Source organism: Cryptomeria japonica, chromosome 2 (genome assembly GCF_030272615.1).
Source record: "Cryptomeria japonica chromosome 2, Sugi_1.0, whole genome shotgun sequence".
Classification (NCBI taxonomy): Eukaryota; Viridiplantae; Streptophyta; class Pinopsida; order Cupressales; family Cupressaceae; genus Cryptomeria; species Cryptomeria japonica.
The window spans coordinates 153,226,533-153,298,621 of NC_081406.1; positions in this window are offsets into that span (position 1 = coordinate 153,226,533).

Below are 72,089 nucleotides of genomic sequence, written 5' to 3' on the forward strand. Positions count from 1 at the left end.
ATAGCTTTTTTCAACAAACTTCCATTATGAGATACAACCATTTTGCCACTTTCAATGTTCTTAGCTAGTTTATCTCCATATTTCTTCTTGTGGCTCTTCTCAGCAAACATTTGAGAAACATATTCAAGCAATTTGATTTGATCAGATGCATCTGCAACTTACTGACCAAGCTTGCTGATGGGTGTAGGAAGATGTGTAACAACTATTTTCGGTAGTAAACCAGAAAAAATTTCTACTGCATTCTGGATTGTCTCTGCTTTGATCCTTTTCTCTTTTAGTCTCTTCTTGTGTGCTTGAGATTGCATAACATTAGCAATCTTCATCAATTCGGATGCACTCAAAGTGTTCATGTCAATGGGTCCTCAGATACTTAAAGAATCATCATCATCATCTTCAAGTAGTTTCTGCTTCGCCAGTTCAGGGGGTACACTCTTAATGATAGCTCTTTCTGTGTTCTTCTCTGTTGTATCTTTAGTTAGCTAAGTGATAGCTTCCTCAGTAGACTCCTTTTGAGTAGTTTCATTGACTGATGGAGATTGGGGTTTCTCCAGTTGTTCAGTTGCCAGTTCATTGTCCATTGTGAGTTGAATACCCAGTTGTTCAACTAATGTAACCTGTACTTTAGTGATTGTAGGAGGATCCATATCTGGTGCAGTGATATCTCAGATAGGTCTACTATCTCCTGAACATCTTCATCAACAAGAATAATGGAATCATCCTTCTTCTTGATTGGATAGATTATGCAGCTTGAACAATTTCCTCTTCATCCATTTCCAGTCGAGGAACATCATCTGTAGTATCATCCTTATTGCTATAGTGGATGACTTCTTCCCTCTTTTTGATTACACAGGCTAGCTGATGTGTCTCAGACTCAACAACTGACCTTTTTGCATTAAGAAGCTTCAATATTCTCACTTTAAAATCAAAATATACTTTGTATTGCTCAATTAAAGCACTAATTCCATCCGATGATAGATTGGGAAAATAATGTACAAATATTTCATCAATAATCTTCTTTTCCAATTGAATTGCTTCCTCCCATTTATCTAACAGAGTATTATACAAAGAGATTGAAACATCTTTCTCCAAATCATGCAAAAATATATTGTAATGACCCAAATAAGTAATTACCTATTGGATTACTTGCTTATGCTCATCTTTAGTAAAAGAATCAAAATATTCTATGACATTATCAAACCTATTTCTTCCTAATGCCTTCATTTTCCTCAAAGACTGTGTTAGGTTTGTAGGTAGCAATATCTATAGGTGTAGTTGCCTTCTGCACTACCTTTACCTTCTTGGGTGTTCTGCCGGTTGCTTTTTCCTTCTTTGGTTCTTCTTCAGAATCTGTACCCTCAGACTCTGGTTGCAAAATCAATTTCCGATTTCTCTTCTTTGGTGCATTCTCCTTCTTTACATATTCTTTAGGTGCTGGTTCCTTCTTGGTTAGGACACTCTGAATCAACCTTGTGGTCTTTTTCACAGGAGATTTTTCATCAGAATTCTTTTGCTTTCCTTTCACTTTATCTACAGGTGCAGTATCGGTTTTAGTTAGTGCAACTTGGACTGCCACAATGTCCAATTTTGCCTTCTTTTTATCTTTAGGCAATGCTAACAGGGTATTAGCATAGCCGACCAGTAAATCATGATTAACCTCATAGCTCATATCTTCCATCTCTTCCTCTCTAGGTTCAATTGCTTGCATCAAGCAAAAGTCAGTGGTAACCGTGAAGATTATGTCTTTTGCAAATTGTTTTACCACATCTTCAAGTAACCTCATTCTCATGCTCATCTTTTTCTGAAATTCATTAAAATACTTGTTCATGACAACTGAAAAAGTATTCTTCACAACCTTAATGTTGTTCTTGATCTGTGCATTAACCAGTTATTCCTTGGACCATTCAATATCTCCAATACCAGGCAGGAAGTTTTGAAAATAGAAAAATAACCCGGCTAATAGCTGACCATATTTGAACTTTTGTGTGTTGTCCTTCTTAATGGATTTCAAATTTTGAAATAGTTGGTCTTTGATGGCTTCACAAATATCATAGTCTACATTATCAATAATCATTCTATGTACTATGTGAATTGCTGCAGATGGAACATTGTTAAGTCTACTAGAGTAGAATACCCGATAGCCTATCCCCACTGGTGCAAGTTTCACCGCAGGGTCTCTAATATTGTTGATAAAGAAAGCACACTTATCAGATGTAGAACCGGTTAACTTGAAGACAATATCCTTTGAAATTCTTCTTAACACAAGAATTTCACCAGTTGAGCAATAACCCGTTACAACCCTAATAGCTTCCTTGGTTATTGTATGGGTCCTTTCCAAATACATATTCTCTCCATGGACTCGACTCAAGATGATTCTTATGTGTTCATCCTCAAAACATTCAAGAAAATATGCGGCATTATGAAACCCTTTTTCAAAAACCCTGGCATATTTGGTTTCAATCTTTCCGCTCTTATTATAAAGTGATTTCAACTGAGTATAGATGTGTAGAGTTCCTAAATCTTCCATCTTCCAATCTATATAGCTGGACAAGTCACCTTTGACCACAACACCACTCGAGACTTGCAATAATGCATTATAAGACATAATTTCATCTGCCTTTAGGGCTACCTCAGGCTCAGCAGTGAGCATCAACCTTTCTACAGACTTAGAAGAAGATGCCATTCTAGTTAAAAAGTTTCGAAGCTGTATACAAAGAAATACCTTGTATCTTGCATGTCGCTTCGTTTCCCGGTTGAAATGTCCAAATGTACACCCATTCGCCTCTCTGCAACTTTTGATTCAACTTGATTTCTCTAAACATGAAACAATTTTCCAATTGACAACAAGATAATCTTGTTCTGCTCTGCAATTGCTTCAAATTTTTTTTCGAAAGAGTTAGGGTAAAAATGATAAAGTAAAACTTGTTTTTATCTACTTTACCGACTGTAATAAATGCTTGCACTTTAGGTTACAAACCCTAATTTTTATTTACCACTTAAGTGAATACCGATTAATAACACGTTAACAAAAAGTTACCAAAAAATTATAATTCAAAAATTCTTTCCCGCTCATTTTACAAGGGGTCCGGAGATGTTGTAATGCCCATACCCTAGTCGGACTTGCAAAAACTCGTTTGACCTTGATTGACTTCCTATGTGGCATTCTTGAATGGTAGGTTAACCGTGAATGCGATGTGTAGTTTAGATAATATAAATAACTGTGCATACTTATTATTGTGCTTTTGCATCGATTCTCGTGTAAATGTAATTGTTCCTAACCCTTGTGATAAATCTTGAGCTAATGCCTTCATTGAATATGTATATATATATGCATGCTTGTATGAATTCATGGGTGCAGCAGATTGTAGGTACAACACCGCTTAGGGCAAGGTTCATCTCCTTTGGGATTTGCAAGGTTGAGTATGCCCCCTTCATCTTTAGAATTCGGATTTGGTGGTCATATAACTCTCGTCTTGCCTTAGCCACGGTTAGGTGAGCATCGTGTGTGGATTCGTGGGGCTTGCTTTTCATTGGGATGCGTGTCGAGAGATTTGGAGGACTTCCTCGATTTGCATGCCTTGCGCGACGTAAGTGGAGTTTGTTATCCTAAGTATTAAATTCAATTTAATGAGTAAACGTACACATTAGTGATATAGAAATGTAAATAGGTAGTTTCTTCTATACGAGTAATCGTTAATTTAAAGGGATTGCTTTAATTATTATTGTAGCAAGCTTAAGGTATTTAACTTGGGTTAGTGTGCTCATTTATGCATTTGTAACATTTACGTGTTTGTAGTTGAGAAATTAGAATAAATAAGACTCTTGCATTAGATTAGTCATTTATTTAAAAATGTCGCTTTATTATGTTGTAGCGAGTTAATTTAATAGTTAATTTTAATAACTACGATTTTAATGAGTTATGCGTTTTAGAAAGGAAAGATTTAAAGTCATGTGGGAAATAGAAATAAATTAATCATTTTCGCATGTTGGAAGAGAAAGGGAAAATTGGATTATTTAAAAGGAAATTATTCTTTTTACTTGCAAATTTATATAGTGTAAAGGATCGATTTTTGAGATTTAAATTAATTTAAATATCTCACCCTTGTTAATAGTTCCAAAATAAAAATGTAGGCCTAAATTGATATTGAGAGATTAAAATTAGAGATTAAATAAGAAACAGAAGCGTGTTAATTTTAATGAGAATAAAACAAGTTAGATTCATTGAGTAATGGAAAATAATGATTTCCATTCTCATGTTTCTTTTATTTTCAAAAAAAAAATAAATGCCTAATTTCGAAATTGAAAATTAGGGCAAAAATAGGGTTTCTCATTTTAAACTAGTGGGGAAATGTTTTGGGGGTTCTTTTCTTTTGGTCTTTTTTTTTGGGAAAAAGAATGGACTTTGGAGGAGAGATTGAGAATTTTGGACAAAGATGGAGTTTAGAGCAGCAGATTTGGGAGCTCTTCTTCAAAAATACTCTTCCCGGAATGCGTTTTGAGGTAAGAATCTGATCATTAGCTTGATTAAAATGGTTACAAAAAAAGGGGGGTTTTGTATTTTTCTTTCTTGCAACATTGTTTTTTCAGATTGCCCATTGATGTTTGTGAGTAAGTTCCATTGTAAAAAAAAAATGGGTAGAGCTTAACTTTTGTTGAATCTTTGTGTGGAAAATGGATTGCAAACATGGTGTGGGATTTGGTGGTTATTCTTCAAGACTCTTCTATTTTGCTTTCGTTTTGAAATCCATAACATTCTGGGAAAAAAAAAAAAAAGAAAAGAAAAAAGGGAGAAATGGCTGTGACTGTGATTGTTTTTCAAAAAATGGGGGTTGCTGGAAAATACTTTAAGTTTTGTGTTTTCAGACTGTTGTTCTGGTGAGCTATTCATATATCTTTTTTGTATTACTTACATATTCTAATTAGTTATAAAAAAAAAAAAATATAAAAATGGAGAGGGGTTGCTGGAACTTGTTCTTTTTTTCCCTGTCTCTGGCTGTGTGGGTGCACAGAGGATTTGTTATTTTTTTAAAAACTGTTCTTTTTATTTACTGTAACAAAATAAATTTAAAAAAAATAAAAAAATAAAAAAATAGTTTGTGACCCCATGGCAGCTGCTACCAGAGGTAGCGAACTGCTACCAAATGGTAGCGCCCTGCTACCATTTGGTAGCAGCGCTACCAATGGTAGCTTGGGCTGCCAAGGGGGGGGGGCACGTGGGTGTCCACGTGGGTACCCTCCCTCTTTTTTTGAAAACTTAAAAAAAGTTTATTTCATTTAATTTTTAATTATTTTATATAATTTTTTTTCAAGAAAAAAAGAAAAAAACAGAATATATGAATATATATATAAAAATAAAGAAAAACCAAATTAAATTAATAAGTGGAGTTAATTTAGTTTAAGAGGTTTTAAATTCAGTTTTTTTAATATATTATTTAATTTTAAATTCGGTTTCTTTTGCATTATTTAATTCGAGATTATTGAATAATAGCTGGATTTAGATAACGAACATTTAGCAAATCCATACTTTAATACAAATTATTAAATTTCATATTGACTACGTCAAGCTTGGGTTAATACGTATTATTAACATGGACTAAGTATTAAGGGTGGGTTAATGGTGAATTTTTAAATAAAAGTTAATTTAGCAAATCCATAAACTTGGTCGACATTAATGGTTAAACAGATATGGTAAACGAATACCTCTACCGGATAATGCCTATGTAGGTCTAAATTTCTATAATAGAATTTGGTTATGTAATGGTAAGACTTGTTATGATAGTGGTTGGTTATAAGACGGTCAAGCCCCTAGTTAGGGTACCGTCAAACAAGAGAACATAGGTTTTTTTTTTTTTTTTTTTTTTTTTTATGATTCAATTTGACCCGCTTCTAAAAGGGATCATGATGTAATAGTCAATCGAGGTAGATGTTGAATTGTATATGTGATTCGCCTAAAGGGCAGAGATGTAAAAAAAAAAAAAAAAACATGTAAATTTGTAATCTTAACTATATTAAATGCTAGAGGGGTCTTGCAGTTGAGCAGACCCGGAGATGTAGCCCCTTAGGGGTGAACTCCGAGATCATATCTGTGTTATGCGATGTTTTAATTTCCCTTGTTTCATGCTTTAAGTTATCTGGTATGGTTGCTATTCATAAGCGTATGATGGAAAATTAACCAATTTAAATCAAATGCACAAAATCAGACATCTTGAGGAAAGTAGTAAATCAGATTCATAAGACATTGTAAATTATGATTATGGCAAAGTATTTAAAATATGTTAATTAAAGTTATAATAGTGGAAAGAATCTTGCTAGATTACATCATTGGATTAACTTGTTTTAAGCATGCAAGTCGAACGAATGTGAATGGGTAACAAGTTCAAATTAATGTTATAATTTCTAAGTTGAAATCTAAAGGATGCATCTCATATAGGTATTTACCTTCTTACCTTTGTAAATGAGTATCGTCATGTTAATTGTAATTCACTTTATCAGATGAATTTACTTAGTTGTTTACATTTTAATCTTAACAAATAATCTTTATCAGATTAATTTCATACAAGGGTGAACTCAACCAGCATCCATATTTGTAACCTTAATAAAACAGAATCCCTTATGGTTGCTAAAATGGAACTAAAAAGGGAAGTTTTGGTATAGTTGTTTAAATCTTAATCTTAATAAATGTACCTTCTCATATTAACTTCATATAACCAAAAAGAGTAATATGCAATAAGATAATGGTATTTTAATCCTAATAGTAGAACATCACTATGGTCTTATTATTCAAATCTTGAAATGAAGAATTTCATCTAGCTAACGATATATTAATTTAAAGGATGCTCTCGTGTGCCCTAATGCATAGCCACCTTAATGAAATTAGTCCAATTATTTGCACTATCAAAACTTCAAATGAATTCTTTGGCTACTCACATTTTATCTTTCATATAAGAATTACAACTCATTAGTTGGCTATGCACGAAATCAAATGAAGGGATGTCACTCTATTAATTGTAGTTAATTCTTAATGAATGAATCTCGTCTGATTGACCATACTTTTAATATTAAAGGATGAAATCGATTGAGAATGGATACCTTAAACCCAATAGAATGAACTTCATTATATTAAACGCATGAACCTTTTTGGAGGCCTCTTAATGTAATTATGAATTAAAGTGCAATGAATAAATAACCTCTCAATGGCCTCCTAACCCCCAAAGTAAATGAACGCTTCCTAAAATTATAAGATGTCCAACCATAGAACACATATATAATCAAGATCTATGCATTATCTTGTAATTTAAATATCCAGTTTAATGGATCTAATGATGCAAGTTGAGTTAGGTGTAAGGTTATGTAATCGCGTTAGGAAACTCCTTAGGATCGTTTTAGCCTTCCGCTGTGTTATCTAGTTAGAGATAACTTTGAGATAACTTCAATCTATCTTAATATTGTAACTTTTCATTAACGCTCTTAACTATTATTATAAAAAAATAAAATAAAAAATTTACACTCTAATTGAGTGTTTTTAACTTAAACCCTTAGGGGTTTCCTGGCGGGGCATTACAGATGTTTTACCATTAAGCTCCCCTTAGCCAAGGTAGACAGGCATAAGTCACTGGTGCTGGATTCTCTTCACTGGGTGAAGGAACAGTTTCTTCTCTAGGTGAGTCATCACTTTTCTTTTTCCAAATCCGATTCATATCTTCTCTAGTTTCCTCGACATCAACTTTCTGCTTGCCTTTTTGATCCTTAAAGGAGTTGACCGGTCTGTTATTTCTTGATCTACAAAACTTTGGTAAGTGCCCCAGTTTATTGCAGTGGTAACATACCATACCAAATGATCTCCAGGGTCCTGCATTTCCTCTTCCTATTCTTCTTTTGCAGTTCATAGCCACATGAACAAAGTTATTACAAAAGGTGCAAACAACATTTGTTGCCTTTTCCATTTCAAATGGACTAAATTGGTTGCCATAGGATCTTTGCCAGTTTCGGTTTACCCGGTTATCAAAACTCCTTATCCGGTCACCATTTGGTCTAGGATGCATGTGTGGTATATGATTTTTTGATCCATATCTATACTCAATATGTATATGCCCATACATTCCACATGTGTAGCAGCGACCTACAAACTTTCTAGACACATACCTAGCATTAGTATTATAATTTGCATTTTTGTTAGGTTTGTTTTTACAAAAAATTGCAGTATGACTAGGCTTGTGACAAACAAAGCATACAGGTTTAAAAACCTTCTCACCGGTAGTCTTACTGACTTTAGGAGCAGTTTTGTTCTTTGTACCAGAGGATTCACCTTTTTCAGTTGTATGAAAACCAAGTCCAGAGATATCACCCTTCATTCACTATGATTGAATTTGTTCTTCCAACATGGTAGAACTTTTGATGAACTTCTCCAATTTCTCATTGGCTTCAGTAAGCTTTTTGACAAGATCTTCATTATGCTTAGACAGGTTCTCTTTCAGAGACGATGCTAACTCAATTTCTAGCTTTAGGTTCTCCTTTTCTTCTATTTCAATAATCAAGTCCTCATGTATAGTGTTTTTTTCCTGTTTGATCTTTATGATCTCTTGATCTCTTACCTTGATAAGATCTTCAGTAGCTCTTCTAGCTTCCAGTTCCTGACTCATGCAGATAGTGAGACCTTTTAGCTCTCTTCTTAGATTCTATTTTTCACTGTTCACCTTTTCAACTTCATCAGCTAAAGCTTCAATATTGGCTTCATTTGAAGAACTATTGTTAGATACTTCTAGCAGTTTTTCAGATAGCTCTCTCCTTTTGACTTGAGAAACTTTCAGTTTTCCCCTAAGGGATTCAATTTCATTTCTGCTAGCTTCTAGCTCTCTAACCATCTCGAAGTAGCTCTTGTCCCCATGGTAGTTTCAAGATTCCCTTCTAAGCGGTTAGGCTTCAAAGAAGTTAGGCTCTAATACCAATTGATGGACTTGAAAAGCACTGAGAGGGGGGGTGAATCAATCACACCAAAACAAACACAACTTCAAACACTAACCGATAGATGAACTTAACCAAGCATTTAAACAAAATACATGCTATCCAAAATGAAATGACAACATCCACATAAAGTAGAAAATCCACCATAACACAAGTGTTTATACGTGGAAAACCCAAATAGGTAAAAACCACGGTGAGATGGAACTCACAAATTAACTATCTGCAGTAATAGATAACTGACTGGTTAAGGTCTTACAAAATGCTCTGCTAGGAGCAAATCTTGTTAGAGATCCCAAGCTTGATTAGAAACTTATACCCTATTAAGAGTACTACCCTGTTAAGAGTAACCTCGCTGGAGGATTTGAGAATCCAAACTAATGGATCACCTTCTTAGAGGATTTGTACAATGAAGCTTGTTAGAGCTTACCCGGTTAGGGGATTTGATTCTGTTGTAATGATTAGAAAACAACAAGAAAGGTTTGATATGTTCTGAGTAACACAAGACTTGCTTGATCAGATCATTCTAAGTACATTCAACACTGCTCTTCATCTTAACACTTATTGCTCTTCAACAAAAGCTTTCACTCTTTATGCATATCAATATTCACATAAAATCCTCTCCTATATCAGTTCTCTCTTTTAAATGATTCACTAAGCTGTCTTTAAATAGACATACAAATATTATGTCGGCCAAAGGAAATCAAAACATAATTTTCTAGGTGTAGTGTATCTAGACAAGTAAACATAACTCATCACAAAAATGACCATCAAGAAAATGGTGCTGGTAACTCATTGCAAAATTAGATACCGGTTAGAATAGTCAATACCGGTTGGAAAAAAACATGTGAACCTTTGTCCTGGAATCTTTCATTTGATCTCCATCTTCATTTTCATCTTCATTTTGATTCCGACTTAATGTAGCCACAGGTTATCTCTTAAGCACATACTAGTTGACATAGAGTACCGGTTAGAGATAGACCTTAAACATACCAGTTAACAGTGTAAACCAATGAACAACGATAGTCAATGCAATCATATGTGTGTGTGAGAGTGTTTCATCAATGACAACAAGTGATGAATACATTACAATCATCATCAAGCCAACATATTAATGACATAGGAAACAAAAAAGTTATATCACATGTAGGAATGAATCAAATCATGTCATACTACCCCCAACCAAAAGTGTGCCAATTGTCCTCACATGGCAGAAGAGAAATTATAGCAAGGCGATGAGGAATATATTCATGGTAATTTGAATGCAGATAATGAATGAATCTAACAAGAAATAATGCAAGCATCAATTTGTGACGTACCTGGAGTGATGCGGCATTATACATGTGATAACTGCAGTTAACTTAATAATAAAATTGAAAAAGCGGATGAATGTGAAGTGAAGTGAAGTGATAAAAAGGCTAAGAAAGTGAAATGGAGTGAAATACAGATGTTATTATGGAGAAATAACTTCCAGGAATATGGACGTGTTTATTTTGAATCAGCAAACCAATTAAGCAGAAGGCAGGGCTAAAGGCCCACCTTCATTGGCTGCAGGAAAATCAAATTTTGAAGTTGTATGAGAATCAAAGTTTGAAGTAAATTTTTTTAGGAACTCTTCTTTAGACGAGGGCTTACAATATAACTTTTATCTATTCCTATTGACCAACAACTTGATTCTGACACAATCAATTGTTGTGAGCTTAACAACGCCATTGTCAAACACTTGTGATACCTCATATGGGCCTAGCCATCTGGTGTGAAGTTTATCTAGATTATCTTGATACCTAGAATCATATATGAGAGCCCAATCTCCTGATTGAAAGTTTCTATCCTTGATATATTTATCATGCCATTTGATTTGTTGATTTTGCAGGATTTCTATGTTTTGTAGGGTAGTTGTTCTGACTTCATCTAACTCATTGAGTTGCATAAGTCTTGCTTGTTGTGCAACAGTAATATCCATCCCCAGTTGAACTATTGTTCTTAAAGTTTTAAGCTCAAATTCAATTGGCATCATTTATTTCTTTCCATATAGCATCTCAAAAGGAGTAAACCCTATTATTGTTTTCCATGATGTCCTATATGCCTAGATTGCTTTGGGTAATCTAGCTGCCCAATCTTTCCTATGAAGATTAACAATTTTGGTCAGGATGCTTTCAATTTCCCTATTTGTAATCTCTGATTGTCCATTGGATTGAGGATGGTATGGTGTAGATTTCCTATGCCTGATATTGTATTCATTCACTAATGCCGTAACAAGTTGAGATGTGAACTGTGCTCCTTGATTTGTGATAATTTCTCTAGGAACTCCATATCTTGTGAATATTTCCTCATATAAAAATTCAACAACTTTGTTATCTCTTGCATGTTTCATTGCCTTAGCTTCTACCCATTTGGTGACATAATTTGTACAAACCAAAATATAAGACTTACCATTAAAAGGTGGATCAATTGGTCCTATAAAATCAAGGCCCCACTTGTCAAATGGTGTTACCACCACTTGAGGATGCAAGGGCATATCATCTTACCTAGTTGGTCTTCCCATCCATTGGTATCTGTCACATTGCCTTGTATATCTAGCTACATCTTTATGAAGTGTTGGCCAATAATATCCCATGTTAAGTATTTTGACAGCTATTCTTTTAGATGCAAAATGTCCCCCACTGGGTTCATCATGGCATGCATGCATTATGTCATAAGTATCATCTTGTCTCACACATATTCACATTACCTAATCTGGTCTTGTGTAAAATAAACATCCTACCATCTAGGTGAATTTGAAACTTTTCTCATCGAGTAATTTCCTTTCTTTTGGAGAAAAAAAAGAGGGTACCTTTTGAGCAACCAAGTAATTGGCTATATCAACATACCATGGTGTATTTAAAACAATAGAGAATAGATGCTCATCTGGAAAGGAATCATCCAAAATGGGCGATTCTTGGCTTGTTGTTAAGCGTGAAACAAAATCTGCAACTACATTTTCTCTTCTTGGTTTGTCTATGATTGGATATCAAATTCTTGCATTAAAAGAATCCATCTAGCCAACCTTCCTAGAAATTGAAGGTTTGTTCATGAGATATCTGATTGCTAGATGGTCAGTGTGGACAAAGATTTTATATCTAGTTATATAATGTCTGAACTTATTGAGAGCATAGATAACTGCCAACATTTCTTTCTTTGTTACCGTGTAGTTAAATTTGACACCCTGCAAGTTTTTGCTGATAAAATAGATTGTGTGTTCCATTGCTATCTCTTTTTGTCCTAGAACAACTCCAATTGCATGATCAGATGCATCAGTGTGTCCCACTTAGGACCTTGAAGTACTAGTGCATGAGTTAATGCTTCCTTCAACTCAAAGAATGCTTTGCTACATGAATCTGTCCACTGAAATTCTACATCTTTAGTGAGGAGTGTATACAGTGGTGCTACAATTTTATTGAAATCTTTGATGAATATTTTGTAATAACCTGCATGGCCTAAAAAACTTCTAACATCTTTCTATTTTGTTGGTATAGGAAAATTAGAAATAACTTCAATCTTTGCTGGGTCTACTTGAATTCCTTTATGGGAAAGATAGTGGCCAAGAACAACACCTTCCTGCATCATCAGAAAACACTTCTCACTATTTAAAGACAAATTGTGATCCTCACATCTCTGTAAAGTCTTTTCTAGGTTACCCAATGTTTCTTTAAAAGTACCACCAGAGGTAGTGAAGTCATCCATGTTTATCTCCATGCAATCATGAGAAATATCTGAGCACATGCTTATAACTTCCCTTTGAAAATTAGCTGGGGCATTACATAAACCAAATGGGAGTACTGAGTAGGCATAGGTCCCCCATGGGCACGTGAATGTTGTTTTTTCTTGGTCCTCAGGGGCTATTCTTATTTGGTTATATCAACTGAAACCGTCTAAGAATCAAAAAATATTTCTTTACTGCCAAGGAGTCCAACACCTGGTCAATGAAAGGAAGAGGAAAGTGATCTTTTTTGGTTGCAACATTAAGCTACCTATAGTCTACACAAACTCTCCACTTTCCATTTTTCTTAGGAACAATAACTAGAGGTGATACCCAGTCACTATCAGAAACGGGATATATAAATCCCGCATTGAGTAACTTATGCAATTATTGCTTGACTATTACCTTAATGCAGGGTTGATTCTTCTTTGAGGTTGCCTTACTGGTTTACAATCTTCTTTGATGTAGATTCGGTGTGTGCACAATTTAGGATGCAACCCTTTCATTTCTGTGTAGTCCTAGGCAAATTCTTCCTTACGAGACTATAGTATTCTTATTAGGGACATAGTTTGTTCTTGAGTAAGGTGACTATTAACATTCAACCATTTATTTGGGACCACTTCAACTTGCTTTAGCTCTATTATAGATGCTACATAAAAATGTGGAACTATTACTTCATGCGGCAACAATGTATGCAACAAATCTATAGCTGCAGGAGATTCTGCAGAAGAGGCTGACAGTAATGATTGCAGAGAACATGCATTTTATGCATTATACTCACCAGTTTGATCAGGAATTCCATATTGATTTTGCAAAATGTTAGAGAGAACATTCTCTTCTTCTTGAAGTTGCAAGAAGGGGTCCCTTCTTATCATCATCAACTGTCATATTGTGTTAAATTCATTAGATTCTTCTTCTATATTTGGCCAAACTAAATGCTCTTGGTCAAGTTGAGGTTGTATAGGTGAATATAATGCAAGTGTTTTAGTTTTTGTCCCATCAGAAATGGTCATGTCCCTTGAACTACATCCTATGAAAGCATCTGTTGTGGCTAACTAGGGTCTACCCAAGATAATAGGATAGCCTCCTAAAGTTACTTTAGGTGAGAGGATGACAAAGTCAGTTAGATATTCCCAGGAATCTAGTGCTACAACAAGGTCTTCCACCATACCATCTGGTGTAACAGTAGAACTATCTGCAAGTTGTAAGACAATAGTTGTAGACCTCAAGTTAGTGATGTTGAGTTTTTGCATCACATCCTTTGTCATGACATTTATATCTGCCCCAAGGTAAATAAGAGCATTATGAACTTGAACTCCATTAATGACTATTGCTACAACAAGACTTCTTGGGTCTGAATACTTAGGGACACAAAATTTCCCTAGCATAAGTTTTGCTAATTGACCTACACCATGAACTGTATGTGGGTATTTCTTCTTTCTTCTTGGATTTTTCAAACAAGCTTCTTTAATTGCCTTTCCATATATTGAAACATCCTTTATTTCTTGAAAAAAAGGAATCTTGACACATATATTCTTTAACTAATCCACAATATCAAATATGGGTTCTTATTTTTTTTTGGTTGGCTCTACCTCCAATCTTTGAGGGAATGGAGGTGTATTGTTTGATTATTGCCGTTCTGGCCTTGATGGAACCAATGAGGTTGTGACACTTTGGTGGATATGGCCTTCATCAAGCATTTTAGTTATAACTAGAGGTGAAGGTGCAGGAAGAGTTGTTCCTGACCTTAAATGGATATCACTAACACTAACAACATAGGCAGGGTATTGATTTGGATTAGTGGCATAAACCTGTTGTTGTTATGGTTGTTTATTTTTAGGATTTGGCATGGGCTGAGCTGGCAACTGAGTAGGTTTAGGCGGGGTAGCGGATTTTGATTAGGTGGAGGCATTAGAGCCTGTTGTTGAGGTTGTTGAGGAGGTTGTTGAAAACCACAAGACTAATTTGGCCATTGCTGTCCTCCTCTCCACTAAGGTGTTTGTTGCCAGTTTCCTTGAGGTGGCTACCAATTTACTTGATTTTGTTGCCAAGGAGGAGGGGAGTTTTGGTAATTGGTCCATGCATTTTGGAAATTATTCCAATGTTGTTGAGGAAAGTTCCCATAATAGGGAGGATATTTACTTTTTCATTGATTACTAGGACTATATGAATTTGAATAAGGTCCATTAAAAAATAAAGGATCAGGTGGCCTACCTTATCGTGGAGCCCATGGTCTTCTTTGAGCTACATAAAATATTTGGTCCTCAAGTCTCTTTCAACAGGTTTGAACTCTAATGAAGCATGATGATTTTCAATACTCGCTACTGTCTTGCATCTGCAGTCTCTTTTCTTTTGTCTATACTGAGGACAATATTCAGTTAGGATTGGCTCTGCTTCCTCGTGTTTCCTTTTTCCCTAAAGTGTGTCCAACTGTGTGGCCATGTTATTTATAATATCTCCCTTGAAGTCAGATAGTAAGTGAGTAATTTCCATCCTTGAAACTCCATTGGAGGATTTTCATTTGGTAACTTGATATCCTCTTCCTTTTTTCACAGCTGCTCGAGAATGGTTTTGACATATCTTCTTTAGATATTCCCAAGAGACTTAAGTTTTTTCTCCCCCTCCTATCAGGTCCAGGGCTTCAATACATTTGTCACTTATTCCTTTGAGAAAAAGAAACTTTTGGGACTCTTCATTAAGAGTATAATCTAAGTTTTTCTTTAGGCAAAACAAGAACCTTAAAATATAGTCTTCCAAATTTTCATCATCTTTTTGCTGCATCCTAAAGATGTCATCTCCCCTACTACCACTTCTTCAATATTCTTTGTATTTATCAAGAAATTTGGTCTTCATGGCTTCCCAAATGTCAACAACATCTCTCCCTAGACTCATAAACCATCTCAGGGCTCCTTCTTTTAGAGTAGCAGGAAACAGTTTGAGTCTATGAGCATCAGTAGTGTAATCATAGCTCCGATAGAGGATATCAAATTCAAACAAAAAGCTATCTGGATCATCTGTTACAAGCCCATAAAACTTAGAGAGAACTGAAGCAGGGATATTCTTGAGGTTATTATTATCTTGTTGATCAGTGATAGGGAATTCAAAGGTAGCTTGATAAGGTGGTTGGACTACCATCCTTTCCTGAAAAAGTATTAAGGCAAATGGGTTCTCTACAAGTTCTTGGTTTGCAGGCTCCTCAAAGTTGGCAAAAAACTCAACCAATGGGTTTATATCTTGGTCTCCATCTTTAAATAGATTATAGCCTTGCTCAAAATTATTACCAGGATAGGAGTCGTTAGGAATAAACCTCCCTAAGTTATCTCTTCTCCTAGGCATACAGTAGTATTATGGGTCATTACTCTAGAAAGGTAAATGGAAACATGATTTTTAACTAGTGAAACAAAGTACAATTATTAATGACTGTAAAGATTTTTAGTTTGACACCATCCCTCGACAACGACGCCAAAAATGACTGATCTTCCTAATGGTTCAATAATTAGACCTTGAAGTCATACCTTAGGAATTGGACATCCGATTAAGTAATTATCTCTCATCATGAAGGTTCATCTAATTGTCACCCCGAGGTGTATACTTGAAATGGGTCTGCAAAGTATATGTACTAGAAAGACTGAAACAACCACTTTTTCTATTGTTGGAATTGAAACGTTGCTCTAAGAAAATACTGGAGATACATAAATGAAATGATTTTAAGGAAAGCTAACTATTTTCTAAGAAACAACTAAGAAAAATAGATCTTATCCATGATCAACAAACTGGATTCTACTCAGTTCGTAGTGGCTGCAGGAACATTCACAGGAAGTGTTCTAGTGACTGCAGGAACAATTCGTGATCAAGATAATGCTAAGTACAAAATAATAAATGACTGATAAAAGAAACCAAAAGAATACTCACTAAGTGGACCCCCTTAGCAAGCATCCAAATAACTGAATCAAATGACTGGAGCTTAAAGTATCATCTTTATTAATTTAAAAGTACTTGACATCATAACAACAAATTATAGGAGGTCTACTTCTTTTTACTCAAAATTGTATTACAATAACTAAAAAACTATCTTCTTCTCAACCACTGTACAAGAGAAGGTGGGAGGTTATTCAAAGAATGAAATTCCTAACTAACTAGCATACCACTCTCAAAGTTCAAAGATGATGCTTTTATTGAACAAGGAGAAAAAGAAGGTGAAATTTTAAATGCTGAGAATCAGTCAAAGTCTGTTGGAACAACAAAGAGAATCTAGTATAACCTTAGTCCTAAATCTACTCCTTCAACAAAGGAAATCATTAAGTTTTCAGTTAAGTCATAATGAACCACTTTCAATCACTAGCTGACTTCTTCAACAAAGGAAATCATTAAGTTTTCAGTTAAGTCATAATGAACCACTTTCAATCACTAGCTGACTTCTTCAACAACAATCCTTGCTGTCTCTTTCCCAACCAACAACTCCATACTCCTTAATGCTGAACATCCTAGACCGGTTCAACATTCTCCTTTAATCCTGCATGAAATTGTTAACGTCCACAAATATAGGCCTAATTATTCCTACTAGAGTAACATTCAAAATCTACATGCAACATTACCATGGACATTCCTCATAGCACAATTACCTAGTATATTGCATAAAAAAGGAACATATATCAAAGGAGTTTATGTCACATGACCATATCATCAAGACACATAAAATATTATCACTTAACAAAGGTTTTAAACTCAAAAGACATAACTAGACTACTAATGTCCTAGTAATGACACATACACATAGATAAAATAGAGCCATTCTTTTGGCTCATCACTATGGAACAAGGGAATGAAATGTTTTGGCTTCCAATTCCTCTCATTCATGCATAAAATGATCTACAATCTTATGCCATTATTCTTCAGGTATGGGGTGAGTTGATATACTTGACTCAACTTCATAAAAGAGCTCACTTGAAGTGGTATGGAACACTCTTTTTTCAGGTTCTACCTTCGAATACTTTTATCTTATTATTTGATTTTGAAGAAGCTAAAGATAAGGCTCTTGAGCATAGGTTTTATTGGTTTAAAAGGAATTTTATTTTTGTCTTTCCCTGGAGACCCTTTTTTCAACTCTCTCAAGATCTTTTACAGAGGTTGTCTGTTTGGTTTTTTCTTCCTAATATTTCTTATGAATTTACGAATCCAAATATTTTGAGGAATATGGAGAATTATTTTGGGAAGTTTTTAATGTCCAATAGTTCTTTGATTGAAGGGTTTTTAACAGTTAAAATTTGTGGTCACTGACTCCTCTTTGATAATCCCTCATACATTTAATATTAAATCTATTAATGGGTTTTGGCGTTAGGATATTTTAAAATATATTTCTTGCTTTAAGAAGATAGAGGTTATTATGGATTCTGATTTATTTTATAAGTTAAAAAAATCCCCTCCTTTAGATACACCTCTTCCCATCAATTGAGAGGAGACTCGAGTACAAGATTCTAATATTGAAATAACCTTTGAAAATTTTCCCTTTTTGGATAACAATAATTTGATAGTTCTTGATTATCATTTGATCAATGGAGTTCAAAAGATTACAAAGAATTATAATATTGTTATTTCAAATGAGGTCACTGATAAAGTGGTTAAGGTTATTGATCATGTTTTGGTTCAATTTCAAAGGAATGCCAATATTCCTCCCTCTGTAAACCCTTTCTCTATTTTATCCCCTGAGAATTTAGATCCTGAGTGTAATAGGATATTTGAATTTACTCATCTGGAGGTTTTAAATACATGTCCAATCACTCAAACCCCCCCATCTCCAACTTCCCCTATCACATCTCCTTCTAGGAGAGGTAGAAAGCCTAAGGTTTTTAAAACTCAATAGGAGATTGATGCAGGGATTCAAACAACTTTGTTTTCCTCTAGGGGTTCCTTAAGGAAAAAGAAAAAAATTAGTCTCCCAATGACTCAATTTATAGCAATTAAACATAATTTGTAGATGGTTTTTTTTGTTTGGTTTCAAGTGGCCCAATCCAATGTTGGCATTTGACTGAACTAGTAAATACTGTTGGTGATTTGCAACCGGCAAATGATTGATTGGTGAATATGATTAAGAGATTGAAACTCATGTTTGATGACTAAGTCTTGTATTTTTATTGATGGCAACAATATTTTTGTAGTCATCTAAGTCTTGGAAGCCAATTGGTAAGGTATAACCGGTACAAAAGATAATTTACCAGTGAACCGACAAATAGGTTCTCAACCGGTAAACATGAATAAAGTTGCATTCATGCAACTAGTACAGGAAATCCATAAAGAGTTGGATGATGTGGATTTAAAGTAATGATGGAGATAGGCATTTGGAGCTATGTTAGTGACCGCATTAGCAAATTCAACTAGACAAGCGAGATTTGATGTACAGATCAAACATTCTGATGAAAACTCAACTGGTAGTAATAAAGTCACTTAAATCAGTAAACTGACATAGGTTTTGTCTTGATTTTGATTTCTTAAGTCGGTGTCCAACATAAGTAAAGTGCATATTGAAAGAATGTCTAGATTCATTGAACCTAGGAAATTGTTCCAAGGTTGTAGCCGACTAAGAGATGTTTATAAAAAGTGTGATGAGGTATCAAGTCGATGTGTGTATGTAAGAGTGTGAGATCATTAGTGAAGGATTCGAATTTGATTATGTAGTGATTAGTGAAGCTCTGTATTGATGTGTTGTTGACGTTTTGAGGATATTAAGTGCATCTTATCAGAAATAGAGGTGTTACATGAAGATCTTTTGACTATTATTTTCTTAACAATTTGCAACAGTAAAATCCTCTACTCGGGTAGGTCCTAACAAGCCTTAATTTGTAAATCCCCTAATAGGGTAGCTCTGTATCAAAGTCTTAAATCCTCTTGCGATTTTGATCCTAACAGGTCAAAGCTCCTAACAGGGCTCATCATATTAAATCCCTTAACCGGGTGACTCCTAACTGGGTCTGCTCCTAACAGGGCATATTTGTAAGACCTTAACCGATCAAGATTTCTATTCTACAGATAGTGAATCTTGTGGGTATTAACTCCCACTGTGGTTTTTCCCTTTTGGGTTTCCACATATAAATCTCTTGTGTTATGTGGAATTTTCTTTATTGGGCATTATCTTATGTGGTGATATTCCTCTTATGCTTGTTAAGTTTTAAGTTGTTTAGGTTGGTGATCATATTCATATTGTTTTTGCTTGCACTAATTCACCCCCCCTCTCAGTGCTTTATAAGTTTATCAATTGGTATCAGAGCCAAACTTCTTTGAGGCTTAACCGCTTGAGAAGGATTTCTAAGGTAGACATGGGGGTAATGAGTTATTGAGAGGCAATTATAAAGCTTCACTTGCTAAGAGAAGAGAGCTAACTGAACAACTGTTGGAGGTTTCTGAGAGAAGTTCTTCTGATGAAGCAAACATAGGTGCATTGGTTGATGAAGTGGATAAAATGAATGATGAGAAGGCTAACTTGAGGAGAGAGATAGAAGCCCTAACCATCCAGATGAGTCAGTAACTTGAAGCAAGGACAACAACATAAGACAAGATCAAAGAGAAATAACATGAGATATTTAAGATAAATTAGGAAAATGACACTGTATATGCACATTGGCATGAGGAGAAAGAAGAAAAAGAAGAAATAAAGACAAAACTAGATATGGCAATGTCTCTTAGAGAGACTCTTATGAAAAGGAATGAAGACCTTACACAGGAGCTTGTTGATGCTAATGAGAAGCTTGCAATGTTTAACAAAAGTTCTACTATGCTTGATAAACAGATCCAATCTTAGAGAATGAAAGGTGACACAAATGGATTAGGTTATTCAACATTTGAGAAAGGCGAGTCTTTCGGTACTAAGAACAACATGCATGAAGGTAATCTACACCTAAGACTCAGAAATCCATCGGTAAGAAACCTTATAAACTTGTATGTTTCAATTGTCATAAGCTAGGACATACTGCTAATGTTTGTAGAAGCAAATCTGATGTTAATAATGGTTATAGACCTAATGCATATCAAGGATATAATCCTAGAGCCTTTAATGGTTATTGTTACACTTACAACATGCATGGACATAAAGCTATTGAGTGCAGGTATGGAGAAAATATTTCGACACCTCACATGATTCAGAGGTCTGGTGGTGGTTGGAAAAGAGCCTTTAATGATTAGAGAAGTCCTAACTAGCATAGACCCTATGCTAATAGGTCTAGTCCCTATGAGATGAAAAAGAGGATGAATGTGGTTTGCACAATCCATCATAACTACAGTCATGTAGCTATGAACTGCAGAAGGACTGGTAGAGGCAATGCTAGACCTTGGAGAGCATCTGGTATGGCTTATTATCATTGTCATAAACCGAGACATATTGCAAAGTTTTGCAGAGCTAAGGTGAACCAATTGGTGAATCAACCATTTGACCGAAAAGGGAAGATGAAAGTTGATGTGGAGGAGACCAAAGTTGAAATGAATAGAATCTAGAAAAAGAAAGATGATGAGAAAACTGAAGACAAACCATCAGAAGATCCTAATTCTTCACCTAGTGTGGAAAACCCTTCACCGACAAACTAAGATGTTAAAAAGCTTAGGGGGAGCTTAATGTTAGATCTATTTCAGATTCCCCTGAAGAACAATAAGGTATGTTAAATCTGCATGCTTTGAGGTATTATGATATTAAGAAGTGATTTTATGATCAAACCGGTAGGTTTGATGTGTTATGCAAACTGGTAGTGTGTTAAAAGATATTATTAGGGTTTTACCAGTAATGACATTTAATGCGGTAGATAATGGGCAAATAAAAGGAACTTTTTGAATGTTATTTGACACATTGCATTCTTGTGAGCACTCAGAGAGCGAATAGCGCAGAGAAGAGTTTGTGTTTGCATCATTGACAAATATTTGAAGTGATCTGGTGTGATTTGCGATTGACAATCGGTGAGAAATCTTTGTCAATGTTTGGAACCCTAGTGCAGAAGCGGTAAAAGGTATTTATTAAAAAATGTTGTTATCTGCTTATCTTTCTAAATCATTGAAGATGGACACCCCACATCTAGTTGATGTTACCAATAGACCCCGTCCTGAATTTAGGAGAAACCCATTTAAGTCTGAGGCAATTGATCCTGCCGGAACCCTATCCGAAGTTCCTTATGGTGTCTTACATGTTGAAGATATTAGATCATTTTGTCATTGCAAATTGGAGGATATTGGTATTGCTGCTGTAGATAGGAAATTCGGAAATCATCAAAGCAAATCAATATTAGTCTAGCTCAATCACGAAAGCTCAATTGCAATGACAAATCCTAATTACACTCAATAAAGACATGAAAACAAGGCATCAATTCAAACGCAAACCATTGCAAACTTGGATGTCTCCTTCATGTGGCTCCATTGTCCTTCTTTCTCCTTCAAATAGATTTGTTTGTGGATCTCACCTACTAGTGCATAAGCATGATGTGAAAGCAAGTAGACAAGATTGTAGCGCAAGAATACTCGAAGCGTGATTGATTCGACCAGGTAGGGATCAGGGACCTTGATTGAAGAAATTCATCCGATTTATAGACAAATTGGAGAAATGATCAAATTAGTATAAAGAGATTCGAATGGAAATTGCAAATCAAGAATGTCAATTATGACAAATTATGACAAATTTGCACTTTCTATGCAAGATTGATTGATTGATGATTTATGACAAAATTATGACAAATTTCTATGTCAAAATTGATTGATTGTCAATTATGACAAATTATGATAACTTGAAATGTCATTCCATTGAAATTAGGAGGAAAATAGGAGAGAATTGAAAAATAGATAAAATAGAAATTAGGAAATTAGGAATTAGAAATTGGGAATTAGAAATTGATGAAAATGAGGAAATTAGGAATTAGGAGAAATTAGGTAAATCAATTAATAATTTGTCATTTATTAATTAATTCACAAAAAGAGGAATAATTAGTTATCCAATTAAATAAACATCTAATTGTGACACAAACACTTAGGATAAATAAATAATTTATTAATCCTAGAGGGGGAAATGACAAACAGGGTTAAATGAATAAAATCATGAAACCCTAAAAGATGAATTAGAAATGCAAGGATGACAATTAGGTCCTGACAAAAGATAATTGATGTCGATTCGATTTGATCATGATTCTGACTTGATAAATGACCAATGCTGATAAGTGATTTGATTGATAAATGCGCCAATTGACGAGGAACAATGACAAATTGATCGAAATTGACATAATTGAGAAAGATGACGACGATTAATGACAAATCGATCGCAAAATGACAAAGTTGACAAGAAGACAAGGATCGATGACCAAATAGATTGCAAAACGACAAGATTGAAAATGACAACTGTATGCGGGAAAAGTGGGCTGATAAAACTCAATATACGAAAATATGTTAAAATAACTTGTCCACACACACACAGGACTTCTTGGTGCAAGCTATGGAGTAATAACGTAGTACTCAGCTTCCCAAGGAGGGTCCCATGGTTCTCTATCTCACAATGTCCTTCAAACCAATGTTTTTGCTCTCAGATCATTGAGCAAAATGGTTTAGGGATGGCAAATGCAAGAACGAGGGATGCTCTGATAGATTTTTAGGATGAGATGTGTTAAACTATGTATGATCTTAGAAATGCAATAAACTAAATGATAAGATGAGAAGATTAGTATGAATACTATCCTAGCATACTATATTTAATCTATGATTGAGATAAAATGATAAGAAAGTACTCTAAACATGCATATTTAGTCTAATTCCTGATCTAAAAGAGGCTAAATGATGAGCATATATGAAATGAGAAAGCTTGAAAGAATTTGAGCATAAGTGTAATGCTTCAAATTTGAAAGATGATTGTTAAGAATGGAGGAATGAGAGCTCTATTTATAGCAAAAACAGGGCAATGGATGGTTAAGATTGAATGGTTTAATCAAGGGCCAAGTTTGAAAGTTGGGGATCCATGTGCACAATTGGCACCAATAAAATGGTGACAAGTGTCAACATAGGGTTGGGTTGAGAGAAGAGGTTGGAGGCATTAAAGGCCTGAGAAGACCTCATGGTTATCTAAAGGCTAAGAGTCAAATCTAAGTTAAGATTACCCACTGGATTAAGAGTTAATCCAAGGATAAACCTTTGTGCAAATGATTAAGAGATAATCATGGTCAAAGCATTAATGGCCTGATAAGACCTTTGGGTTGGGTAGAGGTTGAGTCAAAACAAATGTTTTAACCATGTGGGAGAGTTTGAATTAACCATTAATGGTTATTGGAGACTTTGGGGATTAAGTGGTTGAAGGTTGGAAGCCTTCAATGGTTTTCAAAGACTTTGAGGATTTTGGTGGTTGAAGGTTGAAAACCTTTAATGGTTATCAAAGACTTTAAGGTTTGAGAAGTGACTTCCCTTTGCTTAGGGATGTGACAAAGTTTAGAGGAGGGATTAGGTTAATTAGAAGCGATTAGAAGATTCTAGAAGGGATTAGAAAGGGGTTTGGGATTTTGCAAGTGGATGGAGGGATAATAGGATTTAATTGAAATAATTTAATTCAATTTGGTTGCCATTTGGGGAAATTAAATAAATTAGATTTATTCAATTTTGGGATAACTATTTAATTAAATTTGAATTTAATTAAAAGTGGATAGGGGGGATTTAATTGAATAAAATGATTTATTCATTAAATGGGTATAGTGAATTTAATTTAAATAAATTGAGTAATTTACTTAATTAAATAGAGGAATGTGGGTAATTTAATTAAATTGGATTTAATCAAATAGAGAAATGAACATAAAATATTCATTTAGGAATATGGTCATTTTTATACGTCTACATTTTGCCCCTCTTTGAAGTGACGTGTGTGCACATGTTATTTCAAAGAAAATGATGTATTTTTGTGATTTATGATCAAATGCAATTTTTGTGTCGCTCTTTTGATTTGCCAGTTGTGCCCCAGATTTGATGTGATGTCCCAGATTCGATATTTGATGATGATGCTCCCTCGGGAGATGAATCAATATTTTGAAAAATTTAATTTTTTTTTGATTTAATTGGATGAGTTGCGTATGATGTGTATGATTTCGTGCATGTAAAATGTGTGTGAATTGATTCATCTCCCGATAAGTTACAAATGTTATGGTATAGGGGAGACCGCGACCATATTACAGGTCCAGTCGGCTAACCCTAATTTCATTTTCCTCCTATAAAAGGGGAAAAGGGCTTGATTTAAAGTCATTTGTGCTTTATTGACTTTGGAGAAAGAGAATTAGCTCTGGAGAGAAAATGCTTATTCCGTATCACAGACGACGTTTTGAGCGCGTTTGGAGGTACCGGAGACCTGTAGCGCGTGGACCACCAGTAAGTCAACGTTTTTGACCCCTTTTTGATTTTTTGTTTTGTCATTTTTAGTCACTTTTTGAATTTCAAAGTTCAGGTGTTTCATTTTAGCACGTCTAAGGTCTAGAGTAGCGCATACGAAGTGTAGAGTAGCGCATCGAGGTCAATTTTAGGGGTCGCGTCCGAAAAAGATAGGTTAGCGCATAAAATTATTAGGTTAGCGCGTGCATGTAGAATAGCACATGGAAAGTGTTGGGTAGCGTGTCGCGTCAACAGGTTAGCGCGTAGGTGTGACCTAGCGCATAGGGGCTGCAGGGGTTCACATTGAGAAGGGGGTTTAGCGCGTAGGACTAAACTAGCGCATAGGGCTAAAAGGGTAGTGCTTAGGAAAGGTAGATTAGCGCGTAGGCAGAGTCTAGCGCATGGGGTGGGTTAGGTAGTGCATTGGGTGCAAATTTTAGCGCGTAGATAGAATCTAGCGCATAGGTTAGAGATAATAGCGCGTAGGAGAGGCAGCCTAGCGTGTGGGGGTGTTTTAGCGCATTTGAAAATTTTTACAGTTTTGGTCGATTTGAAAATTTGTTTTGTCTGCCTGTCGTGTTTTGATGAATTTATCCAATATGAGTGTTTGTATAACTTGTTTTGATTTACGATTTTCCAAGTTATGTATATATATCAACGTGTTTTGTTAATCAGAATATGATGTATTTGCGTGGTTTGTTTCAAATTCAATGTGTGGGAAGCCTGAGTTATATTACAAGCCGATATGGGTTGGAAACTTGAGTTGTTTTACAAGTTTATGTGATTATGGAGACTTGAGTTGTATTACAAGTTTTGATATGGTTTTTGAGAACTTGAGTTGTTTTACAAGTTGATATGAAATGATAGGATTTTAAACTTTGATTGTAGATGAGCAAATTGTTTCATGTTGTTGATGTAAGTTTGATTTTGATATCTTTGTGTTGATGTGGAAACTGATATTGGATATGTTTTGTTTGTTGACAGAAGCGATTGGGTGTTGTACAGTCGAGGGGGAGATTCCCGAGACCGTGGACGTTGATACCATGATTGTCACAGGCAGATTTGGACATTATAGAGAGATGTGGATTGACCTCTCTCCTGGATATGCCTCGGTTCACTGTGAACTGGGGGCTTTTAACAGCGTTGGCAGAGAGGTGGCACAGCGATACGAACACCTTTCATTTTGCCACTGGAGAGATGACAGTGACACCAGAGGATTGCTACCGGATTTTGCGGATTCCTGTAGTAGGGGCATTACTTCCCTATGAGCAGTCAGAGGAGGGTGGCACAGAGGCACTGCGCCACATATTTCAGGATGACACAGTTTGTGGCTATGAGATCCCCTGGCAGGAGTTTTTGGATTTGGGTTATGCACCGCTGCCATCTGTACTGATAGGATTTATTGGGGGATTCCTTTGTCCTGATTGCGGGTCAAAGGGATTCTCGGTGGGATGGGGGTTAGTGTTGGAGGAGATGGTCACACAGGGCCAGAGATTTTCATGGGGGTTAGGGATGCTGGCGCATTTATACCAGAGTTTGCATGAGGTAGTATACCTCGGGTATGGTAGTTTGTCAGCTGGCGTGACCCTATTACAGGTATGGTGCTGGGAGCACATTCCAGCAGCGAGGCCATTGGCAGATAGAGACAGGCCCGTAGGTGCAGCATATGCCTACGGATATAGAGGTCTATTTGTCTAGCGTAAGCTGGGCAAACTAGAGGATTGGAGGAGGGTTTTTGATGACATAGATACGGTCACCTGGAGACCATATACAGGTTGTGAGGTATGGGCGGAGGATGGGCTGGAGATGCCCTTTGTATTTATGATGAGGTATCTGATTGGGAGGACCTCGTTCGTCATTGAGCGGTTTGTGGTGACCCAAGTTTTGAGGCAGTTCGGGCGTCAGCAGTGTGTTCCACAAGGAGCGTGCCTTTATGCACGGCAGCAGCAGGATGTGGCCGATTGGGGGCCGACTATTGACAGTGCGATGGCAGTGGAGGAGTTTGTGGGGTTGGCCGGGCAGATCTGGGACTATACCCCAGAGATTCAGGATGCAGGGATGATAGATGAGTTTGCCCGTTTGTTTGCTGCGCGGGCGGTGGCTAGGATCTCAGATCCGGAGGAGATGAGGCCAGCGTTTGACTCAGATGAGGAGGAGGGAGACGGGGGAGATGATGGAGATGATGGGGAGGATGGAGGAGGAGGAGGAGGAGGTAGAGGAGCCAGAGGGAGGCAGGGAGGGAGAGGTGTGGAGAGAGCAGTGCGGCAGGGGAGGATAGACAGAGGGAGAGGTGGATTGGCTATCAGAGCCAGGAGAGAGGGGAGAGTGGGGGAGGTGCTAGCTGCAGTGGGGGGTGAGGAGGAGCTGAGGAGACCAGCACAGAGGAGGAGGGCAGATGTACTCCCACCTCCAGCACCGAGGATAGGGCGAGTGGGAGGGGTGCCTCCAGCACAGGTACCATTGTGGGTTCGAGTGCCAGGTCATGTGGAGGATGTGTAGATCCAAACCTTGCAGATTACCGTTCAGCAGCTGTAGGCGCAGATTTTGACCTATCAACGACAGATTTCTCAGTTGACCACTGAGAGAGATACTGAGATAGAGCGGCGAGGACGAGCGGAGGAGATGTTGGCGAGTGTGTAGAGAGCAGCGGCGGGTGGTCCGATGAGAGACACCCTTAGAGAGCTGACGCAGAGAGTGCAGGAGGTAGAGTATTATAGGCGGCATTATGAGGCTGTAGTACCCAGGGATCGGTGAGTGGAGAGTTTTGCACAGTCGAGATGTAGTCGATCTCGAGCCACTGGGTCACGGTCGGAGAGCCGAGGTGTGACGGGGCCACCGAGATAGGACCCTCTTGGAGATCCAGGGGCGGGTGTATCTGGAGCGAGACCATCTCCGTCAGGAGATAGTCATACTTGAGAGACAGGGTCTCTATTGTATTTTTGGATCATTGTTATACTTTGTACTAGACATAGTGTTTGGACACATTTTGTAGATGATGATCATTTTTGAGATATATATACGGCACCATTTTTGATCTATGTGATGTGTTTATATGGATGCATGTTATGTGAGTTATTTTATGTGATGATGCAATATATGATGTAATGCATGATGCAGGATGTATGCTTTTTATATGCTATGAGATGTATCTTGAAAATGAGATGTATGTTTTATTTATGCTGCTAAACGTATCGTGATATGTAAATGATGTTAAATGATATGCAATGATGTGTATGCAACTAATTGTAAATGGATGTGCAACTAATTGTAAAATGATGTGCAACTAATTGTAAAATGATATGCAACTAATTGTTTTTGGAGCATCCCTCATTCTGTATTTGCCATCCGATAGAACCATATTTTTGCTTTCTTTGTAGGTTTCATCATTGAGCATTGACTTGTTTAGGATATGTTGAAAATTTATACAAGCATAATGGTATAATTGAACCATAATGTCCTGAGAAAAATTTACATGATATTTGATTTTGCAAGATAGCACAAGCGTCAAGGTATAATTGAACCAGGACGACCTGAGTGCGTATTGCGTAAACAAACAAGATTTGAGTATTTGTATGTGTGAAGTGGAATCAGGCCTTCAGTGATATTCGATGTATCACATCTCGAGGCAAGTATTCACACAGTACAAGTGATCGCCTCCCAGACAGAAGACTAAGAAAATATTGGAAGTTCCCCTTGATCTCTAGCTGTGAAACATTTAGTGAGACAAGGAAGAGAATCCAATAATGCAAAAAGTTCAAAATGCAAAACTAGTTAAGATTTTATGCTATAGTGCAACATTCAGTACTTCAGAAAATCATCCATCCTTGGTATTTTTGTGAGTTGTTTAGTTTTGTTTGGCAATGAAGCGTAGTGGTTTGTTGGATGTCATGCTGTTGAGTTTTGCATCTAGTCTTGATGTCTTGAGTGTGTGCAATATTGATATGATTTATATGCCCCTAGCTGAGTGTGCCTTTGGATGTGAATATATACAGTGATTCCAAGCCATGGTGTATTAGTGGTAAGAGGATATATATAGACAAATCAGGATAGTGACTACGCTAAGTATGTCCTAAATGGATATTTGCTAAGTGTCGGGTGATGGCCGATAGTGTTTGTATGGATAACATGGTATGGAAATAGATAGAGGAGCCATTCTTTCACAGGAACGCCTGTTTACCAGGTTTTCACCCTTTGTTTTTATTGTACTTTGTTTTTGCTTTTTCTGGATTTTTTGATTTTTTTTGTTTGTTTTGGGCTTTTTTCATGCACTAGGCTACTTTAAGTATAGTACCTTTTCAAATGAATGCTGTTAGTTGGTTCGTCGAGCACATCTCCTTCATAATTTGTTAGCTGATAAGCACCTGATCCATAAACTGATATGATGACATAGGGACCCAACCAGTTAGGCTCAAATTTCCCTTTCTTTTCTCGATCTTGCTGATTTCTTGGATTTTCTTTGAGTACTAGGTCACCAACCTTGAAGTTGCGGGGAATGCCTTTGTGATTGTAGCTCCTGCACATGCGTTGCTGATATGCTTTGAGATGAGTATAAGCATGTTGGCATCTTTCATCTAATAGCTCAAGTTCTTGTAGGCGGTTAACTCGATACTCTTCATCTGGGATTAAGCCTTTCAAAGAGACTCTGAGAGATGGGATCTCTACCTCCAGGGGTAAAATAGCCTCTGATCCATAAACCAATGAGTATGGTGTTGCTCTGGTAGGTGTGCGGATGCTGGTCCTGTATGCCCAAAGTGCTGGATTGAGTTGTACATGCCAATATTTGCCTGCATCATTCACTGTTTTCTTGAGGATTTTCAGTATTGTCTTGTTATGATGCTTCCGCTTGACCATTGCCCTGTGGGTAATATGGTGTAGAGAACCTATGTTGGATTTTGAATTTTTCACATAGTTCTTGGACATCTTGATTCTTGAAGGGTCGTCCATTATCTGTAATGATTGAACTTGGAATACCATATCTGCAAATCAGATAATTGAGGATAAAAGAGGCAATTTGTTTCCTAGTCACTATGGTCATGGGAACTGCTTCTATCCATTTGGTAAAGTATTCTGTTGCTGTTATAATGAACTTGTGTCCATTTGATGATGAAGGATGAATTTTGCCAACGAGATCCAGTCCCCACTGACAAAAGGGACAGGATGTTGTAAATGGCTGCAGTTCTTGTGCTGGTGCATGTATCAAATTACCATGGATTTGACATTTAGGACATTTCTTGGCAAAGTGATATGAGTCTTTCTCCATTGTACGCCAGTAGTATCCCATCCTTAGAAGCTTTTTAGCAAGAGTAGTGCCGCTTGAATGTGTGCCACAAATACCTTCGTGAAGCTCGTGTAAAGCAGAATCAGAATCATTACGATTAAGACAACAAAGAAGAGTACCATTGAGACCTCGACGATACAAAGTATCAGCGGTAAGGGTGTAATGGGCAGCTTGTCGGATAAAGTTACGTTTTTGGTTGCGAGATTGGTCAATGGGTAAGATATTGTGTTTGAGGTAGTCGTATATTGGTCCATATAACAGAGAATCTGAACCAGTCAAGGCATAGATAACATGGGATTCAGAGTGGTCATAGGCGGGGGAGAACAGTTGCTCTACCAGGAACTCATAACGACTCTGTTGCTCTGGAATTTGTAGTAATGAAGCGATAGTAGCCATTGCATCGACTGCTTTGTTGTTCAACCTTGGTATTTGCTCGAATGTGACGTGCACAAAATACTATTTGAAGTCATCCACCATTCGCTTGTAGGGTAGTAACTTGTCATCCTTTGTTTAATAGTCATTGTTGATTTGATGGACGACCAGTTGCGAGTCCCCGTAGACTTTTAACTCTGTGATTTTCCATTCTATGGCCATTTTGATGCCTATGACCAATGCCTCATATTCAGCGACATTATTGGTGCATGGAAACATAAGTCTGTATGATCTTGGTATAGTGTGTCCTTCACGAGTGATGAACAGAATGCCAGCACCGAAACCATGTTGTGTATAGGATCCGTCAAAGTATAAGGTCCATTGTTTAGTAAAAAGAGCAAGAACGTCCCTGTCTGGAAATTCAATCTCCATGGTGTGTTTTCCTGGTAGGGGTGCTTCGGCTAACTGATCTGCAATTGCTTGTCCTTTGATGGCTCGTCTTTCTGTGTATTGGATGTCAAATTCAATGAGAATCATGACCCATTTAGCCAATCGGCCTGTAAGAGCTGCCTTGCTGAGTAGATATTTGAGAGGATCAATTTTTGCCACTAGCTTGATGGTATGTGCTAGCATATAATGTCGGAACTTCTGAGATGTGAATACCACTGTTAGGCAAGCCTTTTCAATGAATGTATAGTTGAGTTCATAGCCATTCAATGTTCTACTGATGTAATATATGGCGCGTTCCTTTCCTTGTTGATCTTCTTGTGCCAATAATACCCCCAGTGATATGTCTATGGTTGAGATATATAAAATAAGAGGCTTTCCTACGACTGGAGGTACTAGAACGGGTGGATTCATCAGGTACTGTTTGATTTGGTAAAAAGATTTTGCACACTTGGCCTCCCATTTGAATGGTACATTTTTGTGTAGTAAATGATTAAATGGTAGACTTTTGTTTGCTAGCTGAGCAATGAATCGCCAGATGGATTGAAGTCGTCCTTGTAGAGATCTGAGTTGACTGATATTCTTTGGTGGTGACATGTCCATGATGGCTTGTACCTTTGCTGGATCTACTTCAATACCTTTAGCTGAGACTATGTAGCCTAGTAACTTTCCTGATGTAACCCCGAAAACACACTTCTTAGGGTTAAGCCTGACTTGGAATTTCTTCAATCGATCAAAAATCTTTATTAGGATGCCAAGATGTTCTGCTCTAGTGAAGGATTTAGCTAGTAAGTCATCCACATAATCTTCCATAAATATGTGCATCATGTCATGGAATATTGTGGTCATTGCTCTTTGATAAGTGGCCCCTGCATTCTTTAAGCTGAAAGACATAACATTCCAACAGTACGTTCCCCAAGGACAGGTGAACGCGGTTTTATCTTGATCTTCTGGGGCTATTTTGATTTGATTATAGCCTGAGAAACCATCCATTAGTGAGAGCATTGCATGGCCTGCTGTGAGATCTACAATGATGTCGATACTGGGCAGAGGAAAGTCGTCTTTTGGACAAGCTTTATTGACGTCTTTGAAGTCAGTGCAGATTCTGATATTACCATCTAGTTTTGATACTGGAACGATGTTGGAAATCCATTCCGCATAGTCAATGGGTCGGATGAATCCGACGTCTAATAATTTCTTTAGTTCAACTTTGACCATGAGTGCCATCTATGGATTCATCTTTCGTAGCTTTTTCTTGACTGGCTTAACTCCTGTAGAAATGGACAGATGATGCATGATTAAGTGTGGATCCACTCCAGGCATATCAGCATATGACCAAGCAAAGTTGATTTGCTGTTCTTTAAAGAAGATGATGAATCCTGATCTTTCTTCCTCTGTTAGAGATTCTGCAAGGTGTATGTTTCTGGCTGCTTCTGTGGTACTAATGTTGATTGATTGAGTGGGCTCAATCAATATGGGTGATCGCTTATGAAAGTGTTCAGGAAGAGTGTCAAGTCTCCCATCATTAGGTGCCTTAAAAAGGTTTTCACCCTCTGATACGTCCTTTATTTTTACTTTTTTATGATCTAGAGATGCCATTGACTGGTTTTCAGCATCAGATCCTTTATCTAGTTCATTTTTGCGACTGAGAGACTTGGCACTCCCTGGTTTGTAGACATCGTTATTTTGTTCACTGGTAGAGCCTGTTTCTGGATTTACGGAACATAGGTAATGGATAATAGATTCGTCATTTGGGAAAATTGGTATATTATGGATTTCAGGTTTATCCTTGTCGATGAGGTCAGGAAAGACAAGTGGTAAGGAATTGTTAGGTGGATCAAGTTCGGCTACTGTGAGTGTTAGGACATAGTTTTCATCGTGATGGTTCTTGGTTTTAAAGAAGTTCAGGATTTTGTTGAGGTCTTCGATGGTATTATCCTCTACATATACTTGCTCATAATGTTCCTATTCACTTTCCTCGACGTCATAGATATTCTACGGTCCAAATTCCAGAGGTCTATCTTCTGCGTTATGTTCTTCTTGGGAGAGAGATATAGAATCAGTATCACTAGAGATATCTGTAGTAGCATTGGAGCAGGTACCCCATTCATATTCATTAGAATCAGTCTCATAGGCATCCTCCCAGATTCTATCTGTGCTGTAAATAGGGATGTTGTATGGTGAAAATAAATCTTTGATGATGGATACCATTTTGATGGTTTTTGTTGATTCTGTGTCAGATCCGTCCTCTACTTTCTGGATTTGTTCATAGACTGTACTTCCTCGGGGAGGAAGAACGGTATCTGGAGATGACATGATTTGTTCTTGAGATATTGGTGTCTGAATATGAGCTACTGCTGCAGCTAGGGCCTTGTTATGACTTTGAAGCTTTTCCTGATGTAACTTCTGATCTTGACGTTCCCGTGCTTTGCGGATTGTTTCTGCTGATTCAAAGAGTGCTTCCTGCCAGGATTCTTCTTTGTACTGTGTCTTTACTTTCCATTGAGGTTTGATAGGTAGGTGTGGCGGCCGTTTCAATAGGAATGTGAGTTTGGAACCCAATCCTGCTTTGTTTCTGCTAGGTTGTGAAGGAAGATCTATAGGTTCAGTGACTCCTTTGCATTTGCCAATAGGTCCTTTACCCTCATATCCCATTTGTTTCATGATTAAGTAGCCTTTTCCATACAGGTGTGTTGGTAGAACAATGTCCAGAGAGGCTGGTCTATGATTTTCTTCTTCATCTTTGTATAACCAGATAAGAACATCTTTGTCTTCTGATTCATGTGCTAGAGTGCCCAATTGGATGAAGGTGCCATCAAATTTAGTGATGGGTTGAGTAGCCAGTTGTGTTGATGTAGTAGGAAAACCATGTGATCTAGGTGATGTTGGCAATTTGGCCAAACATAAAGGCTCCAGAGAATATTCGCCTATGCCTTGGTCTTTGATTTGCATTTTCTGTTTGAAGTCTCCCCATAAGGATTTGGATTTTGTTGTATGTGGATCTGATGTCGAAGATTGCTGCTTTTCTCTATTATGAGGAACCAAACTGTCTTGGGCTGCCCCCATTGTATTGCAATGTTGAAATGGATTGTGATTAGCAGATATGGATATTTCTTGTCCATCATAAGGAAACTTGACACACTGGTGATATGTAGAAGGTACTGCTTGCATTTCATGTATCCAGGGTCGTCCTAACAAAATATTGTAGGTTAGATCAATATCTAAGACTTGACAAATAGTATCCTTTTGTACTGGGCCTACTTGAATAGGTAATATCACTATGCCTTTAGAGGACCTCTCTTCATCATCATATGCTTTTATGGTAATCTTTTTGCAAGGATCAATAGATTCTTCTGAGAAGCCTAATGCACGGATAAGCTTTAAAGTACATATATTAAGGCCGGCCCCTCCATCTATTAGGACTCTTTTGATTTGGTGTTTGCAAACAATGACTTCAATATGGAGAGGAGTATTATGTGGATGGATCAAGGAAGCATCGTCATGCTCGGAGAAGGTGAGGTTATGAGGTCCTGTCATATGGGCGACCATGGCTTGAAATCTGTTTGTATCCAGATTTTGAGGTACATTGGTTTCCAATAGTGCTTGTTCCAATATGTCTTTGTGCCTAGGTGATAGTTTCAATAATTCTAGGATAGATATCTGAGCTGGAGTCTTGCGTAGTTGGCTAACCAAGTCATATTGGATTTTTGGTGTGGTAGTTGCAGGTGCAGTATGTCCTTTCAAGACATATTTCTGAGTTCGGGTCGTTACATTGACAGATTCATGATCACGCTGATCTCGGATGGTGATGACATTTACTTGATGATCTTTAGCTGATATGTGGTTGATGGTATTGTTGTAGATGTGATTAATATGAGCGTCGCGTGTATCATCTGAAGTGGATGCTCCATCTTTGTTGTAATTTGGGAGAGGATTTTTAAAGGCTCTGTGATCACCATTTGTTTTGAGACCACCGACCGTTAAGTCACCTCGATCAATCATGTCCTAGACTATGTGTTTCAATCTCATGCACTCGTTTGTTCTATGACCCTTGTTGCGATGGAAATCACAACAGTGTGAATCATTCCACCAAGGTGGTTTTATTGGGGGTTCATAATTGTTTATTGGAGGTAAAGACAGAATCTTGTTTGCCAAAAGTTCTCTGAATGCTGATTCTAAAGATTGTCCTAGTGGTGTGAAGATACGCTTTTGGAAATTGTTCGTGTTGTTGCGTGAATTATTGTTAGGTCCCGGATTCATGTTTTTGCTTTGAGTATCGTTGGTGTTGTTTGTATTGAGTTGTCCTTGATCAGTGTTTTGCGCATATGTGGTAGCATTCGGTGCAACATTTTTGAGATTTTTCGTGTTCTGAGGATTTCCAGATAATGCAAGCACTGGTTGCTTTGATTTAGGATCATGTGATTCGTTATTGCCTTCATTTCTATTTCGAGTCCAAAATCGAGATTTGTCAAGATTGGTGTTGTTTTGGTTATTGTAGTTTGATGAGTTCATTCCGTCCTTGTAGAACTTGAGTGTTCCCTTTTTGACACATGCTTCTTCTACTTGAATGCCATTTTCAATCAATTTAGCGAAAGATGGTATGCATTGAAGTTTTAGTCTGTAACTCATCTCCCCGTTCAAGTTATCGATGAAGATTTCCATTTTCTCCTTTTCAGGAATATCTCGAGGATATCTGGAGACCATGCGTCGCCAGCGTTGAAGGAATACCATGAATGTTTCATTGTTCTTTTGTTTGGTATTGCAAACATCTAGCATGGTTATGGCATGTTGGATGTTGTAGGAATAGTGGGTTATGAATTTGTTAACCAACTCATCAAATGATCTGACAGGTGGCGAGATTTTGGATAACCATTCCATGGTTTGCCCTCCCAAGCTTCTAGGGATTAACCTCATCAAATAGGTGTCATTATGAGCAAATTCAAGGCTCAGTGTGCAAAATTCGCGAACATGATCCCCGGGATCACTTTTCCCATCATATTTATCAAATTTGGGAACGTCCGAATTTGGAGGAAAAGGCACCATGTTTAAGCTTCGGTCAAATGGATAAGGACAGATTTCATTTAAAGAGTACCGCACGGTTGTCCCTTGTTGCATATCCTATATTTGCCTTTGTAATAGTTGCATTTGTTGAGTAAGAGCTGCTAAGGGTATATTGTCTTGCCGAGGAAAAAGTTCTTGCCTTGTATTGGTTCTCAGCTGAAAAGGTGTGGTAAATGGTATATGTTGCTCTGGTGTTTCTAGCTCAGGTATACGCATTTCTGGTATGCGTTGTTCTGGAATGTGTTGTTCAAAGTTATGTTGTTCAGGTATGTGAGTTTCTTCTTCTCTATGTTGTTCTTGATATGCATATTGCCGAGATCCGGTTTGAAAAATGTTTGGGTCGAAATCTTCAGGAAGTTTAACGCCCTTGCTTGTGAGCATCAACAGATATTTTTCTTTGTCATTTTCCATGAGCTTTTCTACAAGTTTTTGGAAGGAAGGATTTTCTTGACATTCCCGAAGAAGTGCTTCAATAATTTCAGGTTCTTCTACGGGTGGAACTTCAAAAAGATTTGATAATCTTTGATTCATACTGGACTCAGCGTGTGTCTCGTTGAGAGCGAGTAACAAGCATTTTAGTAGAAACTTTCAGTGATGAAAGGGACAAAAGCCTCTTCGATGTGTTGCTCGGGTGTTGGTGGTTTTGGTCGAGATGTGTTATATGTGATGCACTCGTAGGGCAAGAATGCTGGATTGATTTTCCTGCCGCGGTTTATGGTTTGATTAAAAACAGACTTTTGATAGTATGCTCTTGTTTTCAAAGGTTCTTTGTCAAATTTGTTAGATTTGTTTTGGATGTAACGTTTGACGTGATTAAGGAATACCCGATGAGATTTGAAGAGTTGACGATTGATATATAAAAACTTATTTCTCTTGATGAATTTGGAAAAACTAGGTTGTTGTTTCTTCAACGTGATGTTACGATAGAGGTTCTTTCTTCTCAGAATAAAGGGATTAGTCATGCATGAGTGATCAATGATTTCCTTTGATGTGTTTGGATTCAGTTGATTCTTGTTTTGAAAATTTTTCAAATCTTACTTTATCAGAGTGAAGGTTTAGATGTCCCTTCACGATAAAGCGTGTCAAATGATATGGATAAAAGCTTCCCGATCTGGAAAATGGATTTGACAATTTGAGAATTTTAAACAAGTGTTTTGAAATAGAGATCCGTAAGATGGTAAAGGATTTTGTTGATGCTGATGATGAAATTTCTGGATTATGATAAGAGAGACATCCTCTATTGTGCGATTCGTTTAGGATTCTGACAACTTTTGTTTTGACACAAATTGAGCTTAAGAAATAGTTTTAGTGGTTTGTTTGTCACTCTGGTTTGATGAAAAATGGTTTTTGATGAAAAAGGCTTCTAAAAATGTTTTTGAAATTTTGAACATTTTCTCGGTTTTGGCTCTTTGTTTTCCTGTTTTGGATCACGCGCTAGAATAGAGTCTACATGCGCTACTGAATTTACCTGATGCGCTAAAATAATATTCCCACGCGCTAATCTGCCCCTAGACACGCGCTAAAGTTTGGATTTTGGAAAATGGTGGTCTAACAGTTTCAAAAGTTTATGCGCTATCCTGGGTTTTCGAAACACTAACTGTTCGACCTTATGCGCTAAAATTTGGTTTCCACGCGCTAAGCTGTTTCTTTCACGCGCTAAAATTCAGGCTGTTGAAAATTGTTGTTGAGTTTGTTTGGAAAAGCTACGCGCTATACTGGGCCTGTCACGCGCTAAATTTTAGACTTAATGCGCTAATTCTTGGTTCCCATGTGCTAAGAGGTTGCTGCCACGCGCTAGACTATGTTTTGGATGCGCTAAAGGATTGTATACTATTTTGCCTAATGATAAAACGCTACTGTTTTAACTCCACGCGCTATTTTGAGGTTTGGATGCGCTAACAGAAGTATTCCACGCACTAAGATGTTGCTCTTATGCGCTAGACTGCCCTGATTTTTCCGTGTGGGTGATTTCTTTGAGGATTTTGAATTTTGTTGAGAAATTTTCAAGTGTGATGGATGATTTTCTGAAATAATAAATACAAGCACGGCACAAAAAGAACAACCATTTTGCCTAATCTAACAAAAAGTGTATGTTCTGCGAGGATGTGTTCAAATCCCCAATGTTTTAACAGGTTTGGATACAAGTAATACACTTCAGAAAGACTCTTTATTCAATGGTCATAAATAACATCATAGCCCACTAGTCTCAATACTCCGTCAGCTCAAACAACCATGTCACCCCCTAGAGGGCGCCCATTTTTTTGCCTTTTGCCAGAAATTAACCCAAAGTGAATCGCTTCACAGTTGAGTAGTTATCTTGGGAGATATATGGTGAGTAATCTTGGGGGCAGATTCTTCCCCACCCTTGCACTATGATGTTATAAATGTTTGGTTACTGACTCAGTTCAAAGCTTCTAATTCTATGGTTCGTAATCAGGCTTCCCGTTCGACCGTCAGTGATAAACTCCCTCAGGAGGCTTCCCAACCTTTAGAACAAAGGCTTTACGTATCTCAAGGATACTGGGGGAAGGCTAATCACTACGCGCAACCGTTGAAAAGGACTTTTGTCACTTTCCACATTTGATTATAGTGGGTTGGAATTCTTGGTGTCAAAGCCGTTCCCCACTTAGGTCGTTCCCTTCACATTGGCCATAAATGGCTTTAAGAGTTGATTGCAACTCTTCGGGAAGACAAGCCTGCTAAAGGTTTTAATGCTTGAATTACTAAAAGCTGTAAGAGTGGTCTGGATTTTTGATCACCCAGTTAAGGGGAGAGCATATTCCTTCCACTTTCGAGACAAAGCAATCAAGGTTCTTTTTAGCCTTCAAAACAATGATTTGCTAACTTCTATTTGGAGATGTTGCTCCAACAAGCATGATGTTCTTTTTAATCTTTGAAAAGAAAGATTTTCTGATCTATAAAAAGGAAATGGTTAACAAAGCAAAATTTCCGATTTGGAGGTCAACAAAAGAAATCATTTTTTTCTAAAATAAAATTCCTCCCTCTACCTGCAAGAAACCGTTAGAATCCTGCAAGCAAACAAAAGAGATAAAATGTTAGGTGATTTGGGGGACTTCTACAAGTCTAAAATTTCAATTCGGTTACAATAATTTTTTTTTTTTTGTTTGTCTTTGATGTGCTACAGAATTGACTGGACGCGCTACAATATATGTTAGATGCGCTAAAATTAATGATCAACGCGCTACTCTGTCTACTGAATGCGCTACTCTATGTGTTGGAAGCGCTGTTCTGTCTTTTTCTCTTTCCCGCGTTGAGTCCTGCAGGAAATTTGAAATATGATGTGCTAATGTTTGAAATAGACGCACTGTATGATGGTTTATAAGCGCTGAACTGTGGATCGTATGCGCTATTCTTGTTATGGAATGCACTACTCTGTGTTTCGCCCGTGTCGAGACCTAAAGGAGACATATCAGTGGGGTTATGCACTAAATGATTGCTTTTACGCGCTAAGGTATAAAGCCCACACGCTAAACAGTAAGCGGGATGCGCTAGACTGTTATGTGGATGCGCTAGGGAATGTTTCCCACGCACCGATTCCTGTTTCCCGTGGACTTGCAAAAATGATTAATTTCAATAACCGATTTGTTATTTGGGGTCGAGCCCCACGGTGGGCTCCAGAAATGTATGCGGGAAAAGTGGGCTGATAAAACTCAATATACGAAAATATGTTAAAATAACGTGTCCACACACACACACAGGACTTCTTGGTGCAATCTATGGAGTAATAATGTATTACTCAGCTTCCCAGGGAGGGTCCCATGGTTCTCTATCTCACAATGTCCCTCAAACCAATGTTTTTGCTCTCAGATCACTGAACAAAATGGTTTAGGGATGACAAATGCAAGAACGAGGGATGCTCTGATAGATTTTTAGGATGAGATGTGTTAAACTATGTATGATCTTAGAAATGCAATAAAATAAATGATAAGATGACAAGATTAGTATGAATACTATCCTAGCATACTATATTTAATCTATGATTGAGCTAAAATGATAAGAAAGTACTCTAAACATGCATATTTACTCTAATTCCTGATCTAAAAGAGGCTAAATGATGAGCATATATGAAATGAGAAAGCTTGAAAGAATTTGAGCATAAGTGTAATGCTTCAAATTTGAAAGATGATTGTTAAGAATGGAGGAATGAGAGCTTTATTTATAACAAAAACAGGGCAATGGATGGTCAAGATTGAATGGTTTAATCAAGGGCCAAGTTTGAAAGTTGGGGATCCATGTGCACAATTGGCACCAATAAAATGGTGACAAGTGTCAACATAGGGTTGGGTTGAGAGAAGAGGTTGGAGGCATTAAAGGCCTGAGAAGACCTCATGGTTATCTAAAGGCTAAGAGTCAAGTCTAAGTTAAGATTACCCACTGGATTAAGAGTTAATCCAAGGATAAACCTTTGTGCAAATGATTAAGAGATAATCATGGTCAAAGCATTAATGGCCTGATGAGACCTTTGGGTTGGGTAGAGGTTGAGTCAAAACAAATGTTTTAACAATGTGGGAGAGTTTGAATTAACCATTAATGGTTATTGGAGACTTTGGGGATTAAGTGGTTGAAGGTTGGAAGCCTTCAATGGTTTTCAAAGACTTTGAGGATTTTGGTGGTTGAAGGTTGAAAACCTTTAATGGTTATCAAAGACTTTAAGGTTTGAGAAGTGACTTCCCTTTGCTTAGGGATGTGACAAAGTTTAGAGGGATTAGGTTAATTAGAAGCGATTAGAAGATTCTAGAAGGGATTAGAAAGGGGTTTGGGATTTTGCAAGTGGATGGAGGGATAATAGGATTTAATTGAAATAATTTAATTCAATTTGGTTGCCATTTGGGGAAATTAAATAAATTAGATTTATTTAATTTTGGGATAACTATTTAATTAAATTTGAATTTAATTAAAAGTGGATAGGGGGGATTTAATTGAATAAAATGATTTATTCATTAAATGGGTATAGTGAATTTAATTTAAATAAATTGAGTAATTTACTTAATTAAATAGAGGAATGCGGGTAATTTAATTAAATTGGATTTAATCAAATAGAGAAATGAACATAAAATATTCATTTAGGAATATATTCATTTTTATACGTCTACAACAACAATCGATGACAAATCAATTGCAAGATGACAAGATTGAAAACGACAATGATCGATGACAAATCGATCGCATATTGATAAGAGGACAAAACCCTAATTAGGATTGACGATGTCCAAAATGATGACAAATGAACATGCACATTGATACGACAGGATAAGATCGACCAAAATCATGACTGAAGATTGCTATCGACAAGACCAAATTCGAAAGCGAGACAAATGAGGAATGCAGAAGAAGGACTCGATGCTCGCAAATGATAAAGACCAAGTGCACGACATAGAAGAAATGTTAATGTGACACAAAAATACCTAAAATAAGGCAATGCGCCAATGTTAAAGTATGACTCCGCAAGCGTTGACCATTTTTAGATGTCTACATTTTGCCCCTCTTTGAGACAGTGCGATTTCAAGCGTTGTTTCAAAGAACAATAATGAAAATGCCCCAGACAATGACAATGACATATGCATGCCCCCTCGAGGAATTGGCTGGAAACATCTAGAAAAGAGGCCAATTAATCAATAAGAATGACAGAAAATGATAGGATCGAACGGATTGAAAATCGAAGGTCGGATGCACAAATGACAAGCAGTGGAACTAGACCGAATGGACTGCCAAGACTGACGGAAGAAATGTTATTAAGAAGAAATTAGACAGAGGACAGTTAGAGATGAAGAAAAACTTGTTTTCACCAATGCACAGAAGTAGGTGAGAACCTTTATTTAATGTAGCAAAGTGGATGCAGAGCATCATGGCATTGAAGGCCAGAGCTGGAATGCAACCCTTTTTGCAAAAGACAGACACATCGCACACAAGGAATGAGTGAAGCATCCTAGGGTGCATACATCAAGGGTCGAGGTATGTGCGACATTCACAAAGTGAACGTACTTATCACATACACCCAATGATATAGTTGCCCCAGTTTGTGGCAAACATTCCACAAACAACAATCACAACAAAAAAGAAAGGGACCATGAACCATCCCAGTCACTCTAAATCACTCAGTGACATCATCAAGCAACATAGGAACATGATCGAAGAGAAATTAGTAAATGATAAGACTCGCTAATTCCAACAAGTCAAACAAACATCTTGATCTTCATTGTCAAAAGTTGAAAGTGTTGATAGGACGATCATGATGTCTGGTTTCAGGGAATGCGGTACCCCGTCTAAGACAGGACACAGTCTGGTTTCGAGTATACCACACCCTGTATAAGACCCATGATAGTAGTGACAAGGTCAAATGATATTGATGTTGATGTTTGATTGAGAAGACAATTGTGATCAGTTTGAATGTCTGGTTTGATTGAAAAAAGTTCATCCGTTAACGCATGATTCCATTAAAGCACAATGTGTGATTGCATGTCGTTGGAGGGATGCTCAGTGATTTGTCTATGCATAGAGGGGATATTTTTGTTTTTACTTTTCGAGTTTTACAATTTTTTTGTGTTCATTTTTTTAGGACTTTATTTGATTTTTTAGGGATTTTCTTAGGACATTATTTGATTTTTTAATGATTTTTTTAGGACATTTTTCAATTTTTAGAGATTTTTTCAGGACATTATCATATTTATAGGGATTTTTTCAGGACATTTTTCAATTTTTATGATTTTTTTAGGACATTTTTCAATTTTTTTTGGATTATTTCAAGACATTTTCAATTTTTTTTTTTTTGAATTATTTCAGGACATTTTTTATTTTTATGATTTTGCCCCCAGTGTCTAGCAAGGCAAGGAATATGACAGGTGAATAGATAGGCTTGCCGAAATGATGGTGGATAGAGGGAAGACAAAGGGCTTTTATTATGGGGACAATACAGATGCAATTTTCAAGGGTTATTGCGTGATGGGACAAGAGACTGGATATGACAATGTAAAGCAGTGACATGGCATGAGGGACATGTCAAGAGGTTTTTGAAACCATGTTTAAATTTTGCATCCTTATGTCAGATCAAGATCAAGGAATGAAAAAGAGTGTATGGATAGTGATAAGATATGGATAGGATAAGCAAGACCAAGAATGGATAAGGGACATGAAATGAAGGTTGGGATAGGATACGAGATAGTGGCAGAAAGTTGCAATAACAAGGGAATATGGACGAAAGGTTATAATAAGCAAATGGATAAAGACCAAAAGCTATGATAGACTAAAAGCTGCAAACAAGATGCATGATGCTCATGACGATCCTCAGCCTTGTCAAGATCAAAGGTGGAAAAAGGGGATATGGACATGAGGGACAATAGGATATGAAGGGTAATGACAGGGGTTTGATAGGATAATGAAACAATGAAGGACAAAAGGATATGATAGGTAATGACAGGGGTTCAATAGGATAATGGAAGAATGAAGGACAAAAGGATATGATAGGATAAAACCTGTCCCCAAGTGTGGTGTGCAAGAAGTTCATAAATTACGCATGACGCTTGTTTGCCAGGTTTTCATCATGATACTTGCCCAAGGCGCCTGTTTGCCAAGTTATCACCAATGGACGAATTATTTTTCTTTTTTTTTTTCACTTTTTTTTTTTTTTTTGACATTTTCAATAGAAGATGGACACATGATAGGGGATGGAAGAAGGACTCAAGTGTCTTTTTGATTGGATAGTAGCCTTGAAAAAAAAATGGACCATGACCTTTAAAAGTATGCTCAAAGACATTGGTAGGATAAGGACATGGAAAAAGAGATGAAATTAAGGCAATGATTTATGCAAAGGATGGGATCAAAGGGATCGAAGGATGGAAAATATGCATTGGATAATGGATAGGGTATTGGAAGAATTATGCTTGAGTGGATGGAAATGTTGGCAAGGTCGACATTGGCACACACCTTGAGAGGTGATGGACTAATGGAGGAAAGACGTATTTTGGATATTGAGATTTTGACGAAGGAAAGGCTATGGATTTTGGGACATAAGGGCCCAAAATGGATGAAGAAGGTGATGGAGGAATAGACTTGGAAGGTTTGGATGGAGGAATAGAAACTTTGGATGCCAAGTTGGATGTTTCTTTAGGCTTTTGTGTTTCAAGGAGCCGCTTAGGGATCCACATGGTTTTTGATTTTTTATGCTTTTGTGGTTCCTTGGAGTGCATTGCTAACACAAGGGATTTAGGAACCCATATATATTTTGAATTTGCTTTATTTTGTTCAGTGGGCCTCTGTAGCCTTTTGGATATATATTTTTCTTTATAGATCATATTTTTCTTTGTTTTGACATGTCGATTATATTGGACATGTTGATCCTTGAATACATGTGGATTGCTAGACTGATGACTTTTATACTTGGCATCCAAATTGCTTGGAGGAGGAAATGAATGCATGGATGGATATGAATGAAATGGAGTTCTTTTGGATTGATGAAATTGACTCAAGGATGTGTGCCTTTGCTGACCTTGCATAGAGAATGAAGGAATATAAGGACCTAAGATGGATGGAAAGTATGATGGGGAAGGTGTATGTTTTGATTTTGATGGAGGGATACCAACGTCTTGAGAGTGAGTTGTGTAGACATGAGCCTTAAATTCATCTTTGATATGGAGGGGTTCTTTCTCATGAAGGTCTACTCCTTTTCCTTTATGAATATCTTGACTTGTAGGATACTCTTTTCTTTGGGAAGAAGACGCGAGTCCATTATGAGGTGGATATGATATGAGAGAAATAATGAGATCTTGAAGTGGATCGGATTGCACCAAAGTGGAAGAACCCATTATGCATGTCAAGGGTTCATGAACATCTTGCACTGACACATTAGAATCATGAGGGGGATTAGGATCATGAGGGGGACTAGGATTGTGTAGTGGACATGGTTCAATGACAGTCTCTTCAAGAGATGGAATGGGAGAAATAATGGGATCATCAAAAGAAATGCGATCTTGGAGTGTATATGGAGCATTAGGACAAGGAGATGGAGGAACAAGTGGATCTTGTGGAGGATCTGAAGGAATAATTTGATCTTGACAAGGAGGAAGATCATTGGAATCCTCTTTAAAGGTGCTTTGCTCTTGACTTTCAATGGGATCATCATAAAGGATGGAAATGATATCTTGATCTTTCTCAGGAAGTGGAATGTCAATGGGATTTGAAAGGACATTTTTTTCATGAAATGGAAAGGGATCATTTGGGATTGGATGGACTAGGATATCTTGATTTTGCTTGGGGAATGGAGTGTCAATAGGACTTTGGAGAGGATGGACAAGAATAGGAGAATCATCATGAGTGTCTGGGAACATGGGGTCCTGGTCAACAATTGGATGGGATGATAAGGTTTCAGGATCTTGATCTTGATTTGTTTTAACACACGTTTATTTATGCTCTAAATTATCCTCTTGACATGGGGTTAGATTTTGGATATGCATGGGGGATTTTGGCAAGGAATTAATGTTTTGACATGAAGGAAATGCACTTTGAACATTTGTGATGGATTCTGGCAAGGAATCAATGCTTGAACATGAGGAAGAGGGACTTCGAATGAGGTCCTCTAAAACAGGTAATGGCAATAAAGTGCATGGTGGCATTGGGTCTTGTATTTCTGAAACACGACAAGGATGTGCATCATGAATTGGATTATCGTGGCAATCAATTATGGATAGCCCTTGGGTAATTTCATCCTTGGGTGTATTGTTTGATGAGGACAATATGGAAGGTTCTTGTGAAACTTCTAAAGGTGTAGGGATAAATGCCACTGGAGAGTCAATTTGTTTGTGGGGGGATGAGGCATTGCTAGACATAATTGTATTTTCTTGATCTTCCTCAAAGAACTCACTTGGTAGTTTCCTTAAGATCATTGCAATAAAGCCACCTTTCTTTCGAGGTTTTGACATAGTTGTATCTAGAATTTGAACTTGTTTGGCAAGAATTTGGTTTGATTTCGTGTTTTGATATTGGACTTGGTTCAATTGTTCTGACATGTTTGAAACTTGGCTTGGTGTGGGCTGCAACCTTTGTTTTTGAATGTTTGGTTGTGGTTGTTGACATTGATATGTTGATTGAACTTGTTGATATTCCACCATTGGTTGAATTATTTGTTGACATTGTATATTTGGTTGGACATATTGTTGAAATTGGACCATTGGTTGTGTTGGTTGTATATGTTGAACAATTGGTTGAACCATTGGTTGTATTGGTTGAAAATCTGATTGATAGTAAACACCTTCTTGTTCTTGTTGTGGAGGCACATAATGTTGAAATTGATGTTGTCTCTTTTCTTGAAATTGTTTCATCATCTCTATTTGGGAGAGGAGAGCTGGTATGTTTGATCGTTCAAGAAGAGATCTTACATCAATTGGCTCAATTTTTGGATTTCGACCTGGAAATTTTTGAAACATTTTGGACATTTGTGATCTATTCTTCGCAATGTTTTTCACTCTTTGTTCCAAAATCTCATTTTCTTGAGCTAGTTTCTCCTCTAGTTTTTGTATTTGGACATTTACATCATCATGATAAGTTTGATCCAACTTTTGAGACATGTAGAGATTGGATTGACATGATTGATTTCTCAATTGTGATGACATGGCTTTGTAAGAAGGTTGAGACCTCATTTCAACAAACATGTCACTATGTAATGCAACTAATGGGATTGACAAATGCAACCTAAAGGATGACAATGCAACTTAATGTTTTTGTTGTTTTTTCAAGATTTTGACAAACTCATGAATGCAATTCTAAAAATGAGACCCTTAGGAAATTGAAATGATGTCTAGACCTCAAAGGACAAAAGGACCAAGTGACAAAAAGACAAAATGACAATGTCTCCCCTATATGCTTGGATACTAAGCTAGGTTTGACCAAATGACATTGATGACAAAAAGAGAAAAGGTTTGATAAGGTCTAGACCTCCTAACAATAACTTAGGGTTTATCAAATATTTGCATTACTCAAGTATGACAAAACCTAGTTTTGACACTATATGCAAAGGGACAATTACTATGCAAATGACCCTAATATGATATGATAATGACCTAAGATTAATGAAGAAACCTAGGGTATGCAAATGCAAATGTATGACAATGTCAACCTAAGCTTGAATTATGAAATGGTATTACTCTAATGCAAGAGGACATATGCAAATGGATGACCCTTATTGATATGCAAAGGAGTATGACCTAGGTGAAAGTTAACCTTGGTAATTGACAATGAATTTGCAAAATGCAAACCTAAGATGAACCTAAATCTACGTGACATGAATGTTGAGACAAGATTTTGAAAAATGCTTGACAACCATGTTTGAAGATGTTTTGAACTTTGTTGGATGAAATGTTCTTGGGTTTAACCTTGTTTTGAATCAATTTGTCTTGTTTTTGAAATGAGACACAACTCAACTTTTGACAAGCAAAGAAGACAAGATACTTCAACTTAGACTCAAAACAATCATGCTCATTCACACATTTCTTATGGATGGCAAGGGTAGTAGGTACTTGAGAGGTAGACTCGTTATGAGATTCAAGGAGAATACATAGATGCTTGACCCCACGGGCTCCCCTCCACAGCACTCACTTCTCAGGGCAGCCAAGCATCAGTCCCCATGGAAATCTCCCCACGGCGAACTTAGTATCTCTTCCAAGTATCCGAACTTGTCCTTCTCAAGCAACTAGAAGGATTTTTGGCCTCTAAATACAAGGTGTTTAGTCAGGATTTCTGTTAAGCGTTACTCCTTGGTGTCACGCAAGCGTGATTGAGACATTAAGCCCACCAAGATACCAAACAAATGTAGTCGCGCAAGCATGATTTAGACCTTAAGGCCCTACTTAGATGTTGATATGAGAAAGAGTCCAAGGGTCATCACTTCCCAAGTAACTACAATTCCCACGTAACCCTTCCTTCAAAACTTTCGCCCATCAGGTATTTATTTATAGTGAGTTAGAATGCCAAGGTATTCTAGCCATACTCACTTTGGGTCATTCCCTTCTCACGATTGTCACTTGCTTGCAAAAGAAAATGGTCAGGAAGGCAGACCCTCTAAAGGTAACACACAATCAAAAAATGAGGATGGTATCGAAGATCTGGATTTCTGATCACCCTAAGAAGGATGAGAGCATACTCTCCTACTCCAATGTCAAACTCAACACTCAAAGAAAACATACATTCATTCCATCCTATTTAGAAATCATACTAAGTGCCTAAATATGAATTACAAACACAAAGTTTAGTTGGAGTCCAAGGCAACCTGCAAAATCACCAAGTCAAAAGTTTGATTTGCTTGATCTTTGACTAGTGAACCTGCACAAAATTCGTTAGTAGTTTCATCTTTGTCTTTGCCATGCGTAATGCCAAAGTGCTGCACAAAGAATTAGTACCAAAAAAACAAGAATGCAATAAACAGAATGAAAAACACAAAGTAATTTGCAAGCAAAAACATTGGTTTTACCCCTGTTTCTGGCCTTACACAGGCACAAAATGTCTCAACATAGGCGCAGAATGCCTTACACAAGCGCAGGATGTCTTTCTTACACAGGCGCAGGATTACTCACACAGGTGCAAGATTACTCACACAGGTGCAGGATTGCTTACACAGGCGCATGATTACTCACACAGGTGCAAGATTGCTGACACAGGCGCAGGATTACTCACACAGGCACAGGATTGCTCACACAGGCGCAGATTGCTTGACACAGGTGTAGATTGCTTGACACAGGCGCATGATTGCTTACACAGGCGCAAAAGTTCTCAGAAAACCCTGCATTACCCTGTTTCTTGGGTTTTTCACCTGCAAATCAACTCAAAAGCACTCAAAAGCATGATTAGGGGGTTAGTTCACGTTGGGTTCACCAATTAATGTAGATAGAAAATTCAGAAATCATCAAAGCAAATCAATATTAGTCTAGCTCAATCATGAAAGCTCAATTGCAATGACAAATCCTAATTACACTCAATAAAGACATGAAAATAAGGCATCAATTCAAACTCAAACCATTGCAAACTTGGATATCTCCTTCATGTGGCTCCATTGTCCTTCTTTCTCCTTCAAATAGATTTGTTTGTGGATCTCACTTACTAGTGCATAAGCATGATGTGAAAGCAAGTATACAAGATTGTAGCGCAAGAATACTCAAAGCGTGATTGATTCGACCAGGTAGGGATCAGGGACCTTGATTGAAGAAATTCATCCAATTTATAGACAAATTGGAGAAATGATCAAATTAGCATGAAGAGATTCGAATGGAAATTGCAAATCAAGAATGTCAGTTATGACAAATTATGACAAATTTGCACTTTCTATGCAAGATTGATTGATTGATGATTTATGACAAAATTATGACAAATTTCTATGTCAAAATTGATTGATTGTCAATTATGACAAATTATGACAACTTCAAATGTCATTCCCATGAAATTAGGAGGAAAATAGGAGAGAATTGAAAAATAGATAAAATAGAAATTAGGAAATTAGGAATTAGAAATTGATGAAAATGAGGAAATTAGGAATTAGGAGAAATTAGGTAAATCAATTAATAATTTGTCATTTATTAATTAATTCACAAAAAGAGGAATAATTAGTTAGCCAATTAAATAAACATTTAATTGTGACACGAAGACTTAGGATAAATAAATAATTTATTAATCCTAGAGGGGGAAATGACAAACAGGGTTAAATGAATAAAATCATGAAACCCTAAAAGATGAATTAGAAATGCAAGGATGACAATTAGGTCCTGACAAAAGATAATTGATGTCGATTCGATTTGATCATGATTCTGACTTGATAAATGACCAATGCTGATAAGTGATTTGATTGATAAATGCGCCAATTGACGAGGAACGATGACAAATTGATCGAAATTGACATAATTGAGAAAGATGACGACGATCAATGACAAATTGATCGCAAAATGACAAAGTTGACAAGAAGACAAGGATCGATGACCAAATAGATTGCAAAATGACAAGATTGAAAATGACAACAATCGATGACAAATCAATCGCAAGACGACAAGATTGAAAACGACAATGATCGATGACAAATCGATTGCATATTGAGAAGAGGACAAAACCCTAATTAGGATGGACGATGTCCAAAATGATGACAAATGAACACGCACATTGATACGACAGGATAAGATCGACCAAAATCATGACTGAAGATTGCTATCGACAAGACCAAATTCGAAAGCGAGACAAATGAGGAATGCAAAAGAAGGACTTGATGCTCGCAAATGATAAAGACCAAGTGCGCGACATAGAAGAAATGTTAATGCGATGCAAAAATACCTAAAATAAGGCAATGTGCCAATATTAAAGTATGACTCCGCAAGTGTTGACCATTTTTAGATGTCTACAGCTGCTATTTTTGATCAGTATAGAGCATTGTGTGATAAGAATGGTATTTTGAAGGAACAATTCAAAAGGGTTATTGAGAAAGGGTTTCATCATGCCCTAAAAACCCTTGATGATTTTGATAATGAACTTGTGAGATATGTTCTTAGCAAAGTTGATGACGAGTTTATGTGGCTCGATCGACAACATAAAATTTCTAAGGAAGCTATTCATGTAGTAACTGGACTTTGTGCCACCAGTGAGGTCCTGGTATTGAGATCCATTCCTAAGAATGACGTTGAAAGGCTGACTAATTCAAGATGGGATGGAAGAGCAATGACAGTTAATAATATCAATGATCCGGTAGTGAAATATGCCTCAATGGTTATCAGTTACCGGATCTATTACTCTAGTAGGATGAACAACATCCCTGCTGCTGCTATTCACACTGCCCACCAGATGATAAAAGAGGATGTTGATTATGAATTGTCAGAGGCATTGAGAAGTCAACTGATGTTGAACCTAGAATCCATCAAGAAGGATAAGAGGTTAAGGTTTAAGTTTGGACAACTAATTCTTGGTCTATTATTTTATTTTCAGAAATGTTTCCCCGGTATTGGTGATATCCAATGGATAGATGACACTCCAACATTGGTGCAAATGAAGAATAACATAAGAATGCTTGGTAATGATTTTGGAAAGATTACATGGGGATATTTTAAGGAATTTTAGAAGAAAATGCATGCAAGGGAGAGGATACCAGTAGAGGTTGTCAATCGGTATGAAAATACAATTTGCTTTATGGTTGATACAAATACTTGCATGATGTAGGCAGTTGAGCCTCAAACTACATGGGTTATGCCCATGGGATATGAAGTGGACAAGGATCTTCTGATTTCATATGCTGATCATTTGCTTGCCCAACCGGTAGATACAACAGAACATTTTGGCACTTACAAGGAGTAATCCCTTCAAGTGCATTCAAAACTTAACAACCTCGTAATTGGTAAGAAAGTGAGAAAAGAAGTGGAGGCATTTGCTGAACAACAAGGTTTTACTAAGGAGGCCATTGTAGAAGCAAGAGAAAGACATGTTGCACAACAAGCAGGACCATCTAGTGCCCCAACCGGTACGAACACCGATAGACAAACAAGGAGTACAATGGTGAAGGAGACACCTGCAGAGGCAAAGAAGGAGAAACCTTCCAAGATTCAATTTAAGAGAAAAGGTAAAATCATTGAGCCCCCTGTACCTAAAGCACCCAAGGTTAAAGAAGTTTACAGGAAGAGGAAAAAGGAGCAAGCAAAGAGACCGATAGCTGATGAAAAAGAAACTGAGTCATAAGGTGAGAAGAAAGCCTTAAGAGCTAGTGGTAAGAGATCAAAGGATGCTAGAACTTCTACTGTTAAGATGGTAAAGAAACTGGTAACTAAGCTTACAATTTTTGAAAAGATGTTTATGCATATTAAGGAATATGGAATTCTTAAGGACTTGAATAAACTGTATGATAAGTTTAGTGAGGATGAACAAAGATAGATAGAGGATGCAGTAGTTTTTATGATGAATAAATATAGTAAATCCCTAATTGAATTGCAAGGGTAGATTCCAAATTCTTTGTATGAAAAGCTTGAGGCTAGATGGCAGGCAAACATAAAACAGGATAGAGAATTCATGGAATACATTCTTAAAAATCTGCAACCTAAAGCTACAAGAGAGGAGATAGATGAAATTCTGGTAAAGGCTAAATCATCTTTTAGATCCAAGAAAAGGTTGACAAGACTGTTAATTGGTGAGATCCAATAAGTTCACATGGAAACTAAGCTGATATTGAAGAAGCTATTGGGTTTGATTCCTGAGGAGGAAGATCAACTGGAGAAGTTTGAGACAAAAGATATTCTAGACAATGTTGATATTAGTGACTTTCAACTTGATGAAATTGTAATGGGAGAACAACTGATAGATGATCATGTATATGTACATGATGTTGATATTCAAATGTCTGAGCAACATGAATAGGAACAGGGACAGGAAGAAAAGAAAGATGAGGAGCCACCGGTAGTAACTCAAACTGTTGATACACAACCCCCACCGGTATAGGAAACTAAAAAAGATAAGGAAAGTGAAAAGAAAGAGGACAATGTAGAAGAGAAAACTGAAGAAAAGAAAACAAAGGATACTGAACATCAAGTGACACCTTTGTCACTTGATTCCAAAAAGAAAATTATGGTTGAAGATGATGATGATACTATAAGCATCGAAGGACCACTAGACATGGAAAATTTGAGCTCAACTAAGTTGATGGAGATTGCAACTGCCATGTAATCATGAGCCAAGAAGAAGAGGATGAAAGAGCAGTAGAAGGAGGCATAAACAATAAGAATGCTATTGAGATTTTGTCTAGTCTCCTATCGAAGACTGGTACTGATAACTTTGCCACTCCTATTGACAATATTGGACAACTTGTTTATGATGTCGGAGAGCAAGTGAAATCATTTGAGGATGCGGCTTATGTCAGTGTTGAGAAAAAATACAAGAAGAAGAGAATATAGCACTTTATGACTGAAATTGATAAAGGGAAAGTTTCTCTTACTGTCAATAAGGACTATTTAAAAGAGGCACTTGAAACCGAAGGTAAAATCCTCTCAATCGTTTCTAAATTTTTATATTTTTGTGCTGATTTGAAGAAGAAGGAGGAATCTGAGAAAGAACTTGAAGTTCTTAGTGAGTCATTCAAGCCCCTTAATGACTCTGCTATCAATTTTGGAAGATCGGTTGTTGAACTTCAACATAAGCTGAAAGCTTATGGAAATGAATAGGTTAAGAGGATTAGATCACTGCAGGAATTACAAACACCACTAATATCGAAAGTGGAAATCTTGTAGAGAGCTTATAAGGAAACTGAAGCCATCCTTGCAACACCGAAGATGAGTACCATAGATGCCATGAAGGAGCTTGCTAGACAAATCAATACACATGTGGAGATAACCAAAACTTTTTTGGAGACATGGCATAATGATTTGAAACAATTAAAGTCTCATTTTAGTGATGCTTTTTTTAAGATTGCATTGTAAAGACATTCATATATGCTAATACAATTTTGATGCACATTTTGATGTAACATGTATTTATCTTTCATGTATTTACTTATATGTTTGGCATTATTGTCAAAGGCGGAGTAATAGTTGAAGAGTCAGTCAAAATTTTGTTGTATTCATAATGGGGAGTAGTAGTTGAGTCTTGTAATGGTTTAAATTTTTGTAATAACATGTAATTGCTAAGGGGGAGTATATGTCATGAAGTCAATTTTGTATTGCACACTTAGTTGACAAATTTTTTCCTAAGTGTTGCCATCAATGCCAAAAGGGGAGAATGCTGGCATTTGATTGAACCGATAAAGACCGTTGGTGATTTGCAACCGGTAAATTATTGATTGGTGAATGTGATGAAGAGATTGAGATTCATGTTTGATGACTAAGTCTTGTGTTGTCATTGATGGAAACAATGTTTTTGTAGTCATGTAAGTGTTGGAAGCCAACTGGTAAGGTATAACCAGTACAAAAGATAGTTTACCAGTGAACCAGTAAATAGGTCCTCAACTGGTAAACAAGAACAAAGTTACATTCATGCAACCAGTACAAGTGATTCATAAAGAGTTGGATGATGCAGTTTTAAAGTAATCATGGAGACAAGTATTTGGAGCTATGTTCATGACCGCATTGGCAGATTCAACCGGACAAGTGAGATTTGATGTACAAAGAAGGCATTTTGATGAACACTCAATCGGTAGTCATAAAGTCACTGAAATCTATAAATTGACACAAGTTTTGTCTCATTTTTGATTTCTTATGTCGGTGGCTGACATAAGTAAAGTGTTTATTGCAAGAATGTCTAGATTCATCGAACCTAAGAAATTGTTCCAAGGTTGTAGCCGACTAAGAGATGTTTATTAAAAGTGTGATGAGGTATCAAGTTGGTGTGTGTATGTAAGAGTGTGAGATCATTAGCGAAGGATGTGAATTTGATTGTGTGGTAATTAGTTAAGCTCTTTATTGATGCGTTGTTGAAGTTTTGAGGATCTGAAGTGGATCTTATCAGACACAAAGGTGTTACATGAAGATCTTTTGACTGTTGTTTTCTTAACAGTTTGCAGCAGTAAAATCCCCTAACCGGGTAGGTCCTAACATGCCTTAATTTGTAAATCCCCTAACAGGGTAGCTCTATATTAGAGTCTTAAATCATCTTGTGTGGTTGATCCTAATAGGGCTTATTTGTAAGACCTTAATTGGTCAAGATTTCTATTTTGCAGATAGTGAATCTTGTGGGTATTAACTCCTACCGTGGTTTTTCCCTTTTGGGTTTCCACGTATAAATCTCTTGTGTTATGTGGAATTTATTTTATTGGTCATTAGATTATGTGGTGATATTTCTCTTATGCATTCTAATTTTTAAGTTGTTTAAGTTGGTGATCAGATTCATATAGTTTTTGCTTGCACTGATTCACCCCCCCTCTCAGTGCCTTATAAGTTTATCATCCAAAACTCAGAAGATGTGAGGAGAGAACTCCTCTCAAGGAAAATAAGGATCATATCTTGGAATGTTAGGGGCTTAAATGCCCCTAAAAAATGATGCTTTTTCAAGCATTAGTTAGATCTTATTCATTTTGATATTGCTATGTTACAAGAAACCAAGCTTTCTTCTTCAGTGGTTGATTCTCCCTTTGTTTATTGGAAGGTGTGGAAGTTTTATTTGCTACCCTTTTGGCAGGAGGCTCCAATGGGCTTGCTATTTTATGGTATGACAAGACTATTGAGGCCACTTTCATTTCTTCCTTAATCAACTGGATGCTAGTCCTTGTAAAGAGTAGAATCTCTGATACTAAATTTTGACCTTTTAATGTTTATGGTCCCATGGGCACTTAGGATAAGAAACACACTTGGGATCAATAATCTTTGGTTTCTAAACCATTGCTGAAGGAATTAAGAGTTTATGAGGGTGATTTTGATGCTATACTTAATAATAGTGAGAAAATGGGGTGTATTATCCCTATGAAGAAGGTGGTTGAAGATTTTAATGACTTTGTTCAGTCAATTTTTAATTGATTGTGTGCCTAAAAATGGCTCTTTCACCTGAACTAATAATATGATAGGATTTCATCAGATAGCTGAAATACTTGATAGGTTTCTCATCTCAAACAATTGGCTCTTAGGAGATAAGGATGTGTACTCGTCTGTCTTATCGAACTTTGGGTCTGATCACTTTCCAATTCAATGTCATTCTCAAGGACAAGAGTCCTATGAAGGCTTCTTTTAAGTTAGAGCCTATGTGGTTCAGGGGTGCTTCTTTTCTTCCAATGTTGAAATTTTGGTGGGAGAGTGCTCCCTTTTTTGAAGGATCTAGAATGTTTTAGATTGTTAAGAAGCTTCATTTTTTGAAATCTAAAATTAAATATTGGAATGTGTCCCACTTTAAGAATATCTTTGTGGAAAAATTCAAAATTGAAAAGGAATTAGCTGATCTAAATGATATTATTATAAAATTTGGTATGGAAATCAATTCTTTTCAATTGTAGAAAACCCCATCTTTGGAACTAGAGGAAGTTCTTCTCTGAGAGGAGGTGTATTGGAAGCATAAGTCTAGAAAATGTTGGCAATATAACAAGGATATTGAGAAGGTTGTTGATGATTATGGACATAACCGATTAAAGATGTTTTACTGTCTTGATATTATTATTTTGTCATTGATGTCAAGAAATTGATTTTCTAATTCAGTATGATGTTGCCATATCTTAAGAAATATGATATGAAGATTATAAAGAAGTCGGTAAAGACACAGGAAAGAATATGACGAATAAAGGGATAAGTTATTCAATGGGAAACTCTACCGAGTCAGACAATGATGAGATCTTGATGTTTTAGATCGTTCTAACATCATACATATGTTGTAAAATGTAAAGGGTAATATTATACTATGTTATCAAGCAAAAAACCTAGTCGGTAAACCCTAAGGTTATCGCAGTCAGTTAATGAAGACAGAATGTCTACCGAGTAAAGTTTAGTATTCACCGAGTTGTAACCGAGCTATAACAGAATGCATTAAATGTTTACATGTGATATTTAATGAAAGATGCTGATGAGCTGGAGCGGATCAATGATTGGCAAGCCGTAGAAAATTTTTGTTAATGAATCTAAGGCAATGGAAAGTCGACAAGAAGATCTACAGCTCAGATTGAACCGCATTACCCTAACACAAGTTCCAAGATGATTGTGCAAGTTTTGAGGCGGGGTAAAATGTTTTTCAGATTGTAAGATACAATGAACGTGGACAGGATTGGAGATCTGATAGCTATGATTGATCATGGGAAATGTGATCAAGGAGATTAAGTGGTTAGATGATTGTTTATAAATAAGGAACTGTTGATAAACAATGTATGCGGGCAAGTGTATGCATAGGGATGCTACATAGTAATCACCGAGCACAGAAGCTTGAAGACCTGTTAGAATAACAGAGTATTGATGCCCAACAGATAGACAAGATTAGTTCTATGTCTAGATTGTATTGAACAAATAAGAATCTGCTTTAGCATTTTAGATGTGAAGTTGCAGATAGATTGTATTACTGTTAGTTTGTGAAAGTGACAGGAAATCTCTTAACCGAGTGGACTTAACAGTCTTATATGTAAATCCTCTAACAAGGTGACATTCTAAATGAGTGTTTGGAATCCTTTGACAAGGTCACTTCTAACAAAGTGAAGATCCTAACAGATCTGAGGGAAATCCCTTAATCGGGTCACATCTAGCACTGTGTTTTGTAATCTTTAACACGATTGGCTTTTAACCGAGCATACTCTAGAAGAGTATATTTCTTAGTGGGTCTGAAATCCCACAGTGGTTTTTCTCTATTCGGGTTTCCACGTTAAATCTGGTGTTATGAGGTTTATATTGTTCATATGCTTTAGAGTTTGCATGTTTGACAGTTTTATTATATGACTGATATATGTTACCGAGGTTGAATCTGATGTTTTCATTGATGATTAAGTTTGTATGATTCACCCCCCCCTCTCATCTTGTTGGCTATTGGATCTGTACTTATATTAAGTATCAGAACTATCAGAAAATTGCAACTTAAAGACGGTGATAGGAATACCAAATTTTTTCATGCTTCAACAAAGATACGTAGGCAACATAATAGGTTTGTTTGCATTCAACATGTCAATGGATCTTCTCTGGAAGAAATGAAGGATATTTCTCTCGAGGCTTATAAAAAAATTCTTTCTTTTAAGCCTATTGATGTTAGCAACACATTTGTAGATGCTATTTGGAGTTGTGTTTTAGAGGAAGATAATAAGATGTTGTTGGCTAAGTTTTCTCCAAAAGAGTTAAGAGAAGTAGTCTTTTCTATGATGTTTGAAAAGTCTCCTGGCCCAGATGGTTTCACTGCGCTGTTTTTTCAAAAGTGCTGGGTTTTTTTGGGATTTGATATTCTATTCGCTTTGGAAGAATCTAGGAGGAATAGATCAATCCTTAAGGAATTAAACAATACTTTCATTATTGTAATTCCTAAAGTGGACAATCCTAAAACTTGCACAATTTATACCTATAGCTTTATGCAAGACACTTTATAGTTTTTTTCAGTAAGGCTAATGGTAAAAGGTTAGCCACACTTATTCCTAAGATTATTTTGGAGGAACAAGGGGTTTCGTGCCTGGTAGTGAAACTCTTAAGGGGGCTATTATTACTCATGACGTTCTTCACTCAATTTCTGTGAAAAAACTTCCTACTATGATTCTTAAATTGGACATGATGAAAGATTATGATAGGGTTAATTGGGAGTTTTTGCTCTCTGTTCTCTGTCAATTTGGATTTTGTGAAAAATGGGTCACGTGGATTTCTGCTTGCATATCTACTGCTAGATTTTTAGTTCTTATTAATGGATTCCCATGTGGCTTTTTATCTTCAGGAGGAATTAGGCAAGGAGATCCCTTGTTTTCTTTTCTATTTATCCTTATGACATAAGGTTTAAGTAGGGTTATTAGATCAACTAGTCAGTGTGGTCTTTGGAAAGGTGTTACGATTTCAAATTTTGATGATCCTTAGACTCACTATTTATTTACCGATGACACTTTCTTTTTGGTCATTCCACTATTTGAGAATCAAAGGTTATTAAAAGTATTATTACTGATTACACCCTTGCTCTGGTTAATTAGGGAACCCCGAGAAATCCAATTTTTTTTTTATGAATGTTTCCCCCTTGGTTCAAAATAGGTTAACCAACTTTTGGGGTTTTTCGGTTGGTTCTTTTCCTTGCAAATACTTGGGTATTCCTTTCTTTACTGGTTCAGAGAAACATCAATCTTGGGATAAGATTTTAAATTCTATTTCTAGTAGGATTTTATCTTGGAAGCATAAATGGTTATTTTTTTCATAGAAAATTTTGATGATCAAGTCTTCTCTCATAGTTATGTCTATTTATTTGGTGTTTGTATTAAAAATTCCTAAGAAAACATTTAAATTATAGGCAGTTTTGAGATCCTTCCTTTGGGATGATAATGTTAGTGGGAAATCTAGGATTCCTTTGGATGCTTGGGATAGGGTGTGTTTACCCAAAATTTACGGGGGGGAGGTGGGGCATGGATTAGAGGATTAGACTTGAAAACCAAATTTTTATGGGCTAAGTTGACTTGGAAGTTATATCGGAATCCAAATTCTAAATGGTGCAAACTAATTTTTGCTAAATACTTGAATTAGTCAGATAGGGAAAGGATTTTCACTACTTCATCTTTGTAGAAAGGGTCTTTAATCTGGAATTTTTTGTCTTCTTGTAGTGATGTTATTTTTTCTCATTTATCTTGGTTAGTTCATAATGGTTGTAAAACTAGGTTTGTATGGAATGGCCATACCCCTTTCCATCAAGTTAGGGATTGGTCTGATCTTCAAATTAATTTGAAATCTCTTTGGGGTATTCATGTTGCTAATTATTTCTAAATTGACAATTTTGGTCATTTTTCGAAAGATTATTGGAAGTCTATTGACTTCTTGCTGTTCTCACAAGAGTTATAGAATGCTTATATTTATGAGATGTCTAGGAGACCCATTGTCTTTTTGGGTAGGGATGGTGAACTCATTTGGATTAAGGATAAGACTGGTAGCCATACTGTTCGGGATGGTTATGATTCTCTTATTGATATTTCTAATGCTAATTATTGCTCCTCTAAGTTATTTTTGGGGGTCTGCTTGTCTTCCCAAAGCTGGTGCTTTTGGATGGTTAGCTTACCAAGATAGGGTTCTTAATGGGTTAAGAGTTGATAGACTTGGTATTACGACTATCTTTCCTTGTTCATTATATGGGTACTTTATTGATTTGTTTAGTCATCATTTTCCACACTGTTCCTTTGCTAAAGAATGTTGGTATTGGCTTTTCTTAAAACTTGGATGGTTTTCTCCCTTATTCCCTTCATTGAAGAGTCAGTTTCAAAGTTGACCTTTTCTATATTCATCCTCTACTTTGCTTGTATTTGGGATATTAGCCCCTCACTTCTGATTTGGAACATATGTCTAGAGAGGAATAATCATATTTTTAAGAAGTCTTCCTATGTTAAGGATGTTTTTGTTGGTATTTTGGTATGGTTTTGTCATTGATGTCAACACCTACTAAAAACTTATTAACTCTGGTACTTTTGAGAATCAACAAAATTTACTGGCAAGCAAGTGACTCATGCACAGTCACCAGTATCTAGTACACTGGCAAGATATAATGATCACCGACACTTGGAATGATATGGAAAACACTTGGTTATGTCAAAGATATTATGTGGACACTTTGTCCTAGAGTTTTGTTTATTGGTACATTAGCATTTGCATATTTGTTGTTACCAACAAATAGGTCCAGGGTTACATCGACAGGTTTATCTTTTTCAGATCAGCATGGCACACTATGAAGATGATTAATTATTGTTGTAAATGCATTAAGCCGACATGTTGAATTGGTTATTGCATTGAATATTGTATTGTTTGTAAAATGTTTTTATTGTAATATCTTGTAGAGCCGACCTACTAAAATTGGTCTTACATTATGGTATAAATGTAAGATCTTATTTGTAAGATCACGTGTGGAATGCGAAAAAGGATTGTGTGAAGGTATATGCGAGAATAAGCAGAGCTATACACACAAACATCATTTGAAGATTGAAGGAGGGTTTTTGTGAAGGCAATCAGAACTACACCGATACTGAATTTAGCATATGAAAATGCTATTTTGTGTAGTACATTCTTATTGGATTTAACCATCCAACTGTAGTCAATGTGACTCCCATTTTGTGATTGAGCAATGAGCTCTAGGCGCTTGGCCTTTCTACATGTGCAAACCCCATTTATGTACACTTACTATCTGCAGTAGTATCATTTGATTGTGGGTAAGGTTTCCCACCATGGTTTTTCCCCTTACAGGGTTTCCACATACAAATATTGGTGTTATGTGTTATGGATGACTTTGTCTTTATGTTTCTTGCACTAATCCTTATCGGTATAGCAATTAATTGTTAAATCTGTCTACCGACATATTAAACTAGTTTACCAATATAAAGCATTAAGTTGGTTAAGTTGTTTTTGGTTTGAATTTATTAGACAACTGATTCCCCCCCCCCCTCTTAGTTGTCTCTGGGACCTAACAATTGGTATCTGAGCCTAGTCCTCTTTTGTAGAAGTTTAACAACTTGAGGAGATCCAATGTCTACTAACTATCTCAGGAAGGACAATCCTAAACTTGATGGAACCAACTATGGCATATGGAAGATCAAAATGGAGACACATCTAAATTGCATTGGAAAGGACATCTGGGATGTTACAAAGAATGGTTATACTTCTCCTACTTAGAGTCAACCCACTCCACCCAACTTGACTAAAGATGAGGAAAATGATTGCAAAGCAAGAGAAGCAATTTTGAGCGCATTATCAGATCAACAAATCATGGGACTATCAGATAGGTCTATTGCTAAAGATATTTGGGATCATTTGGAAAGACTGAATGATGGAGATTCCACAGTCAAAATTGCAAAACTTGAAAGCTTCTGGGCCAGGTATGAACATCTGAAAATGGAAGAAGATGAAAGGATTTCTGCTTTTATGGAAAGAGTAAATGAGATTGTTTTGGGTATTAAATGTTGTGGAGGAACCTTAAGTGAGGATGAAATTGTTTCAAAAGTTTTAAGAGGATTTCCACCGGCATATAAAATGAAAGTCACTGCTATAAATGAGTAAAGAACAATGCCTAATACATCAGTAACTAGGGATACATTGATTGGGAAACTTTCAGCTTTTGAAATTGAAGAATTTGGTCCTGTTGCTACTATAAAGACAGATTTGGCCTTTAAAGCATCAACATCATCTGCTCCATCATTTGACAAATTTGATTGGAAACCCTTTTATGCAAGAGAACTTGAAGAAAGCAGGAAAGAAAATGAAGAACTTGAAGCACTATTTGCAAGAAAAATGCCTAAAGGACCAGTTGGAAGTAAGTACAAAGGTAAAGCACCCTTTAAATGTTTTAACTGCAATAAGATTGGTCATATGGCTTCAAGATACCCTGATAGACATGCTAGACTAAGAGAAGAAGCTAGAAGGACATACAAGCCTAACCCTAAATATCAGAGATACAGATTTAAGAAGAATAAAGACAAATCTTGTTACATTACCGATGAAGGTGTGACTGATGATTCTGATGAGGATTCGGTAGACAATGGATGGGTTTTTGTTTCTATAATAGAAGATCAACCGACACCTACTGCTCAACCGATAGTACAAGCCTTGGCAGCTAAAGTTGAAGTAAAGGATGAATGGATCATTGATTCTTGATGCTCACATCATATGACATGAGACAAAGGTAAATTCTTGAACTTTCAAGAATACAATGGAGGCTTAGTGAGATTTGGAGATGACAAAGCTTGTTTAATCAAAGGTAAGGGTACAATATCTTTGGATGGTAAGCATAACACTGACAATATTTACTATGTTGAAGGATTAAAGCATAATCTTTGAGTGTTGGTCAATTAGTTGAGAAAGGATTTCAGTTACAATTAAAAAATGGAAAATGCAAAATCATGAATAGAACTGGTTTGGAAATTGCAACCGGTAATCAGACTAGAGGTAATATCTTTCATTTAAATAATAGTGAAAAGACATGCTTAATTGCACATATAGATGAAAGTTGGCATAAGAGACTCTGTCATGTAAACTTTGATTGCATGGTAAAAATCAGTACTACTAAGGTAGTTAGAGATTTACCTAAAATTGTTAAACCTCACAATACAATATGTAAGGAATGTCAATTTGGAAAACAAGTTAGAGCTAGTTTCAAAAGTATTCCAGAAAAATCCAATAATGCTCTTGATTTAATTCACACTGATTTATGTGGTCCAGCTAGAACTAAAAGCTTACAAGGTGATAGATATTTCATGCTAATCATTGATGACTATTCTATAATGTGTTGGGTTACTTTTCTCAGAGAAAAATCAGAAGCACTTGTAAAGTTTAAATTGTTCAAAGCAATGGTTGAAAATGAAACCGGTAAGAAAATCAAATGTCTAAGATCAGATCAAGGAGGAGAATTTACATCTAAGGAGTTTGATACATTCTATGAAGTAAATGGAATCAGAAGACAACTATCAGCACCTCAGACACCACAACAAAATGGAGTTGTTGAAAGGAAAAACAAAACTATCTTGGATGCAACAAGAAGTATGTTATCAAAAGCAAACCTACCACATGTATATTGGAGAGAGGTAGTCAGTACAATGGTCTATACATTCAACAAAGTTCACATTAAAGGTGAAACCGGTAAGACCCCTCATGAACTATGGTTTGGTATTACTCCTACTCTTAAATATTTCAGAATATTTGGAAGCAAATGTTACATTAGAAGAGATGAGTATATTGGGAAATTTGATCCTAGAAGTGACGAAGGAATATTTCTTGGTTATTCATCTAAGAGCAAGGCATATAGATGTTTTAACAAAAGATTGCAAAAAATTGTTGAAAGTACAAATGTAAAGATTGATGAACAATTCAGAGGAACTTCAAGGTATATAGACTCTAAATCGGCAACATAAATTTTGACAAATGAACCTACACTGAATCCACCAGTACAGAATGAAGATCCAATTACCCTGGTATCATCTAAGAATTCCACAATAACTGAGGAACAACAACAAACAAAGAAACCCCGGTATGTAAGACTGAATCATTCTGAAGATCGGATAATTGGAAACAAGTTTAAAGGAGTTATGACAAGAGGAAGATTGGCAAATGAAGAGGTATGCCTTATTTCTCAAACTGAACCATCATCTGTTAATGAGGCACGTGAAGATAAATTTTGGATTAAAGCTATGGAAGAAGAATTAGAACAAATTGAGAAAAACAACACTTGGACATTAGTTCGCTGGCCTAAAGATAAAAATGTAATTGGAACCAAATGGGTATTCAGAAACAAACTTAATGAAGATGGTAAGGTTGTCAGAAATAAAGCAAGACTAGTGTGTAAGGGATATTCTCAGAAAGAAGGAATTGATTACAATGAAACCTTTGCACCGGTAGCTAGAATTGAGGCAATCAGATTATTTTTGGCCTTTGCAGCACACAAGAACTACAAAGTTTATCAAATGGATATTAAATGTGCATTTTTAAATGGAGATCTTGAAGAAGAAGTATACATTGAACAACCTGATGGATTTTATTTAACAAATGACAAATATATGGTTTGCAGGTTAAGAAAAGCTTTGTATGGATTGAAACAAGCTCCAAGAGCTTGGTATGCAAGATTGGATAAGTATATTTTGAAGATTGAATTTTCTAAAGGCAATGCAGACAACAATTTATACTATAAAGTGACTAATGATGACATCTTGATTATAGAAGTATTTGTTGATGATATAATCTTTGGAGGAGAAGATGGATTATGTAAAGAATTTTCTATTAAAATGCAACAAGAATTTGAAATGTCTATGATTGGAGAAATAAAATTCTTTTTAGGATTGCAGTTTTCACAGACTGATAAAGGTATATTCTTGAGTCAATCCAATTACTTAAAAGAGTTACTGAAGAAATTTGGGATGGAAAACTCTAAACCGGTAAGCACACCTATGACAACAAATGACAAACTATCACTAAGGGATGAATCTACACCTTTTAATCCAACTAGATACAAATCTATGATAGGGGGTTTACTATATTTGACACAAACCAGACTTGATATTATGATTGCAGTATGTATTGTTTCAATATTTCAAAGTAATCCTAGTGAAAATCATGAATCAGCAGTAAAAAGGATTTTCCGGTACTTACAAGGTACTATACATCTTGGATTATGGTATCCTAGAGATGAAAACTTTGAATTATGTGCATACATTGATGCAAATTGGGCAGGAGATGTGGATGATAGAAAAAGCACCACCGGCGGAGCATTCTTTCTTGGAAATAGACTAGTTTCTTGGTTGAGTAAGAAACAAAGTTGTACATCTTTATCAACAGCAGAATCAAAATATGTTGCAACAACAACTAACTGTACACAAGTACTATGGCTTAAGCAAATGTTGAAAGACATAAAGGTAAAATGCAAGGAACCTATTACTATCTATTGTGTTAATACTGCAACAATTGATATATCTAAGAATTCGGTATTACATTCTAAAACCAAACATGTTTCTATCAAACTAAATTTTCTAAGGGAAAATGTTGAAGCAAAAGAAATAAAACTGGTTTATGTGAATACTAAAGAGCAGATTACAAATATCTTTACTAAACCTCTGCCTAAGGAGACTTTTGAATATCTCAGAGATAAGCTTGGGGTCATACCCTCACCGGTAGAGACTTAGGAAGTTGATGATTGTCATCAACTGACAGAATAATAGAGAAATCTTTTTTCCCACTTTGATGGGAAGCTACTTCTCAGGGGGAGTAGTTGGTATACTAAATTGATGGGTATTTTGTATATGAACTTAGCTTGGCAAGAACTTTGGCATTTGATGTCAAAGGGGGAGAGATTGGTATGGAAAAACACAAGGAAAACACATGTTGCTCCCAGGGGGAGAGATTGTTGTTTGAGAGAGATTATTACTCTTTGTATCTGTATTTTGATTTCTGGTTATGATCTCTTTTTGGAGATTGTTGGTTTTTGGTATTTGGCATTTCTATTTTGGCACTTTAATGGTTTTTCCATCTTGTGTTGCCATCAATGCCAAAGGGGGAGATTGTTGGTATTTTGGTATGGTTTTGTCATTGATGTCAACACCTACTAAGCACTTATTAATTCTGGTACTTTGGAGAATCAACAACATTCACTGGCAAGCAAGTGACTCATGCACAGTCACCAATATCTGGTACACCGGCAAGATATAATGATCACCGACACTTGGAATGATATGGAAAACACTTGGTTATGTCAAAGACATTATGTGGACACTTTGTCCTGGAGTTTTGTTTATTGGTACATTAGCATTTGCATATTTGTTGTTACCGACAAATAGGTCCAGGGTTACACCGACAGGTTTATCTTTTCCAGATCAGCATGGCACACTATGGAGATGATTAATTATTGTTGTAAATGCATTAAGTTGACATGTTGAATTGGTTATTGCATCATATATTGTATTGTTTGTAAAATGTTTTTATTGTAATATCTTATAGAGCCAACCTACTAAAATTGGTCTTACGTTATGGTATAAATGTAAGATCCTATTTGTACGATCAAGTGTGGAATGCGAAAAAGGATTGTGTGAAGGTATATGCGAGAATAAGCATAGCTATACACACAGACATCATTTGAAGATTGAAGGAGGGTTTTTGTGAAGGCAATCAGAACTACACCGGTACTGAAATCAACATATGAAGATGCTATTTTGTGTAGTACATTCTTATTGGATTTAACCATCCAATTGTAGTCAGTGTGACTCCCATTTTGTGATTGAGCAGTGAGCTCTAGGTGCTTGGCCTTTCTGCATGTGCAGACCCCATTTATGTACACTTATTATCTACAGTAGTATCATCTGATTGTGGGTAAGGTTTCCCACCATGGTTTTTCCCCTTACAGGGTTTCCATGTACAAATATTGGTGTTATGTGTTGTGGATGACTTTGTCTTTATGTTTCTTGCACTAATCCTTACCAGTATAACAATTAACTGTTAAATCTGTCTACTGACATATTAAACTAGTTTACCGGTATTAAGCATTAAGTTGGTTAAGTTGTTTTTGGTTTGAATTTATTAGACAACTGATTCACCCCCCCTCTCAGTTGTCTCTGGGACCTAACAGTTTTAAAATTGAAAAATCAATTTCTGAGGTGGCCATGAGTTTTGTATATAAAAAAATTGACTAATCTAAAATCATTCACCTCTTGGGATGATAAAATGGCCATTATTGAGACTGTTGCCATTACAAGGTTTGGTATATTCTTTATAAAATTTGAGGATAAAAAAACAGGTTAAATTTATTCCTCCCCCTCTTAATAAATTCAAACTCAATTATGATGGAGCCTCTCGAGATAATCTAGGTAAAATTGGCATTGGAGTTCTGATTTCTGATACCAATGGTAATATTATTTTAGTAGCTTGTAAAATGGTAGCTATTGGAACTAATAATAAAGTAGAATTGGAAGCCCTAAGCTTGGGCTTGGAGTTGGCAATCTCTCTTAATATTAAATATATTATCATTGAAGGGTATTCCATGTAAACTTTTCATGCTCTTACTAATAAGAAGGTGCACAATTAGCGATTGCAATATCTCTAGGATTAAATTTTGTTATAGATGCAATTCTTTGATTCTTTTGAGATTACTCATTGCTATAGAGAGGTTAACTTTGTTTCAGATTTGTTAGCTAATAAATCCATCAATGAGAAGGTATTGTTTCAAGAAGTTGCAGGTTGTAATCTACCACCTTTGATTCCTTAAGATTTGGTTATCATTTCTAGGTATTGGTGGCTGTACTTTATGTCATATCCTTTCTCATCTTACATCGTAATGAATATGACTATGCTCATTTTATGCTATATGTATAAGTATGATGCAAGACTCTTTTGCTTATTGCTTTCTATGGTTTCAAAATTCTCTTGCATTTATTTCATCATGATGTAGTCTACCACAGGCCACCACCTTGTTTTTCTCCTTGGCACATTTTGTTTTTCCAAGATGGGATTATTGCTTCATGATATTGGTACTTTTGGAAGCTTTGTGATATATTATACCATTGATGATTTAATTTTCTATGCCGTCTGCCAACTTGGAGGCTTTTAATACACATTTGGCTTGTGTGGTTCCATTGTCATTTATGATTATTTCATTTCTCACACATTTGATTTGATTATAGTCGACTTTGTATCGAATTATTGCCAATCTCGAGGAGATTCTCAGATTTTGGTGACCCGCATGCTTACGATGATGAGAAACTTGGTAGGGTTTTTCAATTACAAAATGTGGATGTTTCTTATGCTGTTAGGAAGATTTTTGGTAAATTATGGTTGGCTAAGAATCCATTTGCTCTATCTTCTGAGGTGCCTTCTTAGTCCCTTACTATTTGTATGGACCTTATGCTGTATTCTTGCATGGTTCGATCTCTATCAGATGTTTTCTTGCAATCCTTCTTGTTTTCCTTTTAGGAACTAGATTTTGTGCTTTCTGGTTATCAGTTTGATGCTGATTATTTTCCTATTGGTAGTTTCTTATCTTTTGATGAGATTCTTACTAATGGTTGGCATGGAGAACTATTGCATGTAGTTAGGATTGGACTTATTTGCAATAGGTATAGTGATACAATTCTATCTTTTGAGAGTCTCTTGGACTTTGTGGCTCCAATAATTCTTGTAGTGGCTTTGGATGTCTTCATGAGTATCTATATTCTTGTCTTGAGACCATCGTCATTATTTTTGTAGACCCTTGGGATGTGGCTCCCCTTCAACAGGTTCCTCCTATCAATGGTGATGCTCCTGTTGTTGTCCATTTATTAGTAGATGTTGGTGCTCCTATGAAAGTTGGGCTGAGTAATTGGTTCCTTAGGCCTTTTTGATGCCTCTTTGCACTTGTGTAAAATGGTGCATTTTTCAGTTTTTATATTAGTATATATAGGCACTGCATGGCCTTTTTTGTAATTGGGCATTTTTGTTCTTTACCCTTTGTGTTGGGATACTATTTATTAACTCTCTTGGTTCATTCAGGATTGAGGTTTTTTAGACTCTTTTGTACTACTTTTCATATATTAATATAACATTTTTAGTGGCTTTACCACTTTTATTGAAAAAAAAAGTTTCCAAATCATTGAAAAATTTAAAGGTTACATTAATCAATGCAATCTAACATATAATATATGATATTATTGTAGAGCCATAAATATATAAAAAAATCGAGAAAACATAATTACGTATGCTATTAATAATATTAATGACAATGATGATGACATCAACAAGGCAATAAGGAAACAAACCTAAATAAAATATAAGAATATGAAAATACTACTCAAAATTACTTTATAAATATATATTTTTCTAGGTAATGTACAATCAAGGTTGCAAAAATGGTATTAATTTTAAAACAAAAAATTAAATCAACCACATAGGAGTTTTTGATGCCACTATCAGAAACACAAACATTGCAAACCCAAAACTAGGGGGAGCATAAAAAAAGACAACACAAAGTAGGGTTGTCACCATATCCAACTAACTACCAACCAACCCATGTGAACCCCTTTTTGAGGCTAATCTCAATAGCATCTGGTGAATACCATATGGGGATTTGCTTATTTTCACCCTGTCCAATCTTTCTCAAAGTTAGGATGAGCCATAGTATTTTGATCTGTGGTTAAAAGGGAATCTTTTCCCTTAGTATTAGCATCAAGAATTTGTTTCCCTGCCCCAACTGTGGAGGCCACAACACCCTTTGAGCCATAACACATCAGTTGAGAACTAGAAGGTTTAGGATAGGAGACATTACTTGAGAAAGCCTTCATGTGTTCAGATTTTGAAGATGCTAGAAGAGGTGGAGGAATGTCCATTGAAGAAGATTGTAATTTTCCCTCTCCCGACCCCAAAGAATCTATGACATGAGGAGGGACAAATTCCTTCCCATGATTATTAGTCACATCCACAGTGTAATGTTGCAAAAGTGCATCCATCCACCAAGATTGATGCTCCACCCTATTCTTAGATTTGGAACACCTATTGGCCATATGACTAGTCTCAAAACATCTTCTACATCTGAAGGGAAATCCATCGTAATCTAAAGGCTGATTCCAGCAGCAATCTTCGATCTTGAATGTGATATCTACAAGAAGATCCTTCGAGGTGTCCATGTCCATAAGAATGTGAGGAAATGTAGTATGAGTGAAGCCTGAAGTATCTGTGTCCATAGCCAAAAAGAATCCCAAAAGAGTCCTGAATAGCTTTGAAGTAGTCCTTGAACCAATACTAGAGTAAGAGGTTCGGTAGGCAAACCCAAACATGTTTCACTATGAAGAATTCCTAGAGAGGGTTGAAATCATGGAACCAGAGTTTGAGGAGAAGCAAACTCTGGCCCCAACACCATCACTCCTAGAGGATGGAATCATGGTCTAGTTTTCTATCAAAAGCCACAATGAAAAAAACTTGGACACACGGGAAAACCTCAACATTATCTTTAAGCATTGGTTGGCATGCCGAGGTAAGCCAATTGTGTAGGTTTGCTAACCTTGTCCATAAACCATTGAATTGGCCAATTAGGGCATTGACAACATAAAATTGTTCTCTGTTAGAGATCCCTTGTTTGAGATCCTTAGTGAAGACTAAAACAAGAGTGGTTGAATCCTGTTTGATGTGGGTTTTAGAACAAATAGGAGCCTGGTGCGAGTTAGAAGTTGAGCCTCCCCTTATTGGCCAGGCATCCTAGGTCCTTGATCTAACCCTACAACCCACCCCCAGGTTCACAACATCATAGAGAGAAGATCCATGAGCATTTGTGGTTGAAATTATCTTAGAAACCCTCGACCCAACCGAGCTAAGACACAAATTCCCTCAAATCATGGGATAGGGAAGATTCGAGGAGGAGATGGGAAGGCGTCAAGAGGGCCATCACTATGCAAGACCTCCCTAAAGGATCACAAAAAATGAACCGAATCTCCCATATAGGACCCCAAAGGCATCAACCCCATGCAAAACTAGGCTGCGACAACCTTCAAGAGAAGGCAAAGCGTTCAAAGTAGAGGAGGTGGCAAGGATGCAAGCCGACATTGCAGTAGAACTATTTTATACTTTTAATTTTTCTAACAAAATTAAAATATACAGACCATTAATACAAAATTCAAAATTACTCTAGATATTATACTTCATTTAATTGTCAATATTCTTAGATGTGGCTTGAAACTTGCTTTATTATGTAGGGCTTTGATTCACTTTGGTAAACTATAGTTAAAGGAGCCACACATTTCCTTTCCCCATCATGTTGAGTCACATAGTGGTCCCAAGTTCACTATTCATTCTTTCTTATTTAAACACAATCACCTCTCCTCCATACCCACGACTAATCTCCACATAAAATGGCACCATGAAAAAACCCCCAAATTTGTAAAACACATCATTTTTTTGCCCCATTTTTTGTGGTTTAATAGCAATGGGAGGGCAAATCATGAAGATTGAGCATTTGAAAATTTCATGAAAATCCGTGGTGTTTTTGCAGATTTTAGAAATTGTACGATTGTGTACGATTATTCCATTTTGTGTGGAGTTTAGCCGTGTCCCTCCTCTGCTACAACTTGTATTCTAGAATAGAATAGAATAGAAGAGTAATTTTAACTTGATAAGACAAAAGATATAAAAGGTGAAAGGAGCTTATTGTAGCGTTACTTCTATATGTTGGAATTAAAGGAATCCAAGAACACTGAGAGTGGGGGGGGGGGTGAATCAGTGTTCTGCCAGTAATATAAGATTTTACCTTATTATAACATACACATATAAACCGGTAAATGAAGAAACATATAACATGAAGTAAATAAACCAGCCACATGAATGAACACCATAACACACTGAATTTTATACGTGGAAAACCTCAAAGAGGAAAAACCATGGTGGGATTTGTGACCCACAATATCAATTCACTGGCCATATGAAAGATATTACATAGCATGGGGGCTTGCACATGCAGGAAGGCACACAACCTAGAGCACACTGCTCAACACAAAAGAGTCTCACTGACTACAAGCTTCCGCTGAGATAAAATAGTAATGGTGAACTCACAAAATGCATCTGCAATGCCATAAAGAATTCCAGTTATAGCTCAGTTTTGTACCGGTTCATAAACCCTAAACCCTTTTACCAGTGTCTCCTTTCCTCTAAGAATGCTTTACAAACCATCTATTGATCATTGCATGATATTTCTTTCACATACAAATGATCTACATACATATCCTTCGCATCACACTGTTCTACTTCCTTTTCCTATTACAAAATGACCTAATAAACTGACTTATATACCCTTTACAAACAATATGCCTTATGTCGGCTTACAACATGTTACAAAAGA